Below are 72,089 nucleotides of genomic sequence, written 5' to 3'. Positions count from 1 at the left end.
CTCAGTCCTTAGTGCAACCAAAGACAGTCCATAAAAGTTCATCTTTGAGATTAGTGTTGTGCAGTGTTCAAGAGCCTAATGGTTGTCGGGAAGAAGTTATTCTTGAACCTGGTGGTCATGATCTTCATACCCCTGACCTATGTCCTCCAGTTCTTGATTTCTCTACTCTGGGATAAACACTGTGCATTCACCCTATCCAGAACAAGGGGCCACAGTTTGAGAATAAGGGGTAGGCCATTTAGAACGGAGATGAGGAAGAACTTTTTCAGTCAGAGGGTGGTGAAGGTGTGGAATTCTCTGCCTCAGAAGGCAGTGGAGGCCAGTTCGTTGGATGCTTTCAAGAGAGAGCTGGATAGAGCTCTTAAGGATAGCGGAGTGAGGGGGTATGGGGAGAAGGCAGGAACGGGGTACTGATTGAGAGTGATCAGCCATGATCGCATTGAATGGCGGTGCTGGCTCGAAGGGCTGAATGGCCTACTCCTGCACCTATTGTCTATTGTCTATTGTCTATTGTCTATTCCCCCTCAAGATTTTATACCTCTCTATAAGATCACCCCTTGGCCTCCTGCACTCCAAGGAATGAAGTCTGGTCAACCTCTCCCTACAGCTTACGCCCTCAAGTCCTGGCAACATAAATCTTCTCTGCACCCTTTCTAGCTTAATGGTACCTTTCCTACAGCAGGTGACCAAAATCAAATACAATGTTCCAAGTGTGATCTCGCCAACGTCGTATACAACTGTAACATAACATCACAACTTCTATACACAACTTTTATGATCAACTTCCTGACTGCAATGTTAGTTTCATTGATGACTGAAGGTGGGTGGTATTTAAAGTTGGAAAGAGAACAAATTTTGTAACAAACTGCACTGTTCAACTCACCTACTGAGATGAGCCTCTTCCTGTAATACTAAAAGTCATACTTTGATTAACAACTTGCATGCTCCCGTTTCGATCAATAATAAGCCAAAAGAGACTATTTTGTACTCTCTAAGCGTAAGCAGCACCGATTTACTGCTATCATAATATAATCCTGTGATACCTTTACAACTTCTACAATAAATCTCCAGACATTTTATACTCATAGAATGGCTCAAGGGATTACATGGAATGTTTTCACAAATGCAGAACTCATCCAGAAGAGTTCATTGAAAAACAAATCACCCCAAGATCACTGCCACAAAGGGTCAAATCAATTATTTAAAAAAATATATAATATCAATAGTTAGTTAAAGCTGGTGGCAAATCTGCTGTAATTCAAAGGATTAAATGTAACCAAATAAATGAGACTGTTTACTCACACCAAACTTTCTCATCTTCCCTCCCTGATGAAAACAAGGGCGGCACGGTGGCGGAGCGGTAGAGCGACTGCCTGCCGTACTGCGCCAGAGACCCAGGTTCGATCCTGACTACGGGTGCTGTCTGTAAGGAGTTTGTACGTTCTCCCCATGACCTGCGAGCGTGTTCTCTCCGAGATCTGCAGTTTCCTCCTCCAAAGAAGTCCAGGTTTGTAGGTTAATTGGCTTGGTATAAATGTAAAATTGTCCCTGGTGTGTGATGGGTAGTTTTAACTTGCAGGCGTTGCTGGTCGGCGCTGACTCGGTGGGCCGAAGGACCTGTTTCCACGCTGTATCTGAATACAGCCACTCTCCAGTTTTGATACATAACCCATGTCCAACAATGATTCATACATCTCAGCCAGGGTTCCTATAATTTCTTCTATAGTTTTCCACAATGTCCTTGGATATTCCCAATCAGGCCCAGGAAATTTATCTGCTCTTATACGCCTTAGGACATATTAAATGGCGGTGCTGACTAAAAGGGCCAAATGGCCAACTCCTGCACCTATTTCCTATTTTTTAATGTTTCTATGAAGACATCGCCCAACCTGCAGCTCTACAAATAGATGACCAATTTGGTTTCTGAGGGGCCCTACTCTCTCCCTAGTTACCCTTTTCTCATTAACATACCTATAAAATCACTTTGGATTCTCCTCAATCTTATCTACCAGTGCTACTTTATGGCCCTTTTTTGCTCTCCTGGTTTCCTTCTTAAGTACACTTCTCAATCCCCTGTACTCTTCCACAGATACACTTTATCCCAGCTGCCTATACTTGTTTCACGTCTCCTTTTACCTAACCAGAGCCTGAATATCTCGTCATCCTGGGTTCCTTAATCCGGTCTGCCTTGCCCTTTAATCTGACAAGGAACATGAAGATGAGACATAATAGGCAATGCCATATATTCAGAAAATAAATTCAATGGATCGTGATAAAAGGCAGCCTGAGGCTGTTATGGTTCATGCCTCAACTACTTCCTCGGAAAAAATACAGTCCCAACCCACAGGTGATGCAACAAACACAAAGTACAGCAAAAGTATATCGATCGCAAAACAATGTTAACATCAGACGATTTGTAATCGATTTTTAATGTTGAAATTTGATGCTCTGCCTTTTCGTGAATCTATCCATTTTGCACACTTCAACAGTGCAAGCCAACAACACAAGAACAATATCAGTTTGCCTTAAAAGAAATGGGGAGGAGAAAAAAATCATCTTGGGTCACGTCTTAAAAGCACAATTTAATAGCAGCTCTATGTTGCTCATATCATGCAATTTTAGTTACATCAATATCAATGGAGCAATGATTCAGAGATGGTGCACCGTGCTCAGGCACAATGTGAATTGGCCAGGATAAGTCACCAAGCAATGATGTGTATAAATGTATATAAGCTAATTGTATATAAATGTATATAAACTGTATATCAGTCTGAAGAAGGGTCTCGACCCGAAACGTCAACCATTCCTTCTCTCCCGAGATGCTGCCTGACCTGCTGAGTTATTCCAGCATTTTGTGAATAAATTGATTTGTACCAGCATCTGCAGTTATTTTCTTATATAAACTAATACTCATTTACATTTGCCATTTTGATCTAAATACTGTGCAGTGTCCATCTGGTAATCTCTTTGTACTGCATAGATACTTTAGCCAAGAAACAGGGCTACGTACTTTCAAACTGAAGTTATATTGCCAATCATAAAATCCAGGCCAAAACCAGTCGTAAAATCTGGCCTTTTATTGCACTATGACTGCTCTGCAATCTGCTGTTCAGAAGAGCACCTCCTTGAACCTCAAATATGTTTTTCCTTTCCACTGGTGTGCAAGGTCAGGTCCCTTAGTGACACAAGTTAAAATAATTAAGTCAAAGTTGTAATTCTGAATGCATGCAAGTTCCTATATACTGAGTAGTGTTTTTCCCCCACAAATTGTAGATAGTGAAGATGATTGTCAAAAATTGCAGCAGGGTCTTGATGAGTTGGCCAGGTGGGCTGAGGAATGGTTGATGGAATTTAATACAGAGAAATGTGAGGTATTGCATTTTTGGGACGTCTAACATGGGCAGAACCTAAATAGTGAACAGTAGGGCTCTGGGGAGTGTTGTAGAGCAGAGGGAACTAGGAATACAGGTACATAGTTCGCCAACTTGCCACATTAAGAAGATTTTTGATGCTCTCTCCCGTGTTTCAAAATAATAAAAAGAAAGGTAAATATCAGAGGCTGGAATCCTAGGAGAATCTTCATCCTCCTTACTATACGATTCATGAGACCTTGAGATGGGGTCATGAGATGCCGCCCAGAACTGAAACCAATGTTTGTTTAGTAGGATAGAAATAGTCTTGCAAGATAATCACTAACAAGAGAGAGGAACAATTATAACACAGCAGCACGGTGGTAGAGTTGCTGCCTTCCAGCACCAGACACCCAGGTTTGATCCCGACTACGGATGCTGCCTGTACAGAGTTTGTACATTCTCCCTATTACCGTGCAGGTTTTCTCCAGGTGCTCTAATTTCCTCCAACATTCAAAAGATGAGTAAATTTGTAGATTAATTGGCTTCTGTAAATTGTCCTTAATTATGAGCCAGAACAAGTATACAGGTGATCATTTAGTCAGCAAGAAAATATCTTTCTTATAACATGGTGCCCAGAACTGAACACAGTACTCTAAATGTGGTCTCACCAACGTCTTATAGAACTGCAACATGACCTCCCAACTTTTATACTCAATACTCTGACTGATGAAGGCCAATGAGCCAAAAGCCTTTATGATCACTTTATCTACCTGTGACTCGACCTTCAAGGAACCATGCACCTGCACTCCTAGATCCCTCTGCTCTGTAACACGCCCCAGAGGCCTACCATTCAATGTGCAGGTCCTGCCCTTGTTAGATGTCTCAAAATGCAACACCTCACACTTCTCTGTATTAAATTCCATCAACCATTCCTCAGCCCACCTGGCCAATCGATCCAGATCCTGCTGCAATCTTTCACAACCATCTTCACTATCTGCAAAACCACTAAATTTTGTAACATCAGCAAACTTGCTAATCTTGCCCTGTATGTTCTCGTCCAAATCATTGATGTAGATGAGGGCCCAGCACCGAACCTTAAGGCACACCACTAGTCACAGGTCTCCAGTCTGAGAAGCAACCTTCCACCATCACCCTCTGCTTCCTTCCATGAAACCAATTTGTCCTCTGGTTCCTCTCACCTGAAACCTATCCCCTCTGATTTTAGAGTACCCTAGCCTGGGAAAAAGACTGTGGCTATCCATCTTTTCATCGAACATCAGGAACATTTTTTCTGCATCTAGCCTGTCCAATCCCTTAAGAATTTAATATGTTTCTATAAGATCCCCTCTCTGGATGTTATCAAGAGAGAGCTAGATAGAGCTCTGAAAGATAGCGGAGGCAGGGGGTATGGGGAGAAGGCAGAAACGGGGTGCCGATTGTGAATGATCAGCCATGATCACATTGAATGGCGGTGCTGGCTCGAAGGGCCGAATGGCCTACTCATGCACCTACTGTCTTTTGTCTATAGTCTATTGTCATCCTTCTGCATTCCAGTGAATACAAGCCCAGTCGACCCATTCTTTCATCCTATGTCAGTCATTCACCTTTGTCCCCTCCACTCCCACATCAACGAGTTCTGGGTCCGCCATGATGTAGACCTTTTCTGCCGTTGCCTCTGCAAACTTGCCTTTTTCTATGGGAAAGAGTTCTCACCGCCCAGTGATAACCCCGTTTCCTGTCTCCACCAGTCCCCCCTCCTCTTGGACTCCCCCGGATGGCCTTCTACCCTCTTTAGACCTATTCATTTCTAACTGCCGGCGTGATATCAAACGTCTTAACGTTTCCACTCCTCTTACCTACTCTAACCTCACCCCCTCCGAACGTACAGCCCTCCGCTCACTCTGCAGCAACCCTAACATTATCATCAAAACCGCCGACAAGGGAAGTGCCTTGGGTAGCCTCTACCGGGCTGAGGCCAGGCGCCAACTCTCAGACACATCGTCCTACTTACCCCTGGACCATGACCCCACAGACAAGCACCAGGCCATTATCACACAGACCGTCTCTGATGATCTCACTTTCAGCTGTCTGCCCTCCACAGCCTCCAACCTTATCGTTCCCCAGCCCCACACGGCCCCGTTTTACCTTCTCCCCAAAATCCATGAACACAACCGCCCTGGCAGACCCGTTGGTTTGGCCTGTTCCTGCCACACTGAAATCATTTCCACATCCCTCTTCTCCATCCTATCCCCCCTGGTCCACTCCCTCCTGACCTTTGTCCAAGACACCCCAGATAGACTCAAAAAGCTGGAGTAACTCAGCGTGTCAGGCAGTTTCGGATCCAGAAATGTTACCTATTACTTTTCTCCAGGGATGCTGACTGGCCCGTTGAGTAACTCCAGCTTTTTGTGTTCATCTTCGGTTTAAACCAGCATCTGCAGTTCCATCCTACACATTAACACTACCCTAAACCTTCTTGCAAAACAAATACTCTCCAACATCTGCTACAATGGATATGTGGATTACAGTGGTTGGGTAAGATAAAACTCCTGGAGGGAGGGAAGGTATTTCACCAGGAAGGTAATTAACTTTTTACTATAGTCAATGCACTTCCATTTCAGAAGAAGGGAAACTACTTAGGAAGCCACTAGTCAGGACAGGTTTGCCAGGTGGGTTTAAACTAAATAGTGGGGGGGGGGGGGGGGGGGGAGACAAATTGGAAATACAAGGATGGCATTAAAGGGGAGGAGAATACAGGAAAAGTTAAGAAAGACACCAGAATTAAAGAGACAGAAAGCTCACAAAGGGATAGGAGAGTATGGCCAAGTGAAATAGGAATCAATGTGAAAGGTGAGGTGAGTAATGGATTTAAAGTATTTTATATGAGTGTGCAAAGTATAAGAAGTAAAGTGGATGAGCTTGAGGCTCAGTTAGAGATTGGTAGGTATGACAGGGTGCAATAGACAATAGACAATAGACAATACGTGCAGGAGTAGGCCATTCGGCCCTTCGAGCCAGCACCACCATTCAATGTGATCATGGCTGATCATTCTCAATCAGTACCCCGTTCCTGCCTTCTCCCCATACCCCCTAACTCCGCTATCCTTAAGAGCTATATCTAGCTCTCTCTTGAATGCATTCAGAGAACTGGCCTCCACTGCCTTCTGAGGCAGTGTGGCAGGAACAGAATTCCAAGTTGCAACAGGAGATTAAATTGGCATGAAACAAAGGTAATGCCACTGTGGTTTTGGGAGATTTCAATATGCAGGTAGACTGGGAAAATCAGGTTTGTTCTGGACCCCAAGAAAGGGGGTTTGTAGAGTGCCTCCGAGATGGATTCTTACAATGTCGACTGGAAAAGGATCCAAGCAGGAATGATGGTGGAACAGCAATGGCAGAAATTTCTGGGCATAATCCAGACGATACAGGATCATTTCATTCCAAAGAGGAAGAAAGATTCTAAGGGAAGTAAGAGGCAACCACGGCTAACAAGGGAAGTTAGGGATGGAATAAAACTAAAAGAAAAGATGTATAACATGGCAAAGAGTTGAAGGAAGCCAGAGGATTGGGTAACTTTCAAAGGACAACAGAAGGTAACAAAAAGGGCAATAGGGGCTGAAAAGATGAAGTACGAGGGTAAGCTGGCCAACAATATAAAGAAGGACAGTAAAAGCTTCTTTAGGTATGTTAAGAGAAAAAGATTAGTAATGACAAATGTGTGTCCCTTGAAGGCAGAAACAGGTGAAATTATTATGGGTAACAAGGAAATGGCAGAAGTGTTGAACAGGTACTTTGGTTCCGTTTTCATTAAGGAAGACACAAACAATCTCCCAGATGTACTAGAGGACAGAGGATCTAGGGAGACAGAGGAACTGAAAGAAATTTACATTGGGCGAGAAATAGTATTGGGTAGACTGATGGGACTGAAGGGTGATAAATCCCCAGGGCCTGATGGTCTGCATCCCAGGGTACTCAAGGAGGTGGCTCTAGAAATCGTGGACACATTGGTGATCATTTTCCAATGTTCTATGCATTCAGGATCAATTCCTGTGGATTGGAGGGTAGCTAATGTTATTCCACTTTTCAAGAATGGAGGGAGAGAGAAAATGGGGAATTATAGACCAGTTAGCCTGACATCGGTGGTGGGGAAGATGCTGGAGTCAATTATTAAAGAAGTAATAACGACGCATTTGAATAGCAGTAAAAGGATTGGTCCAAATGAGCATGGATTTATGAAGGGGAAATCCTGCTTGACTAATCTTCTGGAATTTTTTGATGATGGATGAAGGAGAGACAGGGGATGTAGTGTATCTGGACTTTCAGAAAACCTTTGATAAGGTCCCACACGGGAGATTAGTGGTCAAAATTAGAGCACATGGTATTGAGGATAGGGTATTGACTTGGATAGAGAATTGGTTAGTAGACAGGAAACAAAGAGTAGGAATAAATGGGGCCCTGTCAGAATGGCAGGCAGTGGCGAGTGGAGTGCCGCAAAGCTCGGTGTTGGGGCCGCAACTATTTACAATATATATTAATGATTTAGATGATGGAATTAAAAGTAACACTAGCAAATTTGCAGATGACACAAAGCTAGGTGGCAGTGTGAACTGCGAAAAGGATGCTAGGAGGTTGCAGGGTGACTTGGACAGGTCGAGTGAGTGGGCAGATGCATGGCAGATGCAGTATAATGTAGATAAATGTGAGGTTATCCACTTTGGCGGCAAGAACAAGGAGGCAGATTATTATCTTAATGGTGTCAGATTAGGAAAAGTGGAAATGCAACGAGACCTGGGTGTCCATGTACACCAGTCACTGAAAGTAAACATGCAGGTACAGCAGGCAGTGAAGAAAGCTAATGGCATGATGGCCTTCAAGATTGGAAAGACTGGGCTTGTATTCACTGAAATTTGGAAGGATGAGAGGGGATCTTATAGAAACATGTAAAATTATAAAAGGACTGGACAAGCTAGATGCAGGATAAATGTTCCCAGTGTTGGGCGAGTCCAGAACCAGGGGCCACAGTCTAAGAATAAAGGGGAGGCCATTTAAAACTGAGATGAGAAAAAAAAAAATCACCCAGAGAGTTGTGAATTTGTGGAATTCTCTGCCACAGAAGGCAGTGGAGGCCAATTCATTGGATGAATTTAAAAGAGAGTTAGATAAAGCTCGAGGGCCTAGTGGAATCAAGGGATATGGGGAGAAGGCAGGCACAGGTTACTGATCGTGGATGATCAGCCATGATCATGATGAATGGCAGTGCTGGTTTGAAGGGCGAAATTGCCTCCTCCTACACCTATTTTCTCTGTTTCTATGTATCTAAGTTTCTATGACAGAACTACCACAGTACAAGTCAAATGCTGCAGATAAATCTGGACAAGCATTAATGCAGTAATAATTGCTTCATGTGGCAGCCAGACATTATCAACTGCAATCTGATCCAGAGTTGCCCAGGAAGCAGCTCTGGAATGGACCAAATGATCATTCATCTGACCTGCTCCCTGGCATTTTGTTTCCTGAAGGATACTTCACATCAAGCACACTGAACAATACATTTACTGCTCTAAATCCAGTGAGATTTACCACATGTCTTATAATCAGTACCATGGCAGATAGGGGCAGGACAGCTGGCAGAGCTGGAACCTCACAGCACCAGGGACCTGGGTTCGATCCTGAGATGGGATGCTGTCTGTGTGGAGTTTGCATGTTCTCCCTGACTGTGTGGGTATCCTCCCACATCCTAAAGACGTTCAGGTTTGTAGGTTAATTGTCCTCTGTAAATTGCCCCTCTTGTATGTAGGGAGTTGGTACGAGTGGGATAATATAGAACAGGTATGAACGGGTGATCGATGGTTGGCCTGGACAGGGTGAGCTGAAGAGCCTGTTTCCATGCTGTATCTCTAAACTAAACTAAATTAAACTAATTGACGGTATAAAAATGTCTGATTGTCTGTTTAATCTGTAATTGTAAAAAGGTTCAATTTTTTGCATCAATTTTCTTACTGCAGATGAAAATGTGAAGCACATTTAACTGAGGAACATGAAACTGGACCAGGGCTGATGTGCTGGGGCTTTATGCATTATGATAAGAAAACTACATGCAGCACCCAATTTTCAGCAAAGTTGTGCCTAGATATAGATGCATTTAGATGGACAGGGGCAGATTAGGAATAGGCAGCATGGCTTTGTATGTGGTAGCTCGTGTCTTACGAATCTGATCGACTATATTTGAAAAAGTAACCAAAAATGGTTGATGTGGACAAAGCAATACATGTTGTCTAGATGGACTACAGCGAGGCATTTGATACACCTCCGCATGGTTAGAAGGTTAGATCTTAAATGGAAGGATAGTCCGCATGGGATGCAAGGAGAATTAGCCAACTGGATAGATAATTGTCTTCATGGAAGGAAGCATAGGGTGATGGTGGACGTTTGTTTTTCGGACTGGAGGCTGACTAGTGGTGTGCCCCAGGGTTTGGTGCTGGACCCATCTATATCAATGATTTGGATAAGAATGTACATGGCATGCTTAGTAAGCTTTCAGATGACACTAAATGTATTTTAGATTGCAAAGATGGGTGTTAAAAATTGCAGCCGGATCTTGCTAATTTTTTGCAAGTTTTTGCAGTGGTTGGTGGGCTGAGAAATGGTTAATGGAGTTTAAAGGATCTGGAGGGACAACGTTTTTACACAGAGGGTGGTAGGTATCTGGAACGAGTTGCCAGAGAAAGTAGTTGAGGAAGGTACTATCACAACGTTGAAGAAACATTCGGACAGGTGCATGGGTAGGATAGGTTTAGAGGGATTTGGGCCAAAGCGTCTGTTTTAACATCGTATGACTCTATATCTCTATGAAAAAACTTTTTCATATGCATGCTCGCCAGATCAAAAATAAGATTAAAGGAAACTGGAAAAAAACGCTAAAAAGCATCCTGTATTATGGATGTTTGAAATTGAGAACTGGAAGATTTGAAAATGAAATTAAATTGTTTTGCTACACTCTGCCGTCAAAGAAGGCAAAAAAAAGCTTTTCATTCAAAGGAAATCTGCAAGTATAAAGTCTTTATTATTCCAGCTAGGAGGCAGAGCAGAGCAGAGCTGCAGCCGCCAGGGTTAAAAAGGTGCCATTTAATTGACTCATTGAGAGTCAAAGGAGTCGATAAGAAGTGACTGTGGCTGTGTTTTGAGGAGGATTGCTGTGTTTGATGGTGAGTGTTGAGGCTTTGACTCCTGAGGCTTCGGCAAGATAAGGTAATGTTTTTAACTTTGTTTTTGTCATAATGTTTTGTAACTTTGTCTTTAGTCGAAGTGCAGTTGGGAGGGCAAGAAGGCCACTGGTGTGCTCCTCCTCAAGAGTCAAGAGTGTTTCATTGTCATATGTACTGCCAACGCAACTAAGAAATCCGTAATAGGAGCAGCATAACAGGCCTGTAAACACAATACTAAGATAACGAATAATAAGCAAAAAATCAATAAATTAATAACCACAATATCATAAGGCCATGTGACAGGAGTAGAATTAGGCCATTCGGCCCATCAAGTCAACTCTGCCATTCAATCATGGCTGATCTATCTCTCCCTCCTAACCGTATTCTCCTGCCTTCTCCCCATAACCTCTGACACCTGCACTAATCAAGAATCTATCTAACTCTGCCTTAAACATATTCACTGACTTGGCCTCCACAGCCTTCTGTGGCGAAGAATTCCACAGATTCACCACCCTCTGACAAAATAAATTTCTCCTCATCTCCTTCCTAAAAGAACGTCCATCTATCCAAGCCTTTCACTTTTCTGTCGGTTTCAATGAGGTCCTCCCTCATTCTTCTAAACTCCAGCGAGTGCAGGCAAACGTCCAAAGTCCTTAGTGCAACTGATGGTTGTTGGGAAGAAGCTATACTTGAACCTGGTGACACCAGGTCTGGCTCTGAGACACAGTGGGGGTAGGGAACGTCAGACAGTACTATAGTGATAGGAGACTCTATGGTTAGGGATCAAACAGAGAGATGATTCTGTGGCCTCAAACAGGATCCAGGATGATATGTTACCTCTCCAGTGCCAGGGTCATGCGTCTCTCAAGAGGAAGGGTGAACAGCCAGAGGTCGTTGTGCACATGGAGTGTGAAAGATGTGATTGGACCAGGAGTCAGATTGCAGTGGGGGAGAAGCTGTTCATAAGTCTGCATTTCCAAGCTTTCAAGCTACTGTATCTTCTCCCAGAAGGTAAAAGAAAGGGAAGGGACCGGCAAGGATGACAGGCATTTTTAACGATACTTCCAGCTTTCCTGATAAAACGCACTATGAAGATGGTGGAATGAAGTATCGAACATGTGATGGACTGGACTCTCAGATTCCTAGATTCAGGTGGTCAAGAGCAAAGCACACGTAAAACCAGGCTGCGATGTATTCCGACAGAATACTTTACAGAATCATTGTAAAGACGTACAGGTATGTAGGTTAATTGGCTGGGTAAATGTAAAAATTGTCCCTAGTGGGTGTAGGATAGTGTTAGTGTGCGGGGATCGCTGGGCGGCACGGACTTGGAGGGCCGAAAAGGCCTGTTTCCGGCTGTATATATATGATATGATATGATATGATTGTGGACATTCCCAAACCTCTCCGACACTCAAGAAAGAAAATGCACTGAAGCACTTTTTTGATCAACACAGCAGTGTTAAGAAGGGTCTCGACTCGAAAAGTCACCCATTCCTTCTCTCCAGAGATGCTGCCTGTCCCGCTGAGTTACTCCAGCATTTGTGCCTATTTTCGATTTAAACCAGCATCTGCAGGTCCTTCCTATGCAGCAGTATTAAGGTTGTTGGTGATATGGATGCCTAGGAACTTGAATCTGTCAACCATCTCGACAGTAATTCTATTAATAAGGACATGATGTGTTCACCCCCTTGCTTCCTTGGGTCAACAACCAACTATTTCATCTTGTGAATGTAAAGGGATAGACTATTGATTGGCCTGACACCATGACACCGGGTTTTTGATCTCTTTCCTATGCTTCATCTCAAGGTTTTTGTAGATCTGGCCAACAACAGCGGTATCATCAGCGTATTTATAGATCAATTTGGCATTGTACTTAGTCAATGTGTACAGAAAATAGAACAAGGGACTGAACAGGTAACTCTGAGGGGATAAGGGTTGAGAGCCAGGATGCGGGAAATGTTATGACCAATTCTAACCAGTTGAAGTCTACCGGTCAAGATATCCGGAAGCTAGTTGCAGATAGAGGCTCCAAGTCCAGAGGCAGATAACATGTTCCCAATGTTGGGGGAGTCCAGAACAAGGGGCCACAGTTTAAGAATAAGGGGTAGGCCATTTAGAACGGAGATGAGGAAGAACTTTTTCAGTCAGAGGGTGGTGAAGGTGTGGAATTCTCTGCCTCAGAAGGCAGTGGAGGCCAGTTCATTGGATGCTTTCAAGAGAGAGCTGGATAGAGCTCTTAAGGATAGCGGAGTTAGGGGGTATGGGGAGAAGGCAGGAACGGGGTACTGATTGAGAGTGATCAGCCATGATCGCATTGAATGGCGGTGCTGGCTCGAAGGGCTGAATGGCCTACTCCTGCACCTATTGTCTATTGTCTATTGTCTATTATTCAATTTTATGCCGTTGAAGACTAAGCTGTAGTTAGTGAATAGCATCCTGACATGGGTGTTACTATGGATCATGGTGATCCAGGGCTGAATGTAATACAAAAGAGAATGGTGTCCTCCTTAGACCTATATTTCCTGGACACAAATTGCAGGGTGTCCAGATTGTCCAGAAGACTGATGCAAATCTGAACTATTGCCAGTCTTTCAAAGCACTAAATTGTGGTCGACGTTGAACTATCAGGTGGTAGTCATTGACACCGGTCACTTTATTTTTCCCAGGAACAGGAATGATGGAGATTTCCTTAAAGCGGATGAGGACAGAAACCTGTTGAGTGAGAGTTTAAAGATGTTGGTGAAGACTGTGGCCCATTGATTGATGTCCGATTTCAGAGAGTGTCCGGGGATTCCATCCACTTTGGCCACTTTCTGAGAGTTTACCCTGATGAAAGCAGATCCGACTTCTGCCACTGAGATGTATAAGACAGCGGCAGTGGGAGGATGAGGGAATGTGACTTGTTGAATTTTATCTGCCTGTTCAAAATGGGTGCAAAAGGTATTAAGTTCATCTAGTAGAGATCAGTCGCCGCCACAGGTCACCCCCTACTTCGTGATGGTTTTCCGTACCCCATGATGTACTCCGTAATGGTTTTCAGGCCCTGCCTCAGTCACCTGCCATCCACTTGATTAAATTGAACATGCAGTTTGTTTTGGAAGTCTCTCTTGGCATCCCTGCGACCCTGTGGAGATTAGACTTGACTTTGTTGTTAAGTGTGGGATCATCCTTCTAAAAAGCCTTGGATCTCGACTTTAGCAGAGAGTGAATCTTCCTGTTCGTCCAAGATTTCTGGTTAGGATCGACCTTAACTGATTTTGTCAAAACACAGTTGTTAATGCATTACTTGAAGAAATCGGTGACAACTGAGGCATACTCACTCAAGCTGGATGAAGTGATCTTGAACATGTTCCAGTCCACTGACTCCAAGCAGTCCTGAGGCCGACCCCACGCCTCCTCACTATTCTGTTTGTTGGTACATCGCTTCAGTTTCCGTCTACTAGCCAGTAGGAGCTGTGCCGATAGATAATCAAAGTGGTCAAAATAAGGGTGAAGATTGGAGCGATATGTGTACTTGGTGGTGGTGTAGCAGTGGTCAAGAGTATTAACACCCCACATGGGGTAGAAGATGTGCTGATGATATTTAGGGAGGGCATTCCTAAAGTTAGCTTGATTGAAGTAGCTAGGGAGGATGAGCGGGGCATCAGTTTGTTATCCCAAGAGAGTTGACACGGAGTATAATTCATCCATCGTCACCTTGATGTTGGCTTGGGATGATATGTGGACCACCAATTAATTAGATGGTTGAGGTGAATTTCCACCATAGATAAAATGGATGGCATTTTATACATAGATATAACAGGTCAGGGGAGCAGAATTGAGTGACAACCACACATCAGCGCACCATAAAGTATTGACCAAAAATAAGATAAGATGCCGTGACCTTTCCACTTGTCTGAAGATTCATTATGGTCTGGACAATAAATGGAGAGGCACTCAGGATGCCCCAGAATGGGAACCTGATAGCAGTACATAAAATTATGCAAGGCATAGATAGATAGGGTAGACAGTTTGAATCTTTTATTTCAATTGAAAAAGATCTCAAACATGTTGCTTGGAAAATTCTTGAAAGCCTTTTGATGTCTGCATTTACTGAGAACAGGAAATGATAGAAAGGGACACAGCAAGGCATTGTGCTGCAAGAAGTAATCAACGAGAAGCAGACAATGCTTGCGGTAAAGTTAAGCTGTGAAGAATACTATGCTGTCTGTAGCAAGAAATTATTTTGTGGATAAAATGACAAGTTGTGTGCGATATAACCTGACAGGCTCCCTGATTTCCATAAGTGCCATACCATATTGTGATGTATGTGGTATTCTTGTTAAGTGTTCACTCTCCGCTGAAAAACATTTGCTCCAAAGAAAGCAGAATTCAGTAATTTAAGAATTTGGCTGGTATGTTCGGTTCTGAAAGAATGGTGCTGAAGTTCACCAGCTTCACCAGCTATTTTCCCCTGCTGATAGTGAGGTTAGAGCTCGAGAAGAAAGCAAAAGCTTTAAGGGGGCAATGGTGGTGGGAATTACAGAGTAGACATCAAGGCAACGATACATTACATTTTCTCATGATTTTATGATTTTCAAAATGGAAACGTGACGTTAGGTCGGTTATCACAAGATGCACACCTTGATCGCCAAAACAAACTACATGGCAACAGTCAAATTATAGAATTTTACTTCTCCTTGAGGAATCATATCAGGAAGAATTCTCCACTTTAAGGGAGTCGAGAAAGAAATTAGGACTGACGACATCAAAATCCCAAATTGGTCCGATCAAAATGAATTATAAATAAATTGAAATAAATTGAAAATAAATGCCAATAATGAAAATAAAATAAATGATTAAAAAAAGCCAGATGCCATGAAACTCTTTTACTACCTAGGTTGAAAACAGAAAAAATAGGTGCAGGAGTAGGCCATTCGCCCCTTCGAGCCAACACCGCCATTCAATATGATCATGGCTGATCATCTAAAATCAGTACCCCGTTCCCATTTCCTTTGATTCCTTTAGCCCGAAGAGCTAAATCTAACTCTATCTTGAAAACATCCAGTGAATTGGCCTCCACTGCCTTCCATGGCAGAGAATTCCACAGATTCACAACTCTCTGGGTGAAGCCATTTTTCCTCATCTCAGTCCCTTCTTCATAAACTTTGACCCCTGGTTCTGGACTCCCCCAACATCGGGAACATGTTTCCTGCATCGAGCCTGTCCAATCCTTTAAGAATGTTATGTTTCTGTAAAATCCCCTCTCATCCTTCAAAATTACAGTGAATACAAGCCCAGTCGACCCATTCTTTCATCATATGTCAGTCCCGCCATCCCGGGAATAAACCTGGTGAACCTACGCTGCACTCCCTCAATAGCAATAATGTCCTTCCTCAAATTAGGAGCCCAAAATTGCACACAATACTCCAGGTGCGGTCTCACCAGGGCCCTGTACAACTGCAGTAGGACCTCCTTGCTTCTAAACTCAAATCCTCTCGCAATGAAGGCTAATATGCCATTAGCATTCTTCGCTGCCTGCTGCACCTGCATGCTTACTTTCAGTGCACCTCCCCTTTTCCCCATCTGACAACATTCAGATAATAATCTGCCTTTCTGTTCTTGCCACCAAAGTGGATAACCTCACATTTATCCACATTATACTGCATCTGCCATGCATCTGCCCACTCATCCAACCTATCCAAGTCACCCTGCAGTCTCATAGCATCCTCATCGCACCTCATACTGCCACCCAGCTTTGTGTCATCTGCTAACTTGGAGATATTACATTTAATTCCCTCGTCTAAATCATTCATATATATTGTAAATAACTGGGGTCCCAGCACTGAGCCTTGCGGCATCCCACTAGTCTGCCTGCCATTCTGAAAAGGATCCATTAATTCCTACTCTTTGCTTCCTGTCTTCCAACCAGGTCTCTATCCATGTCAATACCCTACCCCCAATACCACGTGCTCTAATTTTGTAAGCTGATGTAAAGCTAACTGGTCTATAATTCCCTGTTTTCTCTCTCCCTTCTTTCTTAAAAAGTGGAGTTACTTTGGCTACCCTCCAGTCCACAGGAACTGATCCAGAGTCGAGAGAACATTGGAAAATGGTCACCAATGCATCCACGATTTCTCGGACCACCTCCTTGAGTACTCTGGGATGCAGACCATCAGGCCCTGGGGATTTATCTGCCTTCAGTCCCCAGTTCACCTAACACCATTTCCTGACTAACGTGGATTCCCTTCAGTTCCTCTCTCCCACTAGATCCTCGGTCCCCTAGTATTTCTAGGAGATTGTTTGTGTCTTCCTTAGTGATGACAGAACCAAAGTACTTGTTTAACCGTTTCGCCATTTCCCGTTATAAATTCACCTGTCTCTGATTGTAAGGGACCTACATTTGTCTTCACTAATCTTTTCCTTTTTACATATCTAAAGAAGCTTTTAGAGTCAGTTTTTATATTCTCGCAAGCTTTCTTTCATGCTCTTTTCTCCCACTCTTAATTAACCCCTTTGTCCTCCTCTGTTGAGTTCTAAATTGCTCCCAGTCCTCCGGTTTGGTGCTTCCTCTGGCCCATTTATATGCCTCTTCCTTGGATTTAACACTATCCTTGATTTCCCTCGTTAGCCACGGTTGAGCCGCCTTCCCTGTTTTATTTTTTCGCCAGACAGGGATGAACAATTTTTGGAGTTCATCCATGCAGTCTATAAATCTTTGCCAGTGCATCTCCACTGTCAACCTTTTTAAGTATAATTTGCCAGTCTATCCTAGCCAATTCACATCTCATACCTTCAAACTCTCCTTTCTTTTCAGTTCAGGACATTAGTCTCTGAATTAACCGTGTCACTCTCCATCCTAATGCAGAGAGCATGAAGTCAGGTAACCTTTTTCTTAAATAGCCATGTTTTAAGGCTATCTTGAAACCCATGGTTAGATTCGGGGAAGTTTATTGTCATGTACACCAGGGTGCAATAAAATTCCTTGTTTGCTTGAAGTTCATAAAATAGGCATGATAATAATACATACAACAATCAATGGAACAACAAATACAAAACAGCAGAATGCAGCAAAGACCATAGTGCAATCTGAAGTAATGCAAACAGATAGTATAATCTGATCAGTGAATGACTATATTACTCCAACACATGTTCCTCCATATGGCCCGAAACAAAGATTTGAATAAGTCATGTCGGAAGGAAAAATAAAGAACAAAGGTTATCTAAATGTCTGCGACCTGCCAGATCGGATAGCCAAATCCCTGCAGGCAGCATGACATCATTAACATGAGCTCTGCGTACCAATATTTTCATCTCCAACCGTCTCATGTCTCTAGTTTGATAACCTTAAAACTAAAGTTCAGACATTTTATATGCACATAAACCATGAATAAAATGCTGAGCATAACATTTTTGAAGAAATAAACAAAAAGGTTGATGAGGGCAAACCCATAGACGTTGTCCATATGGACCTCAGCAAGGCATTTGATAAGGTTTTGCCTGGTAGGCGGCTTTGGAAGGTTAAATCGCAGAGGCTACAGGGAGAGCTAGCTGACTGGATAGAAAACTGGCTTCGTGGAAAGAATCAGAGGCTGATGGTGGAAGGTTATTTTTCGGACTGGAGGCCTGTGACGAGTGGTGTGCCTCGGGGATTGATGCTGGGCCCATTGTTGTTTGTGGTTTATATCAACGATCTGGATGAGAATGAGCAAAGCATGATTAGTAAGTTTGCAGAGAGTGGTATCGTAGATAGTGAAGGTAGTTATCAAAAATTACGACAGGATCTTGAATAATTGGGCAAGTGGGCTGAGGAATAATTAAAGGAGTTTAGTGCAGTTAATAATGAGCTGTTGCATTTTGGGAAGTCAAACCAGAGCAGGACGTCACAGTGAATGGCATGGCTCTGGGAGTGTTGCAGAGCAGAGGGATTTAAAGTGCATGTACATAGTTCCTTGAAAGGGTAGACAGGGTGGTCAAGAAGGCTTTCAGCACATTGGCCTTCATCAATCAGGTACTGAGTATAGACGTTGGGACGATATGTTACAGGTGTACAAAATGATGGAGATGCCACATTTGGAAGCCTTGTGTTCATTTTTGGTCGCCCTACTATAGGAAAGATGTTAAGCTGGAAAGAGTGCAGAGAAGATATTCTAGGATGTTGCTAGGATGAAGCCTGAGCTATAGGGAGAGGGTAGGCAGGCTAGGACTTTATTCAGTGGTAAGTAGGAGGATGAGGTGTGATCATACAGCAGTGTATCATTTCATGAGGGGAATAGATAGGGTAGGGGAATCAAGAGTAGGGGAATCAAGAACTATAGTACATAGGTTTAAGCTGAGTGGATAAAATTTAATAGGAAACTGAGGGGCAATATTTTCACATAGAGGGTTTTGGAAATATGGAACGAGCTGCCAGAGGAGGCAGCTGAGACAGGTACTATAACATTTAAAAGTCATTTGGACAACTATATGGATAGGAAAGGTTTAGAGGGACATAGGCCAAACCCAGACAGATGGGACGAGTGTATATGGGACATCTTGGTCCGCATAGGCAAGTTGGGCCGAAGGGATTGTTTCCATATTGTATGACTTTGACTCTATAAATTTTAAGTATCTCTGTTTGAAAGTATTATTCCCACAGGATAGACAAGATTGTCTGAAAATGGACATGGGCTGACAAGGGATAGTCAACATGGTTTTGTACATGGGAGGTCATGACTCACAAATTTTGATTTGAGTATTTTGAAGATGTGACCAAAAAGGTAGATGAAGGCAGAGCTGTAGATGTTGTATACATAGATTTCAGTGAGGCATTTGACAAGGTTGCACATGATATGCTGCTCTGGAAAGTTGAATCCCATGGGATTCAAGGAGAGATAGCTGAATGGATAGAGAATTGGCTTCATGGAAGGAAGCAAAGGGCGATGGTTGCTTATCGAAATGGAGGCCTGTTACTAGTGGTGTGCCTGGTATTGCAGATAGTGAAGATGGTTGCCGGAAATTGCAGCAGGATCTTGATCGGTTGGGCAGGTAAGCTGATTTGATAAATTGATGGAATTTAATATAGAGAAATGTGAGGTGTTGCTTTTTGGGAGCACTAACATGGGCAGGACCTACACAATGAATAGTAGGGGTCTGAGGAGTGTTGTAGAGTAATCAAGAAGTACAGGTACATAGTGAAAGTAGCATCACAGGTACATTAGGTGGTCAAAAAGGCTTTTGGCACATTGGCCTTCATAGAGTCAGAGAGTTATACAGTGTGGAATCAGGCCCTTCGGCCCCAATTGGCCACACCGGCCAACATGTCTCAGCTTTTTCTTTGACATTTACATGATTGCCATCCACTGTTGTTAAGAATGGAATTGCTCTTCAGCCCCTCCCCCCCCCCCAACTCCCCCCCCCCCAACCCCCCCCCAACCCCACCCCCCCCCCAACCCCAACCCCAACCCCACCCCCCCCCCAACCCCCATAACCTGGTTTATGGACTCTTTAAACTATCCTGACATTTTATAAACAACATTAGTAAAACTCCATAAGGTCATAAAAATGTCTGAAACCCAGTCACATGAAAATCAGATCTCTAAATTCTACCTTAGTGCATTTTGTCCCCAATTTTACTTCTATTGATTTTAAAGGTACTCAGTTTAATGAAAGTCTCTTAATGTAAATTCCAGATGTATTACATGCAATAAAATTCTCTTTAAAAATCATGAGCTGGTGCAGAGTCTCTGGCTGCTGTCCAGTGATCACACATTATGCAAGGCTGTAGGGACGATCAATTCCTGATGTCCAGCAATTTAAAGGATTATTAAGCTATAGGGAGAGGTTGAGTAGGTTGGGACTCTATATTCCTTGGAGAGCAGGAGGATGAGGGGTGATCTTATAGAGGTACACAAAATCATGAGAGGAATAGATCAGGTAGATGCACAGAGTCTCTTGCCCAGAGTAGGGAAATCAAGGACCAGAGGACATAGGTTAAGGTGGAGGGGAAATGATTTATAGGAATATGAGGGGTAACATTTTCACACACAGGGTGGTGGGTGTGTGGAAAGAGTTGACAGACGAGGTAGTGGAGGCAGGGACTATCACAATGTTTATGAAACAGTTAGACAGGTGCATGGATAGGACAGGTTTGGAGGGATATGGGCCAAACGCAGGCAGGTGGGACCAGTATAGTAGGGACATGTGTGGGCAAGTTGGGCCGAAGGGCCTGTTTCCACGCTGTATGACTATATGACACAATAACTCTAAATGAAAACCTAATTGTTACTCTACATAAATAACATTGTCTGCAGATTGCAATATCATGGTTCCAGAGGTAAACTATAAACATAAACAGAACGCGGATATAGGTGAAGGGGTAATAATACATCAAATTATATAACCCACGATACCATTCGCATCAGCACCTTTAGTAGGTGTAAATGTGCACAAAGTGTAAAAATAAATTCTATTTGACGAAATCTTGACCAGGGTCCCAATGGAAGGTAACTCACCAATTTCTAAGAATGTTTATTGTTAGCATAAGTATCTGGAAGTTTTATTATTATCCACCTGACTGGCCAAATATTAGTGAACAATCAGAAAAGCAGAGACCACTATTAACGGCATCTAAAAATTTACAGCCTGTTGTATGGTCTGCTTGTTGCTGACTAAACCTATAAACCCTCCTGGGCTATTCAGTATAAGGAGTTTCGATGATGACTAATAAACCAGCATAATTCCCCCGCACACCTAAAACTATCTTGAGACCGCACCTGGACTATTGTGTGCAGTTTTGGTCTCCTAGCCTGAGGAAAGACGTTCTTGCCTTAGAGGGAGTACAGAGAAGGTTCACCAGATTGATCCCTGGGATGGCGGGACTTTCATATGAGGAAAGACTGGATAGACTGGGCTTGTACTCGCTGGAATTTAGAAGACTGAGGGGGGATCTTATAGAAACATATAAAATTCTTAAGGGGTTGGAGAGGCTAGATGCGGGAAGATTGTTCCCGATGTTGGGGGAGTCCAGAACCAGGGGTCACAGCTTAAGGATAAGGGGGAAGTCTTTTAGGACCGAGATGAGAAAACATTTCTTCACACAGAGAGTGGTGAGTCTGTGGAATTCTCTGCCACAGAAGGTAGTTGAGGCCAGTTCATTGGCTATATTTAAGAGGGAGTTAGATGTGGCCCTTTTTGCTAAAGGGATCAGGGGGTATGGAGAGAAGGCAGGTACAGGTTACTGAGCTGGATGATCAGCCATGATCATATTGAATGGCGGTGCAGGCTCGAAGGGCCGAATGGCCTACTCCTGCACCTATTTTCTATGTTTCTATGTTTCTATCTACACCTGGACAGGAGATGCCGTACATGTGACAATAAACAAAACTCAACTCAATTCACCAAACAGCATCTAATGTGCACCAGTCACTACATTTTGTGCATCCTGCACTGTCAGTGGACACTAAATAGTGTTTAGTGTTTAATTTTATCTGTCAAAGCTGTCCCCTGCCCCCTTTTCGGCCCTCCTGATTTCCTTCTTAACTATGCTTCTCAGTCCTCTAAACTCATTGATGACGCCAAAGTAGAAATGGTCGAACGTTTCAAGTTACTAGGAATAAATATCGCCAGCAATTTGTCCTGGACCAACCACATGGAAGCTGTGGCCAAATAAACACACTGACTCCTCTACCTCCTTAAAAGACTAAGGAAGTTTGTTATGTCCCCAAAAACCCTCACGAACTTATAGAGATGCGCTGTACAAAGCATCTTATCAGGTGCATCACAACCTGGTTTGCAAACAGTTCCATCCAAGACTACAAGAAATTGCAGAGTTGTTTACCTAGCCCAGACCATCACACAAACTAGCCTACCTCCCATTAACTCCATCTACACCACACTGCCTGAGCAAGTCTGCCAGCATAATCAAGGACCAGTCTCACCATGGTCACTCCCTCTTCTCCCCTCTCCCGTTAGGCAAGAGGTACAGAAGTTTGAAAATGCACACCTCCACATTCAGGAGCAGTTTCTTACCACCTGTTATCAGGCAACCGAATGGTCCTCACATCAGCTAGAGTGTGTTTCTGACCTCCCATCTACCTCATTGGAAATCTTTGAACTATCTTTAATCGGACTTCAATGTGATATCTTGCACTAAATGTTGTACACTTTATCCTTTATCTGTGCACTGCGGACGGCTTCATTGGATTCGTGTATTGTGCTTTCTTTGACTGGACTGAAAGCAAACAAAAGCTTTTCACTGTGCTTGCCATCCCCTTCTCATACGGACCTTTCTGTCCCAGGGCTCCTCCATGGCCAGAGGCCACACGCAAACTGGAGGAACAGCACCTCCAGTCCGCTTGGGCAGCTTACAACCCAATGGTATGAACATTGAATTATCCAAATTTTGGTAACTACCGAAAACAATCCTCTTCTCTCTGCCCCACCTGTACATGTAGCCATTTCTCCCCTTCGCCTTTCACCAATTCTCCTTCCTCTGTCTTGACGATTCATATCTCTTCTACCCTTCTGCCTATAAACCAACCTTCACCTATATCCGCTTATCGCTCACCAGACTTTGTCCTGCCCCTCCTCGCTTCCAACTTTCTCAACCCAACACATCTCCTCCCCCCTCCACCCCCAACCACAATCTATCGGAAGAAAGGTCTTGACCTGAAACGTCACCTGACCCACTGAGTCACCACAGCACTTTATGTAAACCCGCATCTGCAGTTCCTTGTATCTACATTGTATCAGAATGAGGCTTGGATTTGTGGGAATTCACTACAGGGAGAGGTTGAATAGACCTGGATTGTATTGTCCGCAGGTTGCAAAGTGACCCGACAGAAGTATAGAAAATCATGAGAGGTATAGAAAGGTTACACAGCCAGAATCTTTTCCCCAGGATGGATAAATCAAATAGACAATAGACAATAGGTGCAGGAGTAGGCCATTCGGTCCTTCATGTTAAATGACACGGCTTTGAGGTGAGAAAGGCAAAGGTTAAAAAAAATATGCGGGGCATGTTTTACACAGAGGGTGACGAATGCCTCAAATGTGTTGCCAGGGGTGGTTGTTGAGGCAGATATAATACAGGAGAATTCTGGTTGGGCTTATAACATGGAAAAGAGAAGGCCTATAACATGGAAAAGATTAGTGGGAAGCATTTAAAAGCCACGCAGAAGGTAATTTAAAAAAGCAATAAGGGGAGAAAAGATGAAATATGGACGTAAGCTAGCCAATAATATGAGAGGATACCAAATGTTTTTTAGATATATAAAAAGTAAAAGAGAGGCATGAGTGGACATTGGACCACTGGAAAATGGTGCTGAAGAAGTAGTAATGGGGAACAAAGAAATGGCATATGAATGGAATATGTTTTTGCATCAGTCTTCACAGCGGAAGACACCAGCAATGTGCCAAAAATTCAAGAGAGCCAGGGGGCAGAAGTGAGTGCAGTTGTTAGAACTGTGGAGAAGGTGCTTGAGAAACTGAAAGGTCTGCAGGTAGATAATCACCTGGACCAGATGGACTACACCCCAGGATTCTGAAACAGGTAGCTGTTGAGATTGTGGCATTAATAGTGATCTTTCAGGAATGTTCTAGAAGACTAGAAAATCACAAATGTTGACTCCACAGTTTAAGGGGGGGAGTTATAGGCCAGTTAGTCTGACTTCTGTGATTGGTAAGTCGCAGTGTACGGTCATGCACTTTGGTAGAAGGAATAATGACAGAGACTACTTTCTAAATGGGGAGAGGATTCAGAAATTGGAGGTGCAAAGGGACTTGGGAGTGCTGGTGCACGATACCCAAAAGGTTCATTTGCAGGTTGAGTCGGGGGTAAGGAAAATCCATTTATTTCGAGAGGACTATTGTAAAAAAAAAAAAAATTTAAATTTAAATTAAAAAAAGAAAAATAAGCAAGGATATAATGCAAGGCTTTATAAGGTACTGTTGAGGCCAATTTGGAATATTGTCAGCAGTTTTGGGCGCTATTTCTGAGGAAGGATGTGCTGACCTTGGTGGGAGTCCACATGTTTACAGGAACGATCCCATGGATGATTGAGTTAACGTATGAGGAGCATTTGAAGGATCTGGACGTACTCACTGGAGTATAGAAGGATAAGGGAGGATCTCATTGAAACCTACCGAATAATGAAAGGCCTTGAAAGACTAGATGTGGAAAGGTATGTAGGTTAATTGGCTGGGTAAATGTAAAATTTGTCCCTAGTCGGTGTAGGATAGTGTTAATGTACGGGGATCACTGGGCGGCACGGACTTGGAGGGCCGAAAAGGCCTGTTTCCGGCTGTAGATATATGATATGATATGATATGATATGATGTTTCCAGTAATGGGAGAGTCTAGAACCAGATGACACATGTTCAGAATAAAAGGACGTACCTATATAATTGAGATGAGGAGGAATTTCTTTAGTCAGTGGGTGGTGAATCTGTGGAATTCATTGGCACAGATGGTTGCAGAGGCCAAGATATTGGTTATTTTTAAAGCAGAGTTTCTTGATTAGTAAGGCCATCAAAGTTTACAGCGAGAAGGCAGGAGAATGGGGTCGAGAAGGAAAAATAGATCAGCCAGGATTGAAAGGCAGAGTAGACCCGAAGGGCTAAATGGCCTAATTCTGCTCCTGTGTCTTACGGTCTTATGCAGGGAATGGAGGGATATGGATTATGTGCAGGCAGATAAGAGTTGGTCTTGGCATCATGTTCGGCACAGACATCGTGTTCTTATGCCAGACTGTTTTACTTTCTATAAATTCTTGTTCTGGCTGATAATTCAGTCACTCATAATAATTTCTACCTCCGCCTAGCAGAGCTGGTTCTTACCCTCAACAACTTCTCCTTTGACTCCTCCCACTTCCTCCAAACCAGAGGCGTAGCTATGGGCACTCGCATGGGCCCTAGCTACGCCTGCCTCTTTGTCGGGTACGTCGAACAATCCCTGTTCCAGACGTACACTGGCCCCATCCCCGAACTCTACCTCCGCTACATCGACGACTGCATTGGTGCTACCTCTTGCACCGATGCAGAACTCACTGACTTTATACACTTCACCTCCAATTTCCATCCTGCCCTTAAATATACCTGGACTATCTCTGACATCTCCCTCCCGTTTCTGGACCTCACCATCTCCATCACAGGAGAAAAATTAGTGACGGACATTTATTACAAGCCCACCGACTCGCACAGCTATCTGGACTACACTTCTTCCCACCCGGTCCCCTGCAAAAAGTCTATCCCCTACTCCCAATTCCTCCGTCTACGCCGCATCTGTGCCCGGGATGAGGTGTTTCAGACTAGGGCTTCCGAGATGTCCTCGTTTTTCAGAAAACGGGGCTTCCCCTCCTCCATTATAGATGAGGCTCTCACTAGGGTCTCTTCTACATCCCGCAGCTCCGCTCTTGCTCCCCATCCCCCCACTCGCAACAAGGACAGGATCCCCCTCGTTCTCACCTTCCACCCCACCAGCCAGCGGATCCAACATATCATCCACCAACATTTCCGTCACCTACAACAGGACCCCACCACTGGCCATATCTTCCCATCCCCTCCCCTCTCTGCATTCCGCAGAGACCGTTCCCTCCGCAACTCCCTGGTCCACTCGTCCCTTCCTACCCAAACCACCCTAACCCCGGGCACTTTCCCTTGCAACCGCACGAGATGCAACACCTGTCCCTTTACCTCCCCCCTCAACTCCATCAAAGGACCCAAACATTCTTTCCAGGTGAGACAGAGGTTCACCTGCACCTCCTCCAACCTCATCTATTGCATCCGCTGCTCTAGATGTCAACTCATCTATATCGGCGAAACCAAGCGCAGGCTCGGCGATCGCTTCGCTGAACACCTGCGCTCGGTCCGCATTAACGCCACTGATCTCCCGGTGGCCCAGCACTTCAACTCCCCCTCCCATTCCCAGTCTGACCTCTCTGTCATGGGCCTCCTCCAGTGCCATAGTGAGGCCCGCCGGAAATTGGAGGAGCAGCACCTCATATTTCGCCTGGGCAGTTTGCGGCCCGGTGGTATGAACGTCGACTTCTCCAACTTCAGATAGCTCCTCTGTCCCTCCCTTCCCCTCCTCCTTCCCAGATCTCCCTCTATCTTCCTGTCTCCACCTATATCCTTCCTTTGTCCCACCCCCGACATCAGTCTGAAGAAGGGTCTCGACCCGAAACGTCACCCATTCCTTCTCTCCCGAGATGCTGCCTGACCTGCTGAGTTACTCCAGCATTTTGTGAATAAAATAATTTCTACCTCTGTGACTTGGTATCAAATTGTGTCTGATTATGTTCATAAAAGATTCTTACATTTACAGTGTAATACAGATCTATTTTACTTTGGGGTTGGAGAAAAATGCCTGTTCCTACAAACCCTCAAATAACATTTTAGTCTCTTTCGCCACGGTGCTATCTGAAGTGCCTCATAGCAAGTATTCCCATAGATGATCACTCAGCAGCTTACTGTAGCCTGGACCTTTTATTCAACCATGATGAAATACCTTGCCAACAAAGGCTTCCTCCCACTGCTGTTCTCTGGGTACAGGCGGAATTGTGACTGGGATCATGCAGACAGTGGCATGAATACTCATGCTACAACTCTACCACCACGGTAGCACGGTAGCGCAGCGGTAGAGTTGCTGCTTTACAGCAAATGCAGCGCCGGAGACTCAGGTTCGATCCTGACTACGGGTGCTGTACTGTAAGGAGTTTGTACGTTCTCCCCGTGACCTGCGTGGGTTTTCTCCGAGATCTTCGGTTTCCTCCCACACTCCAAAGACGTACAGGTATGTAGGTTAATTGGCTGGATAAATGTAAAAATTGTCCCTAGTGGGTGTAGGATAGTGTTAATGTACGGGGATCGCTGGGCGGCACGGACTTGGAGGGCCGAAAAGGCCTGTTTCCGGCTGTATATATATATGATATGACCACCACCTATTAACATCAGGCACGAGGCACCGAGCAAAAACGCATTTTAACCAGCCTTAAGCAAGACATGATTATAAGTTTATTATAAACATTGGAAGTGAATCTAAAGGAATGCTGCTTTTAAAGTGTAATTTCATTCTGGAGTTACCTTCGGCAAGTTTTCCAAAGGCGTTGTTGGTAGCATGGGATCTGGTTGACAAAGGACATCGCCTTCCCACCGGACAACCAGGAGAAGCTGAGCCAAATATTTTTCCTGGAATTGGGTATGCTTCCCCAAGGTACCTTAAAGAAAAGCAAGTCTGATTTTACATTCAGTGTTGACCATCAAGGACTGGCAGGCTTTCAGAAACTTCGTTGGATGGAAAAAACAGGATATTATATTCACTGAATATAAAGCTGAATTTAAGATCTATACAACGGAATGAAGTATTGCTCCATGCCCACAAAAGATATTAAAATGATGATGCTATCAATTACTTTAAAGAACCTATTGCGATTTTAGTCATATTCCTTATTCAATTGTTCACATCAAATTCATAATTATAACATAGTGAAAGCAAAAGTGGTATTAACATGCTTATGCATCTAGATTCTAGCATTCTGAATGATTAAAGATTCAGAATATGTGAAGTTTGGAGAGGTTCTGAAGTATGAAGTTGTGCTTTGGAGAGGGAACAGAAGGGATTCCGCTCAAACCACTGTACTGAAACTGCGCTCCTCAAAATCACAAACGACATTCTCCTCTCCTCCGACGCTGGCAACCTCAACATCCTCATCCTACTTGACCTCAGCGCCGCCTTTGACACCATAAATCACTCCATTCTCCTCACCCGACTTGAAACCTCCCTTAACATCACCGGCACAGCCCTATCCTGGTTCAAAACTTACCTCTCTGACAGACACCAGTTCATCTCCATTAACAACTGTAAATCCCCCACCGCTCCCCTCCCCCAAGGTGTCCCCCAAGGCTCAGTCCTTGGCCCCCTCCTCTTCATCCTCTACCTGTTCCCCCTTGGTCAATTAATCCGCCGTCATGGTCTCAACTTCCACTGCTTCGCCGATGATATCCAGCTCCTCATCTCCACCAAGTCAATCTCCTCCACCACACACTCTACACTGACAAACTGCATTACTGAAATAAAATCTTGGCTTCAATCAAACTTCCTCAAACTCAATTGCAACAAATCTGAAATCATTATCATTGGTCCAAAAATGCTCACCAAATCCACCCAAAACTTCATCCTCAACATTGATGGTCTCCCAGTATCCACCTCACCTCACATCCGGAATCTTGGAATCATCCTTGATCAAACCCTCTCCTTCGACAAACACATCAAACACATCACAAAGACAGCCTTCTTCCACCTCAAAAACATTGCCCGTCTCCGTCCATCCCTCTCCTCCACAGCTGCAGAAACCCTCATCCACGCCTTCATCACCTCCCGTCTGGACTACTGCAACAGCCTCCTCTATGGCGCACCCTCAAAAATCATCAATAAACTTCAATACATTCAAAACTCCGCTGCCCATCTACTCACACACACCTCGATCCGTGACCATATCACCCCCGTCCTTTATAAACTCCACTGGCTCCCCATCCCCCAGAGAATCCAGTACAAAATCCTCCTCATAACCTACAAAGCCCTCCATAACCTGGCCCCATCCTACCTGACCGACCTCCTCCACAGGCACACTCCCACCTGCACCCTCCGCTCTGCCGCTGCCAATCTCCTATCCCCCCACATCCGGACTAAACTCAGATCCTGGGGGGACAGGGCTTTCTCCATCGCTGCTCCCACCCTATGGAACTCACTACCCCAAACCGTTAGAGACTCCCCCACACTCACCACATTCAAAACATCGCTGAAGTCTCACCTGTTCAGTACTGCCTTCAACCACTGAAGGTCACCTCACCTTCTGTCTCCTTTCTCTGTTCATTTATTTATTTACTTATTTATCTATTTATTCATTTCCCCTATGTTCTCAAAATCTCTGTAAAGCGTCTTTGAGTATATGAAAAGCGCTATATAAATAAAATGTATTATTATTATTATTATTTACCAGAATGCAACCTGGATCAAAGGATATTTGCGATAAGGAGAGGTTGAACAAATTGTTTTCTATGTTCTATGTTTAACCCTCAGTGAACTAAAGGGTCTGAAGAAGGGTCTCGATTCGAAACATCATCTATTCCTTTTCTCCAGAGATGCTGTCTGACCCGTGGAGTTGCTCCATCTTTATGTGCCTATCTATATTCTTTTTGTGCACAACCCGCAGGCATTGCCACTTTCATTTCACTGCACATCGAGTATGTGTATGTGACAAATAAATTTGACTTGACTTGACTTGACTATAGTTACATTAAATGGCGAGTGAGGAGGCCTTGTTAGGAGCAGTGCCAGACATATCTAAAAATAATGAGATGTCAGCCTGGTGAAGATGCCACACAGCATTCTATAAAGCAACAACAGAGTACAATAGAAAGAGCTAAGCAGCCTCTCAAACAATGGATCAGATTGAAACTGCTTTCTGAGCACATTAAGTGGACAATTAAACAGCTGATGAGAGGAGGTGGCTTCAGGTACATCACATTCCCAACAATAGGCACAATAGTGCAGCGGTAGAGTTGCTACCTTGCAGCGCCAGAGACCCGGGTTCGATCCTGACTACGGGTGCTGTCTGTACAGAGTTTGTACATTCACCCCGTGACCTGTGTGCGTTTTTCTCCAAGATCTTTGGTTTGCTCCCACACTCCAAAGATGTACTTGTTTGTGGATTAATTGGCTTGGTATAAATGGGTTTTTTTAATGTTCCCTAGTGTGTGTAGGATAGTGTTAATGTGCAGGGGTCACTGGTCGGTGTAGACTAGATGGGCCAAAGGGCCTATTTCCATGCTGTATCTCTAAACTAAACTAAACCAAATAATAGAACCCAGTGTGAAAGAAGAAACTTCCATCTCAGCTTTCTCCTGTGATCCCCACCATAAATAAGGCAGTCTACACCAATTTTGATTCACCGAGTATTGACGCATGGCTGAGATCACGGGGTCTTGACCCTTGATATAGCAAATGCTCCAGAAGCAGTCAACAGCCAGGCTGTGAACTGAAGACCTATGCCTCAGAACTACCTGTGCTTCTATTCAAGTTGTTCCTGTGCAATTACAACACCAGCATCTATGCAATAATTTTGAAAATTGTCCGGGTACATACTACTTACAAAATGAAATCTAGTTAATCTCCACCTAATCAGCCTATTTACAATCACCAGCAAAATGGTAGATCTGGTAGAAATGATATCCAGTAGTACGTTTTCACTTATAATCTGTTCAGTTTGGGTTTCACCAGATCTATTTGGCTCTGAACCTTTTTACAACTCTGGTTCAAACATAACTGAATTTGGAGGTGAGGTGAGAGTGACCTCCCTTGACATCAGGCAACATTTGACATCAATGGGCTCTGGTTTAAACCTACACCTCACACAAAGGATGATAATTTTGGATGTCATAGGCCAGTCATTCCTGCTACAGTTCATCCCTGCTGGAACAAAAAAAAAAGTGTTGGAGGAACATATTGGGGCAGCATCAATGGAGGGAATAGATAGACAATGTTTCAGGTTGGGACCTGTCTTTAGACTGATGGAATAAGGGAGAGAAAACTGGAAAACTGGAAAAGAGAAGTGGAGGTGGGGCAATGCCTGGCAAGTTCCAATTATAGTTGTTGTTGTTGTTTTAGTTGGAGTTGACAAGTTATAGTCTGAAGAAGGGTGTCAATCCAAAACGTTACCTATTCCTTTTCTCCAGAGATGCTGTCTGACCCACTGAGTTACTCCAACTTTTTGTGTCTATCTTTAGTTATAGTTGGGTACAGGTGAGGGGGGTTTGAGTAGCAAAAGACTGAAGTAGGTAACAAAGGTGAGAGGTGAAAAAGAGACAAAGGTGTGCCAGACAAAGATAGGAATGAAATAGAGCAGAGGGAGGCATTTGGGTGGTAGGGGACAGGGGAGAAATAGGGAAATAAAAGAATTCTTTGCCTCAGAAGACAGTGGAGGCCAATTCTCTGAATGCATTCAAGAGAGAGCTGGATAGAGCTCTTAAGGATAGCGGAGTCAGGGGGTATGGGGAGAAGGCAGGAACGGGGTACTGATTGAGAATGATCAGCCATGATTACATTGAATGGCGGTGCTGGCTCGAAGGGCCGAATGGCCTCCTCCTGCACCTATTGTCTATTGTCTATTGTAAATATGGGACTCAGGGATAGGAGATGAACGATGGGAGATATTTCCTAGTTTTCCCTTTTATCCTCCCCCACCCATTTCTCCTCCCACCTATATCCTCCACAGTGTTCCTACCAGTCTCCATGCATATTCCTGGGAATATTCTCGGGATTCCGGGAACAGTTGGCAAGCTTACAGTGAGACAGCTAGCCTGGCAAAAGACCAGGCAGGAATGGACCTGCGTGGTCAGGCCAGACACACCCAGCCCAGTGTGTTATTCACCATGGCTACAATGGCAGACAAGGAAAGCCAGGATTTAATCATTAGAAAAGCAGCGATTCTGCCAAAAGTTGGAAACCTCACATCCCTGCCTTTAACTTCCAGCAGCACCCTCCTTAACTTTATAACCAAATAATCAGTGAGACTGAGCAAAAACATGTTAAGAATAATTCAGAGAATAGAGCATATTTGGTAGCTCTAAAATAATAAAGGAGATTAAAATATATGGCGGCATGAAAATATATTTTGAATTAATTCCATTTTGAAACGATTTGCAACCTTAACAGAAACAAAGCTATTTTCGCCTTCAACTCAGCATCTTCAACTTTTAATGAGCATAGTACATTTGAAAGTCTGACAGCTAAAGGCAGAATAAAACATGGTGAATGTGTACAGTTATGGGTTGGTTTCCTTCCAGGGTTACTCAATATTGATCATAATTAATTTGGAATATCTGGTGATGTTTCACGACTTAACTTCAAACTATTATTGCTGACTGTCACAGATTTTTCAAAGGCATACTCTTGACATTGTAACTTCTAACAGCTGCACTCTAGTGCAAATGTATACCATGACAATCGAAGAAATAGCAGGAACTGTTAGTCTCTCCTCTATTCAGAAGATCTTAGCTTTTACCCCAAAATCATTTCCATGCACTAATTACCTACCTCTAGACTCCCTTAACATTCAAAAATCTATTCACCTATGTCTTGAAAAAAAATCCAGTCACCTCACTCTGAGTAGAGAATTTCAAAGATCAACTACCTTCTTTAGTTTAGTTTAGAGATACAGCACGGAAACAGGCCCTTCGGCCTACCGAGTCCACGCCGCCCAGCGATCCTCGCACACTAGCATTGTGCTATACACACTAGGGACAATTTACAAATCAACTAAGCTAATTAGCCTCCAACCCTGTACGTCTTTGGAATGTGGGAGGAAGGCAGAGCAACCGGAGAAAACCCACGCAGGTTACGGGGAGAACGTACATACTCCATATAGACTGTACATACTCCGTACAGACAGCACCAGTGGTCAGGATTAAACCTGGGTCTCTGGCGCAGTAAGGCAGCAACACTACCACTGCGCCACCGTGCCACCCTCCTTAACATTCTCAGTAAACAAGTTTCTTCGCATTTAAATCTAGAGTGGCAAATGTCTTATTATGCAACAGCACCCTTAGCTGCATTTGTGCCTCTTCAGTCAATCAGTTGCAAAATGGAATGAAAATAACTCAAAACTGCCATAGTAGTAGAAGGTTTTGCCATTTTCTAGGTTGTACAGAAATTCCCGTTGGCCCTTGTGTATACAGTAGTAGTAGCGCAAAGCGTATCTATATTCCAGGTGAAACTGAATAGCTAAATCTCAGCATTCCCCAGAGCAGAAAAAGGTCTTGTATGACTGCACTGAAAATAAATTGAAGACATAACAAATGTAGGTAGTCTCTGGCATAGAAGGATGCTTAAAATTATTCATAGAGTAACTTCAGAACGGTTATTTCAGTTTACAACAGCATTTTAATATAATGTTTTTATTGTGCATATTACGGAACAAGATTTGGCATTCATCAATGTAGGGAGTGTAGATAACCATAAACATGCTCAAGGTAAAAGGCTTTAAGCAAAGTCTTAAAGAAGGAAAAGTAAATGTGGATAGTTTGGATAGTAAACTCCAGAACGTAGGCCTCAACTGATTGTGGCTTCAATTAAGCCAGCTAATGCTGAGACTAAGTAGAATGTTCAATACTGGCGGTATTTACACAACAATATTAAAACATAATGTTGTGCAAAGGAACAGGAATGAGTCATTCAACCCATTAGGTATGGTCTTCCATTTTTGTTACCTCTTAATTCCTGGAGTACCTTTATTGTCCAAGTATGTAATTATTTGTGACAATTGGCCTTCTTTTCAATATTCAGTTGAGAGTATTTTTGATCAGCTAGGGCAGTTCATTTATAATTGCACACTATTTTGTGGAAAATCTTTTTCTCTGATTTTGATTTTAACTATCTTAGCTGAAAATTTTAAGTTGAATGTTCCTTTTAGGTCATTCCTTATCCATTCCATTCAATTCACTTCTTTTTTTGTTGTTGTACATCTCATCATGAAGGTTTAAAACATAAAACATAAAATAAAGTAGCTATCGCAGAATTAGCTGCTCTAAAATTTGGATGTCAAGAATTCTTACGGCCATGGATGCATTCAAACCAGAGCTTCACAATCAAGTCTTCTTCTGGGTTTTCAGTTTATATTTTTCGCACCAGTACTCCACATGCTACACAGCTTATTTTTTAAAGCGTTAACGTCCAAACCAGGAAAAATCCATCTTAAAGCAATGAACTTCCTTCACAAATATTCTATCAATGGAGCAGTCCAGAGCATTCTCACATTAGAATCAGATGTGGGTTCAAGTCCCACTCCACGCTGGCAACCCTACTACTGTACGAAGGGAGCAATGTACTGCACTAGGTGTTGTCTTTCAAGCTGCAATTCCAAACTGAGGTTCCACCTACTCTCTCGGCTTAGCATAACGATCTTCTTGCAGAGGTTTAAAGGAGGCTGCCATGGAGGATAGTGAGATGTTGTGGGAGTGGAGTGCAGGGAACGAGGGAAGTTTAAATATGGAATTAATCAGAATAATCTGTATCAGAATACAAAATAAACATTCATCAAGCCTCCCTAATACAATGCAGTAATAAAATGCAAATTACATTTTAAAACCCAATGTTGTAAAAGGTGCAAGTGCAAACAAAAATGAGTAAGAAATTCAAAAGAGACAAAGACAAAATCAAGTATTTAGAGCTGCTTTTATGCAGCAGTGACATTCCTTTGTCATCATTAAAAACTGACCTTAATGAATATTAATCGCACCAGTGTGCTAGTAAATGAAGGGAAGAAGCCAAAATAACCAGTGGAATCCTTTCAAGTCCTAAACTTCTGGGAACCATCCAAGCAAGAGGAAAGAAAGATGCATTGAAATAGCAAAAGAATATCAATATAACATCTGCAAAGTGAGACTAATTGTGCTACTCCAATGTAAGAGCTTTTTTTACGTACAAGTAAAACACATATTCGATGAAAGGCACTCATTAAGCTGCAGTACATTCAGAAATCTGGAGTGCTCTCCTGGCACGTTTTAAAAATGCTATACATGCTTTCCAGCAAAAAAAACAATGACTTTCAGAAAGCAACGTTGGTACATGCCTTGCTTCAGTTCCAAACAAGAAAGTAACAAGGAACTAAGCCGATCACGCTATTGTGTTTATGAACAGTATATGAGGGAATATAAAATGCATTCCATTAACCCCCTGACTCCTCTCCCAGACAGGAATGTACTGTGCACTGGGAACTTTCCATATGTATTCATTCCTGGGTTGTGATAGAGCTAATCCCCAATAAAGCAGCTTCCTCAATGACAAATGAAAATAAAAGAATTGTAAAAAATAGTTATTTAAGTGACAGACATCAGAATCACTTCAGCTAAGAGGCATCAAATCCTTCCACTGTGCCTAGTTCACTAAAAGATAGGTTGGGTGAAGATCCTGAGAGGAACAGCTCTCCAATCTTTCTGTGGCAGCTTTGGACCCGAAGAACAATGTCTTTGATACACCCAGAAAAATACAAATGTTGGGGAGAGTCAAGAGATAGAGGAGCATTTGCAGAAAGTGAACATTTCAGGTCAACCAACATTCATCAGTTTGGAAATGTTAACTCTGTTTCTCTCACCACCCTAGTTTGCTAAGTTTCTAACATGTTCTGTGCTTATATGATATTAGACCAAGTGGACCCGTTGGACCCATTCCTCGCAGAGGGGGAACAGGGAAGGGGAGAGGGAGTGACTGAGTGAGCCCTGAACCCAAAGCCTCTCCTGTATTGGTGTAGCACCCTCAATCCCCCCCAACAAAATCCCCCTTATGCCCCCTCCTCCCCTCACTGACCCTCTCCATACCCCCTACCCCACCCCCACATGCCCCTCCCCTGCCCCCACCCTCCCTACCCCCAACCTCCCCTCCACCCACTCGACCGCCACACTCACTCCCCTCGTGGAGCCGTTGGCTGCGAAAGCCACTTACCAGTGCCCATGCGTTGAACGCTGACTGCCGACGTGCGAGTCTCCCCCGGGGCCGGTCAAGAGGCGAGGTGCGAGGGGAGAGGTGAGAAGTGAGGGAGGGGGCAGGAGCGGTGCAAGGGGAGAGGGGAGACGGTCGAGGGGCGAGGGAATGGCAGGCGGCCCCGCTAGCAGTGGCCATCTTGTTTTGGCGAGTGAGGAGCAAATAAAGTGGAATGTGGCCCATTGTGACGTCATACGCTGAGGACTTCCAGGAAATGGGTTAGAAAGGAAAATTTTAAACTTTAAAATCTCTCTAGCTTTAAAAATGTAGCTTCAATTTGAATGAGAGTTGTTACATAATATGCCCGGGATAATGGTGAGTAACGTGGGCCAAAGATTGTGACCGTTTTGGCTGTGCGAACCACAAAAGTTATACATACATACACAAATACAGGCGGACAGAGACCTTTAGTAATATAGACTAGACCAAGTGGGGCCGTTGGGCACATTCCTCGTAGAGGGGGGACAGGGAAGGGGAGAGGGTGTGAGTGAGTGAGCCCTGGACCCAAAGCCTCTCTTGTATTGTCGCACCCTCAACCCCCCCACTCAATCCCCCTTATCCCCCCCTCCTCCCCCCCACTGACCTACTCCATCCCCCCTACCCACCCCCACTTGCCCCTCCCCTGCCCCCTCCCCTGCCCCCACCCCCAGTTGCCCCTCCCCACTTTCCCCTCCCCTATCCCCACTCCCCCCTAGCCCTGCCTCCACCCCCATTTCCCCTCCCCACCCCTATTCCCCCCTCCCCCTCTCCTCACCCTACCCCCACTCTCCCTGCCCGCACCTCACTCTCCTCCTCACCCCCAATCTTCCCTCCTCCCCACCCCCACTCTCCCCCACCCCCACTCTTCCCTTCTCCCCACCCCACCCTGCCCTCCTCCCCACCCCCTCCCCCCACTCTCTCCTCCCCACCCCCCTTTCCCCCCCACTCCCACTCTCTCCCCCACCCCTTCCCCCATTCTCCCCTCTTCCTCACCCCCACTCTCCCCTGCTCCGTACTGTCCCCCTTCCCCCCACCCCCCCCCCCCCCCCCACCCCCACTCTTTAAGGTGAAAAAGATTTAATAGGAATCTGAGGGGTAACTTTTTCACACAAAGGGTGGTAGGTGTATGGAACAAGTTGCCAGAGTAAGTAGTTGAGGCTGGGACGATCCCAATGTTTAGGAAACAGTTAGACAGGTACATGGATAGGACAGGTTTGGAGGGATATGGACCAAACACAGGCAGGTGGGACTAGTGTAGCTAGGACATGTTGGCCGGTGTTGGCAAGTTGGGCTGAAGGGCCTGTTTCCACATTGTATCACTCTATAACTCTATGACTCTATGACTCTATGACTATGACTCTTTAACAGTCAACACGAAAGTATCAGACTGTTCTAAAAATCCCTCATTCACGATTATTTTGAAATTATATCTCTCCTCCCTTTGCAAACTGATAATGTGGATTTTGTTTCCCCCCCACAAAATAATTATAGGGAATCTGAACTTTGTCAATACAACATTGAATAATGGTGAAGAGTTGAAAGGAATACTTTGCTAGAAACTGCTGGTGAATGTTAACACATCGCATTGTCCACCAGGGCAACATCTGCACAGCAAGGAAGATGGATTATTTTCAAAAAAATTATTTCAACTTTACAAACATTCAGTCCAGCCATTCCATCATGGAAAGACTAAAAAACATTAGATTCCACATATCAAAAGATCAGTAATCTTCCAGACGTAATAGTCATACAGCACAGAAATTAGTCCTTTGGCCTTCCGCACTGGTCTTTGTGCCCATCTGCACTCATCTCATTTGTCCATATTAGAACCGTATCCTTTTCTGCCTTGCCTTTTTAAGAATCCATCTAAATGTCTCTTAAATGGTATTTTTTACTCATTCTATCACCACCTTTCATTTCACTGCACATCGAGTATGTGTATGTGACAAATAAATTTGACTTTGACTTTGACCTCTGGCAGGCACTTCAGATATCAACTTGCTTTGTGTTCAAAACAAACCTTACCCCTCAGATCCTCTTTAAAACATGAAGTACCTTGACCTGTTTCTACCATGTCAAATGTATGTACAAATCTAGTTACTGCTGCTTAATATCGTCTCTGCAACACAGTCCATGGCTAACTAACTGGCACCAATACCGCACCCCATTCCTTAAACACCACCAAAGTTAACTATTTATTCCCCTCATAATTTTGTACATCTCTATAAGTCTTGATCAGTCTGAAGAAGGGTCTCGACCCGAAACGTCACCCATTCCTTCTCTCCAGAGATACGGCCTGACCCGCTGAGTTACTCCAGCATCTTGTGTCTACCTTCGATTTAAACCAGCATCTGCAGTTTTTTCCCCTGCATATCTATAATGCCACTCCTGTGCTTCAAGGAATAAAGTCCTAGCCTGCTCAACCTTTCCCTATAGCTCAGGCCCTCATCCTGGGAACATCCTCGTAAATCATCTCTGCACTCATTGCAGCATAAGGGCATTTTTAGTGTACATGGCATTTCTGAGTTAAAATAACATTGTAGATAATCGAAATTTGAAACGAAAACAGAAAATGCTGGAGATAAATCACAGCATCGGTGATGAGAGAAACAGAGTTAACATTTCAAGTTGATCTTCTTTTCTGAACCAGTGGACATCTATTGTAACAGCTTATCTCATACTGAACACTCCAATAAGTGGAAGTATCTTCTCAACGTCAAAGTTATTAAACCTTTTCCTAAACGTATGGGTAGCTACAATTTGCTTTAATGCAGCATCTTAATAAACCAGAGGATTTGGGGAATGGCAGAAGTTGCCATAGAATAGTCATTCAGCACTATAGTTTTTCATACTGATCCAACTGGCTTTTGGTGCTTGTGACAAACACAAAGAGTGAAGTGAATAAAACATCACAAGCCAGCTTGAATCAATATGAGAAACTTCAGTTCCGTTCAGTTTATTGTCACGTGTACAGTGTCTCACAGGTGTACAGTTCTCTCACTTAAACCTACCAGTCTGCATAATATATAAAAACATTCAAATAACCCCTAACCTTCCATTTTCAAGGGATACAATAATAATTCTACATGAGTTCTTCTTTTAAACTATACAGTTGAGTTTTTGTGACGTGAGCTCAGGCAGTGCATGGTACACGTCTACAGTGAAAAGCTTTTGTTGCGTGCTAACCACAGAATGATAGATATGGAAGTAGATTGAGAACATTGGACCTCATTTGTCCTGGAACTCCTAAAACTGCAGGCAGAATAATTCTTCATCTCATTCATTTGGGCTGGATATAAATCCTTGTCCCACAGATAAAAGGATAATATCTGCACAACACATTTGGGGAAGGACTATCACAAAAATCTAACTTTGCTGAAATATTGAATTGTCTTGGTTAATCATTGTAACAAATGGTTTGGGTGTAATTCATATTCAGAAGGGAAAACGGAGTTTAGTAATGTCATGGATTACATTTAAAGAAAAATATTCTTTATCCATGAATATTTCCATTCTTGAGTTGATTATTTCCTTTGATTCTGAAAAGCTATTTCTGTGAATTTATGAAAACTTTTAAAAAATCAAATAAAAAAGTAATTGAACTGAAATGAACAAATACTGTGATGGAAACCCTTCAGCAGGTGGCAGTAGTGATAGAAATATAGAAATGGCCACATAGTAGAAATATAGTATATGCCCACATAACACCAGTGCATGAAGCAAGCACAACCCCTGCTGGTCACAGATCATACCGCACAGCCAATTGCTCAGATCAAGCTATAATCAACACCAATCCAGTAGTTCAAAGTAAAAGACACCTGGAGTCAGTAAGAGGTGCTAATTAGATCAAATGTTTACGTCTGTCTTGGACATGGTTCGAGATTAGGTTCCTGCTCTGCTATTATTCCAGTAATTGCACATATTTTTTGACCATGATCATCAACACTGGTGTCATGGAGTAATACAGCACAGAAAAAGTCCCTTCAGCCCAACTTGATCCATGGCGACCAAGAAGCACCATCTAGGCTAGTCCCATTTGCCCACGTTTGACCTCTATAAGATCACCCCTTAGCCTCCTACACTCCAAGAAACAAATTCCTAGCCTGCCCAATCTCTGCCTATAGCTCAACCCTTGAGTCTGGCAACATCCTTGTAAATTTTCTCTGCACTCTTGTTCGCTTAATAACATCCTTTATATAGCGGTGCTAACCAAAACTGAACACAATACAGGTCCACCACAGATTTTCCGGCACCCTTGGTTCCAGAACCTTGCCAGCTTATCCATTTTGCCGGACCAGCAGAGTATTTTCACCTCTGACTCACTAATTATACCCCTCCCACGTCTCTAAAGCACCATGGACTGCTAGAAACTTAAATAGATGGCATTGTAGCTGGTGAGAGGACGGTTCGGTTGTCTGATAACAGCTGGGATGAAACTGTCCCTGAATTTGGAGGTATGCCTTTTCAAATTTACAAACCTCTTGCCCAAGGGAAGAGGGAAGAAGAGGGAGTTGTTGGGGTGAGACCAGTCCTTGATTATGCTAGTGGCCTTGCCGAGGCAGCGTTAAGTGTCGATGTAGTCCATCAGGGAGGTTGGTTTGCGTGATGCCACAACGTTATCCACAACTCTGCAATTTCTTGCAGTTTTGGATGGATCGCTTCCCAAACCATGCTGTGATGCATCCTGATAAAATGTTTTCCACGGCACATGTATAGAGATTGGTACGGGTAGTTGGGGACATGCCGAACTTCCTAAGCCTTTCAAGGGAAATAGAGACGTTGGTGTGCTTTCTTGGCCATTGGTTTGATGAGGCTGTTCCAGGTCAAATTGATGGCGATACTTATGCTTTTGACCATCTCTACTTCGGGGCCATCAATGTATACCAGGCAGCACGGTGGCGCAGCGGTAGAGTTGCTGCCTAACAGCGAATGCAGCGCTGGAGACTCAGGTTCGATCCTGTACACGGGCGCCGTCTGTACGGAGTTTGTACGTTCTCCCCGTGACCTGCGTGGGTTTTCTCCAAGATCTTCGGTTTCCTCCCACACTCCAAAGACGTACAGGTTTGTAGGTTAATTGACTGGGTAAATGTAAAAATTGTCCCTAGTGTGTGTAGGATAGTGTTAATGTGCGGGGATCGCTGGGTGGCGCGGATTCGGTGGGCCGAAGGGCCTGTTTCCGCACTGTATCTCTAAATCTAAAAAAATCTAAATCTAAAATACCAGGGCTTTGCTTCCTGAAGTCAATCACAATCTCCTTTGTCTTGCTGACATTGAGAGAGTGATTGTTGTCTTGGCACCAGGTTACGTGGTCCTGAATCCCCTTCCTGTACTCCACCTCATTATAATTTGCTATTTGGCCCACTATGGTGGTGTCTGCAAACATGTAAATTGAGTTGGATTGGTATTTGGCTGCAGTCATGAGTATATAAGAAGTATAGTAGCAGTAGGGGGCTGACAACGTATCCTTGCAGGGCACCAGTATTGAGCATTATGGTAGAGGGTGATTTGTCACCTATCCTCGCAGATTGTGGTCTGTTTGTCAATAATTCGAGGATCCAGTGGCAGAGGGCAGAGCTGACCAAGTTCCATGAGTTTAGAGATGAGATTCGTTGGGATAATGGTATTGAAAGCCGAACTAAGTCCATGAATAGGAGTCTGACGTAAATGTCGTTCTTATCCAGGTGTTCCAGAGATGCATGCGGGGCCAGGGAGAAGGCATCAGCCATGGACCTGTTGGCGGTGGTAGGTGAACTGCAGTGGTAGGCACGATTTAATGTAAGCCATATTCAACCTCTCAAAGCACAAAGGGTGGTGGGTGTATGGAACGAGCTGCTGGAGGAGGTAGTTGAGCCAGGTACTATGGCAACATTTAAGGTTCATTTAGGCAGGTACATGGATAGGATAGGTTTAGGGTGATATTGGCCAAAAGCAGAAAGGTGGAACTAGTGTAGTTGAGGCATGTTGTTCGGTGTGGGCCAAATGGGCTGTTTCCACTCCCTATGACTTGTTGACTATGTAAAAATATGTTTCTCCATCTTCCTGATCCATGGTAAGGCGTTTTATAGTCCACAATGCAAGGTTTTTGCAGTGATTAAAAAGACCTATATATTCATGAGTGCGACTGAAATCAAATCTAATGGTAGATATGAATGTGCAGCTCACACTATCAATGTAGACAGAGGAAGGAGAGGGGACGTAGTACTGAATTTTAATTCACTGTCACAAACACAAAATGGCTGTGTGCTGACTAGCACATATGAAGATTTTTGTTCTACATACAGAGTTTGGCCATTTCAGTCAGTATAAGACGAGACGAATCAAGAAACTGATGAATGCTTGAACTGGCAAAAATCAGAGACAGCACAAATGACATAATGGGATGGCATAGAGAATCTTAATCCTAATCTTAAAACCAATGAACAGAAACACACAAAAGCCCAGAGCAGACGGAGCGCACAACTATAACCACCCACCCACCCTATCAGGTATAACAGTATATCAGGTATAACAGAGCTTTATTTGTCGTTCGGTACCGAAGTACCGAACGAAACTACATAGCAGTCATAGAAAGAAAAAAAAAGAACACAAGACACATAACCCCAACACAAACGTCCATCACAGTGACTCCAAACACCCCCTCACTGTGATGGAGGCAACAAAACTTCCCCTCTCTTCCCCACGCCCACGGACAGACAGCTCGTCCCCGACCGACCCGCACAGTCCCCGCACCGGGCGCTGAAACGTCTCGCGGCCGAACCGGGCGATGAAAGGCCCGCGACCAAGCCTTGCGCAGCTAAGTCCCGCAGCCGAGCCGCACCAGCGGTGAAAAGTCCCGCAGCCGAGCCGCACCGGGCGGTGTTAAGTCCCGCAGCCGAGCCGCACCAGCGGTGAAAAGTCCCGCAGCCGAGCTGCACCGGGCGGTGTTAAGTCCCGCAGCCGAGTTGCACCGGGCGGTGTTAAGCCCCGCAGCCGAGCTGCACCGGGCGGTGTTAAGCCCCGCAGCCGAGCTGCACCGGGCGATGTAAAGCCCCGCAGCCGAGCTGCACCGGGCGGTGTTAAGCCCCGCAGCCGAGTTGCACCGGGCGGTGTTAAGCCCCGCAGCCGAGCTGCACCGGGCGGTGTTAAGCCCCGCAGCCGAGTTGCACCGGGCGGTGTTAAGCCCCGCAGCCGAGCTGCACCGGGCGGTGTAAGTCCAGCGGCCAAGCCGCACCGGGATGTAAAGTCCAACGGCCAAGCCGCACCGGGATGTAAAGTCCAGCGGCCGAGCCGCACCGGGATGTAAAGTCCAGCGGCCGAGCCGCACCGGGATGTAAAGTCCAGCGGCCGAGCCGCACCGGGGGATGTTAGGCCCCGCAGCCGAGCCGCACCCCGCGCCGTGAGGAAGAGAAAAGTTCCCCCCCCCCACACCCACCCCCCACACACCACCACCCCCTCCCACACATACACAACCAAAAAAATATATATAAAAATCATCCCAACACCGACACTCAACAAAAAAAGACGGACAGACTGCTAGTCAGCCGCTGCCGTTAGGCGCCGCCACGTGATCAAGCATCTCCTGTTCCACCTGTGCAAAGACATTCATGTTGGCCTCATCAGCTCCTTACAAATGGAAAGATACTGAACTAAAACAAGTTATCCTTGATCCCAAGCGATTGCTCAATAAAAGGTTCTTCTGTTGGATCAGGAGATTGGTTAGATCAGAGAATGGTTACATTCCCAGCTGTTATCAGGCAACTGAAACATCCTACCACAACCAGAGAGCAGCGCTTAACGGCAATCTACATCTTTGGTGACCCTCAGAATATCTTTGATCTGATTTTGCTGGCTTTACCTTGCACTAAACGTTATTCCTTTATCTATACACTGTAAATGGCTCAATTGTAATCATGTTCTGTCTTTCCACTGACTGGATAGCACGCAACAAAAGCTTTTCACTGTACCTCGGTACACGTCACAATAAACTAAACTAAACTAGTATTGCAAATGTTTTTTATTACATAGTTTGAGTAAGAAATGTTGGGAGGGCGAAGAATTTACAGCTGAAGAAACATTGAGGAACTATTAGATATCCACCAAATTTCTGCCAACTTTAGAATGTACCAAATGGGGCATCGTCTATGCTTCATTATATTATGATTATCAAACAATGATTTGGGTCAAATTGATATCAAGAACATTGAAAATGTGATATTAGACTCACCTCTCAACTTGATTTGATGGATCACTGAGATATGCCAGGAACTAATTTTCCAAATAATTATCAATAATTTCTTCATCAATGATTTGAGCAGAGAAAATTTCTCGTCAATTCCCTTTTTAAGGGGGAAAAGCTACTAAGAATCTGGAATAACAAACAAAAATTGCTGAATATTTTCAGCTGACCATGCAATTTCTTGATTCATACAGCACGAAAACAGGCCCGGCATCCCAACTTGTCCATGCCAACCAAGGCTCCCGATCTACGTTAGCCCCACCTGAGAGGGAAGTAAATGTTAAGAGGGAGTAAGGTATTGTTTAAGAGCCTGTGGAAGATGAGTTATGATTAACATTTAACTGAAATTGTGAGCAGTTGATGAGGAAATGGGTACGTCAACAGTAGTAGACAGCAGCCAGCAAAGTAAAGAACGGTTGGCATTTGGGGGAATGAGGATCTGAGAGATTTGTAAAACACAAAGTGCTGGAGAATTCAGTGGGTCAGGCAACATCTGTGGAGGGAATAGGCAGATGTTTCGGGTCAGAACCAGAGTCTGAAGAATGGTCCTGACCCAAAACGTTGTCTGTTCCTTCCCTCCACAGATGCTTAAGTTCTCCGGCACTGTGTTTTGCACAGATTTCCAGCATTTGCACTTCCTTGTGTCTCTGAAACTGTTGGTTGGAGGGGCAAAGATGGCGATCTGAAAACCAAGAAGGTGACAGTCCCAGAAGTCAGATGCTCAAATTCTCATGTGTATACAGAAAATGCTGGAAGTTCTCAGCAGACCGGGCAACATCTGTGAGAAGAGTTCATGCTTTAAACAAGTGATCGCTCATCACATCTAACACATCTTCAGCAAGCCCTGATCTTTGCTGCTCTAACCAACGTGGCATGTGAAATCATGTTGTATGGAAACAGCTCTTCAGTCCAACTCGTCCATGCCAACCAAGATTTAAGCTAGTCTCATTTGCCTGCCTTCGGCCCATATCCCTCTAAACCTTTTCTCTCCATGTACCTGCCCAATATTGTTACTGTATCTGCCTCGACTGCCTCCTCTGGAAAACATATTCTCCTGGGAATACCGTACCTTATCAAAACCTTGTTGTTCCAATTTTCTCCCAATACCAGCCAGGGCAGAAACTGATTTGTTTCCCATTGGTTCAGACACAAAATTCCTGTGCTTGCGTGATGTTGAAATCATCGTGCAGAGCTGTTGACAAAAGTTATTGATAGTTTTACTTGGTTATCTAGAAGAAGCTGTGACAACATTTGAAAAAGAACCCCACAGGGCAGTCTTTGTTCAGGTTATTTCACAAACTGGTAAATTATAAACAGGTTGTACAAGAGAAAATCATGCGTTAGCACACCAATCTAAGAGTTGGAAATTGTGCTCCGAAAAGCAGCATTTCTCACACGTTTCAGTTCTTATTTATCTTTGTGCAGCCCTGAGAGAGACTAATAATAGAGAAGATACATCGAAACGAGTATTCACTTTTTGAGCAGTAACAGACCTATTCACATTTTTGGCAATGAATCAAGTGCAGAGCTTGGCCAACCTTGAGATAAGAACTAATGCTCTCATACCTAATGTGATTATCACTCAAGTTTAAAAGCATCCTCTCATTCCTAATGTAAAAAAATGGCCTACACTTTAATATTTAAAGAAAGAAGTGCCACTCTAAATGCACCAGATGTTGGTGCAGTATAGAAACAGGCTATTTGACCCGTCGTGTTCATGCCTCTGTTCCATCCAAGTCTCCTCACACCATACATCATTCTACCCAATCACCAGTCCTACCTAGACTACAATTTTATAACTTCTGCGTTATAAGGCACCTTTCTCAGTGCTGCTCTGCTCATTCCAAGACACTCTGAATTCTTCTCTCTTACTCTCACACACTCACGTTTTAATCAAAATCCCCTCACCTGTATCCACCTATCACTCACCAGGCTATTCCTACCCCCCCCCCCCCCCCCCCTTCCAGCTTTCACCCCCACTACAATCAGTCTGAAGAAGGGTCCTGACCCAAATCATCACCTATCCATGTTCTCCAGAGATGCTGCCTGGCCCGCTGTTACTCCAGTATTTTGTCTTTTTGTTTGTAAACTAACATCTGCAGTTCCTCGACTTTGTGTTCCCAATAAACGTTGGTAATGGTCGTGTCCCATCTCAGAGTGAGCTCACCTTTTCTTTATCTTAGCATTACTATCAGTTTTGTTTCTCCATGTCCATTGGAGTCCTTATTGAGCAGAGCCATAAAAAGAGCAAAGGAGTGCACTTGCAGAGTAAATGAACTCAAGAGTAGAGAAGATAGGAGTTGCAGATGTTGGTTACAAAACAAAATGCACAAAGTGCTGAAGTAACTAAGTAGGTCAGGTAGCTTCTCTGCAGAACATGGATAGGTGATGTTTTGGGTCGGGACCCTTCTTCAGACAGGTTCTGACCAGAAAGGTTACCAGAGGTGGGGGGGAGGACAATGGAGGACCAGCATGGGGGAACTGTCATGAGGGAGAGCAATGGACAATGGGGGGGGGGTGGACAAAGGCCAGTGGGGACCCAGCTTGGGGGCACCGCTGGGGGGGGGGAGAACAAAAGGGGGAGCCACCGTGCTTTGTAACTTTGTCAGCGCCGTAGGTGGCTGCTATTTGTATACTTTGGGTATGCAGCAAAGGATTTCACTGTGCCTTGTTACATGTGACAATAATGTATCCCATAAGGTATTCCATTTTAATCCATGTTCTCCAGAGAAGCTGCCAGACCTGCTGAATTACTCCAGCACTTTGTGTCTTCAAAGGTAGAGGGTGGAGTTAGACTATACTTAGTGGATGGGAAATAAATGTCATAGAGAGTCACAGAGACATGCAGTATAGAAGCAAGTATTCAGTCCCATCATGTCCATGCTTAACATTATATTAATCCCCTTTAACAGCACGTGAAGGTTTTGCTGGTAATGTATCACATCTCGTGAATAACAAAGCAGTTCTATTCATGTCCACAATGTGCACAAATCCTGTCCTCAAATTATAAAGCCGACACTGAAGCAAAGGTAAGTGTGCAAACACGAACAGGCTGGAGCCCTTTTATCTCAAAAAGCACAGCAACATAACCATAAAGCTGGTTTTCAGCCAAATGTACTGTATTCACTCCCACTGTATCAAAAACTTGCTGATTCACTGAACAAAGGCAGTGGCCCAACAATTTTCCACTGTAAGATCCGCCTGTAACTCTAGACAAGCTGATTCAGCTCAGCTGCAACATTGAATCAACTCAATAAAACAAGATTGTTGTTCTGGCATTCATCAGATTATCGAACTCACCCCTGTACTCTGACTTACAGGCTTTGATCAATAATAATATGGATAAATAATATCTGAGCACTCACGAATAGATAGTGTAGGAAAATAACTGCAGATGCTGGTACAGATCGAAGGTATTTATTCACAAAATGCTGGAGTAACTCAGCGGGTCCGGCAGCATCTCAGGAGAGAAGGAATGGGCGACGTTGAATAGATGGTAACACCAGATCAAATATTTAAGGGCATTGTACTTCATTACAAGTTAGCGAAATGTTGCAAATATATAGAGCCTTGTTAAGGCCAAACCCAGAGAGTTTTTATTTAAATAGGATGGCACAGTGGTGCCGCTGGTACAGCCGGCCTCACCACACCAGAGATGTGGGGTCGATCCTGACCTGGGGTGCTGTCTGTGTGGAGTTTGCACATTCTACCTGTGACCCCATGGGTTTCCTCCTACATCCAAAAGACATGCGAGTTTGTAGGTTAATTGGCCTCTGTAAAATTCCCTTTGTGTGTAGGGAGTGGATGAGAAAGTTGGATAATATAGAACTAGTGTGACACAAAGTGCTGGAGTAACTCAACTGGTCAGGCAGCATCTTTGGACAACACAGATAGGTGATATTTTGGGTTAGGACCCTTCTTCAGACTGATTCTTCATTCTGAGTTACTCCAGCACTTTGTGTCTTTTTTGGAAGTTCGTTGTTTCTCCATGGAATAAGTTTGAATGGGTGATATGATGGTCGGCGTGGACTGAAAGGGCTATTTCCGTGCTGTATCATTCAAACCAAAAATATATTTGCCAAAAACCAGCATCAATTCTCCATACTGGCTCCTGGGATCGCGAGTTTGCGAATGAGGAGAAATTGAATATAATAGGCCGGTATTCTCTGGAATTTTTAAAGAATGAGAGATGATCCATTGAAACTAAAAACTCTTACTAGGCTCCACAAGATTTGTGTAGAAAGGAGGTGTACCCTGGCTAAGAAAGAAGAATCATGGATCAGATAGGCCATTTGGTACTGAGAGGGGGAAAGATTTCATTCAGAAGGTAATGAATCTTTATAATTCTCTGCCACACAGAGCAATGGCGGGTCGTCATTCAGTTCATTCAAAACAGAGATTGATGGATTTGGGTCTTAAGGGAATCAGGGCTTTTGAAAAGTTAAGGAGATGGCACTGAGGGAGTAGGAGCCAAAATCTTGATGAAAGTTGAAGAAGTTTTGAAGTACCAAGTTAACTATTCCCACTCCAATGATCAGTCCAAAACAGCCTTGGTTTCTTAGTCCTAACAAATGGATACTGAAACCTAACACAATAAATTTCTGACTCTTTCGTCAGTAAGGTGGTTTCTGGTGGAGGTTTCTGTCAAATGCAAATGGTTGATTTATTTTCCTCACGGGATTTGCATTAAGAGAATGTACCCAGGAGAAGGATTGAGGTCAAACAGAAGCTGCAGTATTACCCAGTATCTTTACTTTAAACATTATCACAGCCCAGGACCTTGCTGCCCATCAGGCCCATGCAGAAGGTCACCATTTATGCACAATGCATGCCTCTCCGACTTTCCACTCCTCTCCCCAACCTCCCCCCTCATCTCTCCCTTATCCCCCGTCCTCACCCCTCCCTCTCCTTCCATCCTCAACCCCTCTCACTCCCCCTCCCTCCCTCTCCTCATCTCCTCTCTCCATCCTCATCACTCCGTCCTCTCATCCTCCCTTCTAGTCAGAGGGTGGTGAATCTGTGGAATTCTTTGCCACAGAAGGCTGTGGAGGCCAAATCGATGGATTTTTTTAAGGCAGAGATAGAAAGATTCTTGATTAGTGCAGGTGTCAGGGGTTATGGGGAGACGGTAGGAGAATGGGGTTAGATCAGCCATGATTGAATGGTGGAGTAGATTTGATGGGCCAAATGGCCTAATTCTGCTCCTATCACATGACCTTACGACATGTCCTTGCCCACTGGCTCCTTGTGATCAGAGCCCCTGCCGCTAGTTCCCATGTGACCGGGACCCTTGCAGCCAATCCCACTTGACCCCTGGCCACCCTCACGTGACCCGGTCAGTGCCCCTTGCCCCACGTGACCCAGGCCGGGGCAGGTGGGAGGCAGGGGGTCACGTGCCGGGGGGTGACATGGAGCTCAATGGCCATGGGGACGTTGAGGAGAAGGTTTGTTGGTCCTTCAGTCATGGCATGTGGACCTCTAGAGTAGGGGGGGGGGCATTAATGTCCACCCCTAAACGTCCCCATCCCCCCGCCCCTGCCCTAGAGTCACACCTCAATGGCCGATTGTGTGTACAGAGGGAGAAGGTCCCACATTGGCCCATCCAGCTGGTCTCCTCATGCAGGTCAGGTCCATTGTTCGTAAATTCCAGCCTTATTCAGTTTAAATACCCTAGGGATTCAACAGAGAGATCAACCATCTGATTGAATAGTCCCAGAACACCAATCTCTCTCTCAACTTCAGGAAGACCAAGGAGTTTACTGTTGACCATGAGGGGAAGATTGAGGATCCATGAACCTGTCTTCATCAACGGGTCATAAACACAAAAAGCTGGTTACTCAGCAGGACAGGCAGCATCTCTGGAGAGAAGGGATGGGTGACATTTCGGGCCGAGACCCTTCTTCGGACCCTTCATCAATGGGCCGGCAGTGGAGACAATCAACAGCTTCTAGTTTCTAGATGTGCATATTCCTGAAGATATGTCCTGGACCCAGCACCTTGGCATTAAAGCAAGTCACTTGGGTGAGGCACCAAGTTGGAGTGTTGTTGCTGTGAAATGTTTATACAAACACCCACCCAGGCTAGAATTGGCACCATCAAGCAACAGAAAAGGAATGGTACATCTCACTTCCTGAGGGCCGGTGTACAGATCAATAGTCTGATTGAATGGTGCCAGAACAACAATCCTGCTCTCAACATCAGCAAGACCAAAGCACTGATTGTTGACTTCAGGGACAGAAAGGCAGAGATCCGCAAGCCTGTGTTCATCGACAGGATGTTGGTGGAGATAGTCAACATTGTCAAGTTCCTGGGCGTGCATATCTCTGAAGATGTGTCCAGGGCCCAGCACATTAATGTAACCACAACGAAAACCCATTAATGCCTCTGTTTCCTTAGCAGATTGAGAGATATTCGATATGTCAATGAATACTCTCTTGAACGTCTACAGGTGTGTGGTAGAGAGCATACTGACTGGTTGTATCATGCCCTGGTTTGGTAACTCAAACGCCGAGGAATGAAGGAGACTACAGAGAATGGTGGACACTGCCCGGTCCATCACAAGTGCTGATCTCCCACCATTGAAGGGATCTACAGAGGGAGCTGACTTAAAAAGGCAGCCAATATCATCAAAGACCTACAGCACCCAGGCCACGCTCTCATCTCACTGCTACCATCAGGAAAAAGGTACAGGAGCCTGAAAACCGTGACCTCCAGGTTCAAGAACAGCTTCTTCCAAGCAACCATCCGGCTCTAGAACACTGCACAACACTAACCCCAGCAACTATGAACGTCTCTGGACTGTACCTTTGGCTGCACTGTGGAATTCAGGTTTTGCACTGCTCTGGCTGCCTAATATTGATTATTAAATGATTGGTTTATTTTTATTATTATAGTTTCTATCTATGTGTATTGCATTTACTAGCCTGTCAAGCTGCTGCAGGTATCAATTGTATTATTCTGGTGTCTGCACAGATGACAATTGATTCTTGATGCAATACTCTCGATGAAGACATTTCTCCTCATCTCAGTCCCAAATAGCAGGCCTCTTAATTTAAGGCAGTGACCCTGGGTTCTGAACACTTTAGTCAGGGAATCAATCCGAATTTATCCCCTCAAACTCCGCATGATAGAATGAATGAATATTTATTAAGGCTAGACAAGTGAATCAGAATTAAAGCATTACTTCAAAATGGGAATCAAAATGGGATGTGATAATGATTTTTTTAAAATCGCAGGGTGGTGTCATAGAAAAACATATGAGTGATTTGGAAAGCTTTTTCAAAGAGCCAGCATGGGCATAATGGGTCAAATGGTCTCCTGAGCTATAATAAATACAACTAATTGACGATCAATAATTTGCAATAAGTTATCCTCTTGGTTGAATATTGCAATCTCAAAAGATCATGAGAACATGGGAACGGTCAATTAGATCATGCCTGGTTTTCTGGCTATATCCTAATTCCATTAATTTGGCTTACATACAACACGACAGGAGACGATTAAATATCAGAGTAGAAAGAAGAAATATGGAACCAAAAGATAATGGCCCGATGCCAATTATTATTTTCAGAAGATGGCAGAATGAAGGAGGGTTTGAGAGCAAGAGGCCTGGTTGGAGGATTGGTTGAAGTATGGTGGATGAAGTTGAAGAAGTAAAGGCAGATTGGCAACCCTTTCAGCAATGGTGAAAGGTAGCTCTGGCTTTTGACGCAAGATAATGCTTTGCTATAGCAACTGCTTTGCATCTCACACCAAGCACCATGTCAGCAAAACACAAAGTGCTGGAAGATCTCAGTGGGTCAGGCAGCATCTGTGGAGGGAATGGACGGACGATATCTCGGGCAGGGACCCTTCTTCAGTTCATGTCAGTTCCAAATCTATCAAGAGTGCTTTAGTATCTGAGTCAGAACTCAGAATATTCGAGTTTAACAGTTAAAGAATGAAATCCAAATTAACATTTCAGTGCAAAACTGCTGCACTATCAGACTTGGCATCTTTTGGATAAGATGTTGAACCGAAGTCCTATCTATTCTCCGTGTGAGCGTGAATGATCTGATGAATGATCTTGAAGGAGAGCAGTTCACTCATTCCATTTGTTCTGAAGGATGTTTATTCCTCCACTGACTTCCCTAAAACTATCTGGTTATTGTCTTCTTCCCTTTTGTGAGATCCTGGTGAATGCAAATTACACTGTTACAATCTCTAAATTACCACCAGAACCACATGTCACTGAAGTCGTTAAAATGCTTTCTCCACTTTCCCCCATACCTACAGCCATGACATTGTATCTCACCAGGGATCACCCAGATCTCCACCTACCTTGAAATAAAATTAGAACTAGAAGTCACTTGGACAGATACATGGATAGGAAAGGTGAAGCGAGAGATGGGCCAAACACAGGCAAATCGGACTAGCGTAGAGAGGGTATCATAGCGTATGGTCAGCATAGACGAGTCGCACCCAAGTGCCTGTTTCCGTGCTGTATGACAATGAAGTTAACTATTATAACATATACCTGTATGAGGGATAAATAGGGTGCATGCAGTCTTTTCCCCCAGAATAGCAGAATCAAGAACCAAATAGCATCGGCTTAAGGTGAGAGAGGAAAGATTTAATAGGAACCTAGGGGGAAACCTTTTCATAGGTACATGGAACAAGCTGCCATGGAGGTAGTTGAGGCAGGTACTGTAACAATCTTTAAAATAAATTTGACATGGATAGGAAAGGTTTAATGGGATATGGGTCAAACGTACACAAATGGGAATAGCTTAGATGGGGCATCTTGGTCGGTGTGGACGAGTTGGGCCCAAGGACCTGTTTCTGTGCTGTTTGACTCTGTGACCCTGGTTCTAACTGAAGGTAGTGCCAAGCGTTTATCCCACAAAATGACAAAAATAAAAATACAGTATTGTGAAATCCCTTGCAGTGTTTTGTAGCCTGCTAATGTCATGCCCCTGTGATTTTTAGCAAAATGTGTACAGTTAGCTCCTGCCTTAGGAAGCTGATTAAAATTAATTGTATTTACTCGCACAAAATTGATCCTCATTACTGATCCCTTTATGTGGTCTAAGGGAAGGATGAGCACAATTTATTTAGACGATTTCCAAGTAATAATTTAGTTATTTCCAGTTTCTGTCAGTTCGGTACAATGGAGAAGTTATCCAGCCCTTGTGGATGGGGCAGTGTAATGTCCCGTCATATCTGTTAGTCTTGTGTCATGTTCAGTGTTTAGATTCTCATTTCAGGTCCCTTGACTTCCTGCCATTGTAATTGTCAGCCTCGCCTTGATTGTTTCCACCTGTGTGCCCTTACCTCATGTATATATAGTCCACGCCTCCCTTTGTCCTGTGCTAGTTCGTATTGTGATTCATGTGCTCTGATTCATGTGCTCTCGGTCGTAGTATAGCTAGTAAGTAATTTTTGTAACTAATGTTTTTGTAGCTGAGTAAGTTTAGAGTTTTTGGTTCGAATCGCAGTGTTCTTTAATGTGAAAATTAAAGAACGCCTTTATTTTCTCCAAATTGACTCTTGTGTGTGAGTCGTGCGTTTGAGTCCAGTTCCTGTGTGCCCCAGAGCATAACAGAACGAACTGGCCATAATATGGACTCAGCCGACTCTAAGATTTGGAAATCAGCCCTTGCCAACCAGGGCACTAAGATCCAGCACCAGGAGGAGCAGCTGCGCTCAGTCAGTCACGGGGTGCGCGAGCTGAACGATAGACAAGGCGAGTTCCAGTCATCAGTGACGACCCAGATTAACCACCTCGCTGTACAACTCCATCAGGTTCTGGCTCGTCTCGACCCAACCTCGGCAGCTTCTCCACTGGCTCACGTTGAACCTTCAGCTGGCCATCCGCCTGCTGTTCCGGCCACGCCTGCGAACCCCACGCTGATTCTACGCCTGGCTTCACCAGGTAAGTTCTCTGGAGACTCGGAGAATTGTAGATCATTCCTTGTACAATGTGATCTCCACTTCAAGCATAACCCTGCACACTTCCCCTCAGACCAGGCCAGGGTAGCATTTATTGTGTCCCATTTGACGGGACGAGCCGCAGCATGGGCCACTGCGGAGTGGTCTCGGGGCTCCACAGTCTGTCAGGATCTAGACCTCTTCCAAAGAACATTTAGCAGTATTTTTGATCACACTTCCTCTGCTAAGGAAGCTTTCCGAGTCTTGCTGCAGCTAAAACAGAACACTCGCCCAGTGATAGACTATGCCATTGACTTCCGAACCCTTGCAACAGACAGTGGGTGGAATATGCCTGCACAAGTGGATGCATTCATGAATGGGTTGTCGGAGGCTATAAAGGACAGACTTTCACCTTTTGAGTTACCCAGTGATCTAGAGACATTAATTACCAGGGCTATTCGTGTCGATAACAGGATAAAGGAAAAGGAAAGACACCAGGCTGCTGATCGTCCTCCCAATCACCAGGGGCGCTCCTCCGGGTCCTTCACACTGAAGAAGTCATCGTTCCCTGTCCATCGCTGGCCGGAGAAAACAGCGTCCTCTCAGCCGTCGGAGGAACCCATGCAGCTAGGACGAACCAGGCTGACTCCGGAGCAGCGACAGCGCCGCCTGTAGGACGGAGCCTGCTTTTACTGCGGTCAACAAGGACACCGTCTGGCCGACTGCTCGGTAAAAGGGGTGGCTCACCAGTGAAAAGGAGGACACTGGTGAGCCAATTCCCCGTTTCGGACTTACCTCCTCGACCTCTGACACAGGCCACCCTCACTCTGAATCAGCAAATTGTGACTCAGGGGGTTTTGATCGACTCCGGAGCCGACGAGAGTCTCATGGACTGGACTCTAGCTCGATCGTGTAAGGTTAAATCTGTGCCTTTGTTGCAACCTATTGTGGCGAGCGCTTTAGATGGACGTCAGTTGTTTGAGATAACTCATCGTACAGAACCTGTCAAAGTCATGTTCAATGCTAACCATGTGGAGATAATGTCTTTTCACTTGTTTGACTCAGCTCAACATCCCTTGGTCTTTAGTTTCCCTTGGCTGCAGAAACACAATCCTCAGATTGATTGGCGATCTGGTAAGATCAGACGATGGGGGGATGAGTGCACACAATCATGTCTTGTTGAACCAGTGAACAAAGGGGTGAGTTACGGGAAGATCGGGGCGGTTTTGGGAATAAATGTTCTTAAATCTGAAGAAATAAAGATTTCTAATGATGATGATGACTATCCCGATCTGTCGAAGGTTCCACCATGTTACCATGAACTGAAGGAGGTGTTCAACAAGTCCAGGGCCACCACCCTACCTCCTCATCGACCTTTCGACTGCGCTATCAACCTGCTGCCGGGGGCCCCTATTCCCAAGGGGCGACTGTACTCCATATCCGGCCCCGAGAGGAAGGCGATGGATGAGTACATTGAGTCCTCCCTGAGGACGGGCATTATTCGCCCGTCCTCCTCGGCAGCAGGTGCGGGGTTTTTCTTTGTGGGCAAGAAAGATGGGTCACTTCGTCCCTGCATAGATTACAGCTTCCTAAACGAGATTACGATCAAGAATCGTTACCCACTTCCTTTGATGTCTTCTGCTTTTGAACTGTTGCACAAAGCCAAAGTATTCACTAAACTAGACTTAAGGAATGCATACCATCTAGTGAGAATCAGAGAGGGGGATGAGTGGAAAACTGGGTTTAACACCCCTAACGGGCACTACGAGTATTTGGTGATGCCGTTCGGGTTAACCAATGCCCCCGCAGTCTTCCAAGCTTTTATGAACGAGGTCCTCAGGGAATTTCTCAATGAGTGTGTTTTTGTCTACCTTGATGACATTCTTATCTTCTCTCCAGACATACAGTCTCATGAGCGTCATGTCAAGTGTGTGTTGCAGAAGCTCTTAGCTAACCGTCTGTATGTGAAGGCCGAGAAGTGCGACTTCCACGCAGACACAATGTCCTTTCTGGGCTACATTATATCGGCCGACCACATCCAGATGGACCCTGGTAAGGTCAGTGCGGTGGCCAATTGGCCCACCCCCACTAACAGAAAGAAGGTGCAACAGTTTCTTGGATTTGCAAACTTTTACAGACGTTTTATTAGAGACTTCAGTGCTGTTGCTGCACCTCTGCACTCTTTCACGTCTTCCAAGACCCAGTTCCAGTGGAATCCTCAGGCCGAAGCCACCTTCCAGCGCCTCAAAACATTGTTCACCAACGCTCCTGTTCTGACCATCCCAGATCCCCAGAGACAGTTCATTGTGGAGGTGGATGCCTCCAACGAGGGGATTGGGGCGGTACTTTCCCAGAGAGCGGAGAAGGACAACCGGATTCATCCCTGCGCCTACCTGTCACGTAAGTTGACCCCCGCAGAAAAAAATTACGATGTCGGAAACAAAGAACTGCTGGCGGTCAGAGCCGCATTGGGGGAGTGGAGGCACTGGCTGGAGGGGGCCAAGCAGCCTTTTCTGGTATGGACGGATCACAAGAACCTGGAATACATCCGTAAAGCCAAGAGACTCAACTCACGTCAGGCCAGATGGACTCTGTTTTTTAGTAGGTTCAACTTTTCTCTGTCTTACAGGCCCGGTTCCCAGAACACAAAACCAGACGCCCTGTCCCGACTTTATGACCCTGAACCTGATACCAGAGAACCCGAACCCATCCTGCCACTTAACAGTGTGGTAGGAGCGGTGTCTTGGCAGATCGAAACAGATGTGAAGCAGGCTAATGATGAGACTGCAGCACCGAGTGGCTGTCCTACTAACTGTTTGTTTGTTCCTGTGACATTGCGCCCCCAGGTAATCCACTGGGCTCACACGTCCCTGCTCACATGCCATCCAGGTGCCAAGAGAACTGTTTTTGTGGTTAAACAGCGTTTTTGGTGGCCTTCACTTGAGAAGGATGTAGCTGAATATGTGGCCGCCTGCCCTGTCTGTGCAAGGAGCAAGCCCTCCAGACAAGCCCAAGCGGGCCTGCTGCACCCACTTTCAGTCCCTCAGAGGCCCTGGTCCATTGACTTTGTTACTGGGTTGCCGGCCTCCAAAGGTAACACAACTGTCCTGACGGTGGTAGACCGATTTTCAAAGATGGTACATTTTATCGCTGTGGCCAAGCTCCCCTCTGCCAAAGAGACAGCAGAGGTAATGATGTCTCACGTTTTCCGTATCCATGGTTTCCCTACAGACATTGTCTCGGACCGAGGTCCTCAGTTTGTGTCCAAGTTTTGGAGTGAGTTTTGTTCCCTCATAGGTGCCACCGTCAGCCTGTCTTCTGGTTACCATCCGCAATCCAATGGCCAGACTGAGCGGATGAACCAGGAGCTCGAGACCTGCTTGCGCTGTCTGATCGTGCAGAACCAGACCACCTGGAGCGACCATCTCATCTGGGTCGAGTACGCACGCAACACGCTTCCTACGGCTGCCACGGGACTCACACCCTTCCAGTGTGCCTACGGCTACCAGCCCCCCTTGTTCTCGGCTTATGAGGGTGAGGTGACGGTGCCTTCTGCCCACGCCATGATCCGACGCTGTCGCCGAATCTGGGACAGAGCTCGGAGGGTTCTACTCCGGGGTCAGTCCCGGATGAAAGCGGCAGCCGACCGCCACCGCAGATCCGCTCCGCATTATCGCCCAGGCCAGAAGGTATGGCTGTCTACAAAGGACTTGCCACTTCACGTCCACGCCAGAAAGCTGGCTCCAAGGTTTGTGGGTCCATTTCCCATTTTGAAAGTCATTAACCCTGTTTCGGTCCGTCTACAACTCCCCAGGTCATTAAGGGTTCACCCTACATTCCACGTCAGCAAAATAAAACCGGTCAAGGAAAGTGCACTCGTGCCCGCCTCCAAGCCCCCTCCACCCCCCCCCCCCGGCTCGTCGACGGTGGTCCGGTCTACACAGTTAAGGCACTTCTTGCAGTCCGCAAGAGAGGTCGCGGTCGCCAGTTTCTGGTCGACTGGGAAGACTACGGTCCTGAGGAGAGGTGCTGGATTCCTGCCAGCTTCATTTTGGACAAAACTTTGATCAAGGACTTTGACAAGATTCATCCTGACCAGCCTGGACCGTCAGGAGTCGGTCCTAAAGGGGGGGGTACTGTAATGTCCCGTCATATCTGTTAGTCTTGTGTCATGTTCTGTGTTTAGATTCTCATTTCAGGTCCCTTGACTTCCTGCCATTGTAATTGTCAGCCTCGCCTTGATTGTTTCCACCTGTGTGCCCTTACCTCATGTATATATAGTCCACGCCTCCCATTGTCCTGTGCCAGTTCGTATTGTGATTCATGTGCTCTGATTCATGTGCTCTCGGTCGTAGTATAGCTAGTAAGTAATTTTTGTAACTAATGTTTTTGTAGCTGAGTAAGTTTAGAGTTTTTGGTTCGAATCGCAGTGTTCTTTAATGTGAAAATTAAAGAACGCCTTTATTTTCTCCAAATTGACTCTTGTGTGTGAGTCGTGCGTTTGAGTCCAGTTCCTGTGTGCCCCAGAGCATAACAGGCAGAGGTTAGTAGATAATAGAATTGACAAATAGTGGTGCAGATCAACCTAATTGAGGGGTACAAGATCATGAGGGGCATGGATAAAGTGAATGCTCACAGTCTTTAGGGTTTAGACAGCTTATAGGTGAAAGCAGGCAAATGGAACAATATAGGCAGGCAATATAGATGAGAGCCTCGTCCATAATTCCATTATAGATGAGGCTCTCACTAGGGTCTCCTCAATATCCCACAGCTCCGCTCTTGCTCCCCCTCCCCCTATTCTTAACGATTGAGTCCCCCTTGTCCTCACCTTCCACCCTATCAGCCGTCGCATACAACAAATTATTCGCCAACATTTCTGCTACCTCCAACGTGATCCCACCACTGGTCACATCTTCCCATCTCCACCCCTTTCTTCTTTCCCCAGAGACCATTCCCTCCGAATCTCCCTGGACCACCCGTCCCTTCCCACCCAAACCACCCCCCTCCTCAGGTACTTTCCCCTGTAACTGCAGGAGATGCAAACCTGTCCCTTTACCTCCCCCCTCGACTCCATCCAAAGACCCAAACAGTCTTTCCAGGTGAGGCAGAGGTTCACCTGCACGTCTTCCAACCTCATTCATTGTATCTGCTGTTCCAGATGTCAACTTCTCTACATCGGCGAGACCAAGCGCAGGCTCAGCGATCGTTTCGCCGAACACCTCCGCTCAGTCCGTCTCAACCAACCTGATTTCCCGGTGGCTCAGCACTTCAACTCCCCCTCCCATTCCCAATCTGACCTTTCTGTCCTGGGCCTCCTCCATTTTCAGAGTGAAGCCCAGCGCAAATTGGAGGAACAACACCTCATATTTCGCTTGGGCAGTTTGCACCCCAGCGGTATGAACATTGACTTCTCCCACTTCAGATAGTCCCTGCTTCCCCTCTCTATCCCTTCCCCCTTCCCAGTTCTCCCACTAATCTTCTTGTCTCCAACTACATCCTATCTTTGTTCCGCCCCCTTCCCCGACATCAGTCTGAAGAAGGGTCTCGACCCAAAAACGTCACCCATTCCTTCTCTTCTGATATGCTGCCTGACCCGCTGAGTTACACCAGCATTTTGTGTCTACCAGCAGGCAAATGGGACTAGCCGAGTATGCTAACTTGAAGGGTAGGTACAAGATGGGCCGATGGGTCGGGTTCCATGCCATACAGCTCTATGACTTTATTGTTCTTGCATGTCGTTAGTGCACTGAAAAGAAGTTTGCATTGATGTGGCAGGTCCCACATCCACTGAAATGTCCCCACTGTTAAAATGTGATATCTCTATCTCCTTCAACAGTGTTCAACCTCAGTGCTGCAGCCAGCAGCGTTACTGGCATTCCCGACAACTGCTCTATCAGCTGCTTCATCTACTGACCCTACCAGCATCAGTGTTGTCCAAATCATTGATCCCACTCATTGCCTGTTGAGCATTCAGATAGCAAAGGTTACATTTTCTAATCAATACAACAGAATATATAACTGGCATCATCATTGTTCAGTGACCATTTTACTATATGCACAGCACATGCACGTGAACATTTTTTTGCCAGAATGAGGCCACATGCAAACTGGAGGAACAGCACCTCGTATTCTGCTTGGGTAGCTCAGTATGAACAACGCAACAGTATGAACATTGAATTTTCCAATTTTAGGCAACTACTCCACCCTTCCTGGCTCTGGCTTCACATTTCACACCTCTTCTATCCTTATCTTCTTCCGTCACCCTTTTTGTCTTTTCATCTCTGGTGTTTGGGCAACCATTTGCCAATCAAACCCCCCTCACCGGTACCACTTGCTCACCTTTGTCCCATCCCCACCTCTTTCTTCCTTCAATTACAATCGGTCTAAACAAGGATCACAACCCAAAACATCACCTATCCATGTTTTCCAGAGATGCTGCCTGACCCACTGAATTACTCCGATATTGTCTTTTTTTTTGTAAATCAGCGTCTGCAGTTCCTAGTTGTTTAATTTATAGTTATTAATTGATTGTATTTTTGATCATTGTGCATGTATTTGTATGTTATTTCATTAATGGGCTTGTTAAGCTTGTTGTGTTGCCAGTACATATGACAATTAAAGATTATTAACAGCTCTTAACTCTTGAACAGAGTATGAAGGCCCCGACCCAAAACGTCACCTATCCATGTTCTGCAGAGATGCTGCCTGAGCTACTGAGTTGCTCCAACAAATCGGAGGGGTTTTTTTGTAAACCAGCAACTACAGTTCCTTGTTTCTCCAACTTAACTCTTGACTTTATGACTCTAAAGTCAAAAGTCATATTATCTTAATGACTTTAAACTGGCTATCTTGTTTTCAACATTACAACAGCAATCACAGACGTACATAATCGTATGCAAAGCTGTTTGGGCCAGAGGTCATAAAATGTGCCTTACAATACCAATCTCTCTTTAAACTGCCCATTGGTGCAGTGACTAATTTCAGCATAATGTTGATTAATGGCATTTGAAATCAGACCAGATGAGGTGCAATGTAGCCAACATAATCAAAGACTTGTCTCACCCCGGCCATTCCTCCTTCTCCCTACTCCAGTCCAGCAGAAGGTGCAGAAGCTTGAAACTGCCACCAACAGACAGCTTCTTCCCCTCTGTTATCAGGCTTCTGAAAGGTCCTTCCATAAGCTAGGATACTGTCCAATTCACCTCTACCCCATTGTGGGCATTGGACTTTGTCCATGGAACTGATGAGTTACTGTATTCTGAGAACTGTATTCTGCAAGCTGTATCTTCCCTTTGCTCTACCCATTTTACTCGAGTTTAACTTGATTGTATTTATGTATAGTATTATCTGATCTGTTTGGATAGCATGCAAAACAAAATGTTTCACTGTACCTCAGTACACGTGATAATAATAAACCTCAACTTCTCAATTAAAAGTGAATGCTTCAAAAAGTATATTTAAAACTGGAGTGGAATTATATTCCTGAAGCAGTGTTTACGTTAGCTTTAAGGCCTTACTGGTGACTCAAACATGATTAAAGTGACCATTTTCTCCAGAGATGCTGCCTGACTCGCTGAGTTACTCCAGCATTTTGTGTCTATCTTCATGATTAAGTGACAAATGTTTTAGCGTTAAAATATATTAAAAAGAGTTCCATGTTTAGAGGGAGCCATTCAAAGGGGATGGATCCAATCAGACATGGGCTTACTCACGTGTGTCCCTAGGCACTAGAGCAATGTAGTCGTTGGTATGGTCGACCTCTCTCTCCCCCTCCCTCCCTCCCATTCTCTCTCCCTCCACATACCTACTCCCTCTCTCACACCTCTCTCACTCCCTCCACCTCCCTCTTCCTACCTCCCATCCCTCTCTTCCACTCCCTCCCTCCCTCCCTCCCTCCCACTCCCTACTTCCCACTCTTCCTCCCATCTTCCTTCTCGCTCTCCCCTCCTTCCACTCACTCTCTCTCTCTACACCTCCCTACTTCCCACTCTCTGCCTCACTCCCACTCACTCTCCCTACCCCTCCCTACATCCCACTCACACTCTTTACCCCTCCATACTTCCCCCTCGCACCCCCCCGTCCCACCCACTCTCCCCTACGTCCCACTCTCCCCTCCCTCCATTCCACCCATTCCCCCTCCCTCTCTCGCCTCCCTCTCTATCCTCCCACTCTCCATCCCACTCCCTTTCTTTCCTTCCACCACTCTCCCCTCCCTCTCACTCTCTCCCCTCCCTCACACTCTCTCCCTTCTCTCCCTCTCCCTTCCACTCTCTCTTCCCTCCACACTCTCTCTCCCTCCATCCCACTATTTCTCTATCTCTCCCCTCCCACCACTCTCTCTCCAACCCACTATTTCTCTCCCTCCCTTTCTCCCTTCACACCCTCTCCCTCTCTCTCCCGATCTCCCTGTCCCTCCCACTCGCTCTCCCTCCCCACAATCTCTCCCTCACTCTTTCTTCCTCCCCCACTCTTTCTCTCCCACTCTCTTTTCCCCCTCCCACATTCTCCCCTCCCACTATCTCTATCCTCTCTCTCTCCCCCCCCCCCACTCTCTCCCCCCCCCACTCTCTCCCCCCCCCACTCTCTCCCCCCCCACTCTCTCCCCCCCACTCTCTCCCCCCCCACTCTCTCCCCCCCCCACTCTCCCCCCCCACTCTCTCCCCCTCCCACACTCTCTCCCCCCTCCCACACTATCTTTCTCCTCCCACTCTCATTCTCACCTCTCTCTCTCTCTCTCTCTCTCTCTCTCTCTCGCTCTCTCCCCTCCCACACTCTCTCTCTCCTCCCCCACTCTCTCCCCCTCCCTCTCCCTCCCCTCCCTCTCCCTCCCCTCCCACTCTCTCTCTCCTCTCTCTCTCCTCCCACACACTCTCCTCCCACACTCTCCCCTCTCTCTCTGTCTCTCTCCTCCCACTCTCTTTCTCCTCCCACTCTCTCTCCTCTCACTCTATCCTCCCACACCCTCTCTCCCCTCCCCCCTCTCTCTCCCCTCCCACACTCTCTCCTCTCTCTCCCCTCCCACACTCTCTCCTCTCTCTCTCCCCTCCCCCCTCTCTCTCTCTCCCCTCCACCTCTCTCCTCCCACTCTCTCTCTCTCTCTCCTCCCTCTCTCTCTCTCTCTCTCCTCCCTCTCTCTCTCTCCTCCCTCTCTCTCTCTCTCTCCTCCCTCTCTCTCCTCCCTCTCCCTCCCTCTCTCTCCTCCCTCTCTCTCCCTCCCTCTCTCTCTCTCTCTCTCTCTCCTCCCTCTCTCTCTCTCTCCTCTCTCTCTCTCTCTCTCTCTCTCTCTCCTCCCTCTCTTTCTCCTCCCTCTCTTTCTCCTCCCCCTCTGTCTCTCTCCTCCCTCTCTCTCTCTCCCCTCCCACCCTGTGTCCATGTCCAATGATCTGGGCGCACTGTCCGCCGGGCAGCAGGAAGAGTGAGCGGCAGACAGCGGGCTCTCAGAGCGACCAGCGCCGGACCGCATCGCCCACCCACCCAGCGCCCACCCAGCGCCCAGCACCCTGCACCCACCCTGCACCCACAGCCTCTCCCTGCACCCACCCTGCACCCACAGACCCAGCACCCAGAGGTGCATCATGGCCGCGCCACTGACGGACTTCGATAAACGGAAGCAAATCAGCGTCCGGGGGATCGCGGAGCTGGGGGATGTGGTGGAGCTGAAGAAGAGCTTCAACAGGCATCTGCACTTCACCCTGGTCAAGGACAGGAACGTCGCCACCCCCCGGGATTACTACTTCGCCCTCGCCCACACTATCCGCGACCACCTGGTCGGCCGCTGGATCCGCACACAGCAGTATTACTATGAGAAAGACCCCAAGGTGAGGGAGTCAACACCTACCAACCCTTACTCCCTCTCTCCCTCCCTTCCCCTCCCTCCCTCTCTCTCTCCCTCCCTTCCCCTCCCTCCCTCTCTCTCTCCCTCCCTCCCTCCCTTTCTCCCTTTCTCCCTTCCTCCCTCCCTCTCTCTTCCCCTCCCTGGTCATCTGACCATCCGTAATCCCTCCTCCCACTCCTCCTTCCCCCCACTCTTCCTTCCCACCATCTCCTCCCCCCCCCCCCCCCCCATCTCCCCTCCTCTCTCCTCCTCCTCCCCCCCCCCTCCTCCTCCCCCCTCTCCTCCTCCCCCCTTCTCCTCCTCCTCCCCCCTCTCCTCCTCCTCCCCCCCTCTCCTCCTCCTCCTCCCCCCCTCTCCTCCTCCTCCCCCCCTCTCCTCCTCCTCCTCCCCCCCTCTCCTCCTCCTCCTCCTCCTCCTCCTCCTCCTCCCCCCTCTCCTCCTCCTCCCCCCCTCTCCTCCTCCTCCTCCCCCCCTCTCCTCCTCCTCCCCCCCTCTCCTCCTCCTCCTCCCCCCCTTTCCTCCTCCTCCCCCCCTTTTGCATTCTAAATTTTTCGTTTTGCACCCGAACTTGTTCTAATTTCACTCAAATTTGAAACCCCGCTGTCTGGTGTACTTTGTTTATCACGTTAATGGAGCGTTCTGCAGTAAACCTGTATTTAGAAGAGTAACCCCTCCCCCACGGCACAGATTACATCCATCGCACCGGACTTTATTGCATTTAAAATGAAACGCTATTTATAATAATAATATGCAAAACTCTTAATGCATTCGAAGTTTGTCTCTACATTCAATGTAGAAACATAAAACTGCAGATGCTGGTTAAAACCAAGGATAGACACAGAGTTCTGGAGTAACTCAGCGGGTCAGGCAGGCAGCATCTCTGGGGGTGGGGGGAGAGGGATGGGTGACGTTCTGGTCAGAACCCTTCTTCAGACCTACATTCAGTAGTGCCCTTTTATATCCAATAGTGAGCAGCTCCCTTTTTACATGTGATCTTTGCCACTCTAGATCTTTGAAGTGATAGCCCTGCCCATGTTTGAGGTGGCCCCACCAAACTCGGTCCAGTCACCCTGCACCTTTCCCCTCCTATGTACACTTATCTCCCATCCCTAATTCCCTTTCCTCACCAATTCCAACCTCTCCTATCCTTATCTTCTATCTCACACTTTTTATTTTTTCATCTCTGGCCTTTCTCCAATCATCTGTCAATTAAACCCCCCTCACCTGTATCCACCTATCACTCCCTCAGCTTTGTCCTGCCCCCCCCCCCTCCCCCCCATCTCCCTTCCAGCTTTCTTTCCCCTACTGCAGTCAGTCTGAAGAAAGGTCCCGACCCGAAAGGCCGCATATCCACGTTGTTCAGAGATGCTGCCTGATCTGCTGAGTTACTCCAACAGTCTTTGTTTTGTTGTGTCTGCAATATTCTACCAGCCTTTGTCTCACCCTTTCTGCCCGCTTCTCTGCTGGCTGCCCAAGTCCCCTCTACACTGTCCTAATGTGAAATGTCAACCACTCCTTTGCCCCCATAGATGTTGCTTGACCTACTGAGTTCTTCCAGCAATTTATTTTTTGATCTAACAGATCTTACCCCAAAACTCACTGTATGTGAGATTTAGTTCAGCTTTATTGCAGAGACCAGAAATGATTGAGCACATGACAGACACGTTTGTGCTTTACTGTATTCATCTTACGTCCCTCATCCATGAATTATTTAGCTAAGCCTTGCTGTAGATTGTGGGTCCACAGTTACATAAACTCCACCTATGCACTAAATGATCGGCCTCACCCTGTACATGTTTTGAAACGATAATTAAAGAGCTGGGAGCTGACTCCAGCTTTGCAAGCTGCAAAACATAACACTTGATTTTCTTTTTATTGCCTCGAAAACATTTGTCACTTTAGTCAAGTTCTGTGTCACAAGTGCAGCTAATGTAGACACTTCTTCAGGAATATGATTCATCTCCTGTCTTAAATACAGTTTTTGAAGCTTTCACTTTTAAATCTGACCATCTACATTATCTGTATTATTCAACGCAGAGCTGTTGGAATGATAACACATTTAGGAAGATACTGATTTTTGAAGGTCAGAAACTGAATTAGATCTGGTTAAAGGGAACGTCTCAGCTAAGCGATGACTTCATTGCATTTGATCTAGTCTGACCTCAAATGCCATTAATCAACATTATGGTGAAATTAGTCTCGGTGCTACTTGACAGTGACAGGGGAGGGTCACTTTAAAGAGAGAAACGTATTTGCAATGCATGTTTCAGGACCTCTGGCCCAGCTTTGCGTACAATGAAGTGCACGTGTGGTTGCTGTTGTAATGGTGAAAACAAGATAGACACAAAAAGCTGGAGTAACTCAGCCGGACAGGCAGCATCTCTGGAGAGAAGGAATGGGTGATGTTTCAGGTCGAGACCCTTCTTCAGACAAGATAACCTATTTAAGTTCATAAGTGATAGGAGAACCAAGAAAACAAGATAACCTATTTAAAGTCAATAAGGTCCGTGGGCACGCCAATGACCCAAAAGGTTTCTGCTTGTGTTAGTGGGAAGAACACTAAAGAACTCCTGTTATAATGCCAGCAATCTAGGAAGGCAGATAATCTTTTGTTCAGAACATTACAATTGGCAAAGAGATAGTCGGTGGAAACCAAAGGAGCTGCAGGTGCTGAAATCTTGAGCAAACGATTTTACTCAAGTGCTGGAGGAACTCAGTAGTTTCAGACTGTGGAGGTAATGGACAGGCGGTGTTTTGTGCCAGGACTCTTCTTCAGACTGGCAGTATGAAGAAGGGTCGAGACCCGAAACATTGCCTGTCCATTCCCTGCACAGCTGCTCCCTGACCTGCTGAGTTCCTCCAGCAGATTTGTGTTTGTTTGTTCACCCCAAAGTGCTGGACTGTGGTCGGGCAGCATCTGTAGTGAGACACGGATAGGTGGCGTTGTTGGCACGAAAGCCGGTGAGTGGAACGTCGTAGCTGACACAAGATAAAGGAAGACTTGGAAACCCCAGGCAGCTCTTCTCAGCGCTGCAGTATTGAGCAGTGGTCATGACGGGTATGTGGAGTGGGATTTTCAACCCATAGTTCCAGTCCCAGTGGAGAGGGTGCTACCAGTGCCCTCGGGCACTGTGCTCAGCTGAATTACGTGTTTCCTTTTATTCCATGAAGCTGTTACAAAACCAGCTTTCTCGGAACATTTCCACATGTACTGAGAGATCTATTAAAGGAGGAACTAAATGGTGGGTTTGGCCGCTTACCGAATCTGCAGAATTGAGAACCGGCCCTTGTTTCTACAGCTCAGCATCAATTGCCATAGAATGCTGTGGTAGCCAAGTCAATAGATAGTTTTAAGGCAGAGATTAGTATGAATGTGTAAGGGGCTATGGGGAGAAGACAGGAAAATGGGGTTAAGAGAGGAAGATAGATCAGTTATGGTTGAATGGCGGTGTAGACTTGATCAAGTGTAGACTTGATGAGCCGAATGGCCCAATTCTGCTCATCACTTATGAACTTATGTGGACTGCCTGTATGTAGCAATAAGGTTAATCTTTGGGAAAACAAGGCACCAACTAGAGAGCGGTCCTGACCTCACTGGAGACCTTTGGACTATCTTTACTCAGACTTTACTGGACTTTATCATGCACTAAACGTATTTCCCTTTATCCTTTATCTGTACACTGTGGACAGCTTGATCGTAATCATTGAAAGTCTGACTGGATAGCACGCAACAAAAAAGCTTCTCACTGTACCACTGTACATGTGACAATAAACTAAACTAAACTAAACTAAACAGATGCTGGTTTACAAAAAAAGACACGAGTTGCTGGAGTAACTCAGCGGGTCAGGCAGCATCTCTGGAGATCATCAGTAGGTGATATTTTGGGTCGGGACTTCTTCCGATTCTGGTCTAGCGATGCTTTAATGTTGTACGATGTAATGACACCATGTGGAGGTTAAAATGTGACGGTGTTTGGGCACGAGTCTAAAATGTTGCAATGATTTTTTAAATCCCGATGTAAGAGGGAACAGCTCGAATGAATAACTGTGTGCTAACCAGCACACGGTCATGCAGCACCCACCTTGAATATGGCAAAGCCATGTGGTCTCTCCTGCGATCTGTCATAGAGCCATACAGCACAGAAACAGGCCCTTCGGCCCAACATCCATGCCAACCAAGAGCCTCATTGACGCTAGTCCCATTTGGCCCATATCCCTCTAAACCTTTCCTATCCATGAACGCCCAAATGTCTTTTAAATATTCACTGTCATGAGCCCAAGGTTGATTGGTGACAAGGTTGGCACAGGCTGTTTAGCTGGGGAAAAGTAATATAAGCGTAACAGCTCTTTGCAGTTGGACACTTGGAGAGCATTCATGTGGTCTGTTCTAAAGATATGTTCATGGGTTCAGCAGGGAACAGCTGGTAAATTCTTTCTATAGCACTGAATAGTCCTCATTGCTAAATGATGTGAACAAAGTAAAAACAATAGTGCTGGAGGAACTGCAGGCATCTTTTTTGGAGGGAAATGGCCAGACAATGGTTCGTGTCGGGACCCTTCTTCAGACAGATGTTGCCTGACCCGCTGAGTGCCTCCAGCGCTTTTATGTTTTGCTCAAGATTCCAGTGTCTGCAGTTCAAAGTATTAGTGAATTCAAAGTATTAGTGGAAGTGAGAAATGTAATTTAATTTTAGTTTAGAGTTACAGCGCGGAAACAGTCCCTTTGGCCCACCGAGTCCGCACCGACCAGCGATCCCCGCACATTAACACTAACCTACACATACTCAGCAATTTCATCAAATCTTCTCTGCACTGAGTCACGTAAAAACCCAGCTAATTCCAGTCACTTCCCCGAATGGTGCTTTATTGTAGAGCTTGAAAACATAGTTTTGACAGTGTGCAGACTTTGGGGAGAGATCTCAGCTAGCCCGTGGGCCCCAGTTGCCACTAAGTTACCCAAACTCTGTTAGCTGTAATCCAATTGCTAACCATTTTAACTCCCCTTCTCATTTCCCAATCTGACCTTTCTAACCTGGGCCTCCTTCATTGCCAGAGTGAGGCTACACACAAACTGGAGGAACAGCACTTCATGTTCTGCTTGGGTAGCTTACAGACCAGCAGTATGAATGTTGAACTCTCCAATTTTAGCTAACTTCTACAAATACCTCCCACCTCCAACCTATTCCGTTCCCTTTTTTATTTCCCTTTTCCCTGTGCCCCATCTGGAAGTGCACCTATTTCTCCTTTTTCTCCCCCACCCCCACCCTCTTGTCCCCTTCCATCTTTATTCCTTCATCTGGCTTTAAATTTCACGGTCATTCTATCCTTATCTCCGCATCGCGCGTCTTTCACCTTTGGCTTTTATCCAACCATCTGCCAATCAAACATCCACTCACCTGTGTTCACCTATCACTTGCCAGGCTTTGTCCTGCCCCTCCTTCCAGCTTTCTCCACCCCCCCCCCCCCCCCCCCACACACACACAAAAATCAGTCTGAAGAAGGGTCTCTGACCTGAACCGTCACCTATCAAGGAACATAATTCCTGAGACAAAGTGTTGGAGTAACTCAGTTGGCCAGGCAGCATCTCTGGAGAACATGGAAAGGTGACCTTATGGATCAAGACCCTTCTTCAGACTATCGTGCGAACATGCAAACTCTTCTAACCTTCTTCCCCCCCCCCCCCCCCCCCCCCCCCCCAAGGCTGCAGCCAGTCTGAAGGAGTTGTCCCGACCCGAAATGAGGTCATGAAGCTGGAAAGAGCGCAGAGAAGATTTACAAGGGTGTTGCCAGGATTGGAGGGCGTGAACCATAGGGAGAGGTTGGACAAGCTAGGACTTTATTCCTTGGAGCGCAGGATGATGAGGGGTGATCTTATATGGTGTATAAGACCATGAGAGAATTAGAGAGGGTAAATGCACAGAACCCCCCCCCCCCATGCCCTCTCTCTGTCTGTAAGTTTAAGAAACTGCAGACAGGTTTGGTACTTGTAGCGTCGACTTTTAGTCACTTGGAATACACTGCCTAAAGGGTGGTGGAAATAACTTTAGTAGTAGTGGAAATAGTAAAGAGAATTAGATAATCACTTTAAATTAAAAATAGGGATTTTTAATTAAACCAACAGGTGAGTGAGGTGGATACCAACCCCAATGGGTTGGAATTGTGTGATTGGCATGGTTACAAGACATTTGGACAGATACATGGATAGGAAGGGTTTAGAAGACGATGGAGGAAATGCAGGCAAATGGGACTTGGTTTAGGTTTATTATTGTCACATGTACCGAGGTATGGTGAAAGGCTTTGTTTTGCCTGCTCTCAAATAGATCACATAATATTGTACATAAATACAATCAAGTCAAACTCTAGTAGAATAGGTAGAGCAAAGGAGAAGATAGAGTGCAGAATATAATTCTCAGCATTGTAGCGCATCAGTTCCAAAGTCCAATGTCCACAATGGGGTGGCGGTGAATTGGACAGTACCCTAGCTTATGAAAGGACTGTTCAGAAGCTTGAAAACAGTGGGGACGAAGCTGTTCCTAAGTCTGGAGGTGCACGTTTTCAAGCTTATGTACCTTCTGCCACATGGGAGCAGAGAGAAGACGGAATGACTGGGGTGGGAAAGTCTTTGATTATGTTGGCTGCTTTCTCGAGGTAGCGTGAAGCGTAGATGGAGTCAATGGTGGGGAGTCTGGTTTGTGCGATGGACTGGGCTACATCTACAACTCTCTGCAATTTCTTGCGTTCTTGGGCAAAGCTGATCCCAACCAAGCTGTGATGCAACACGGCAGTATGCTTTCTGTGATGCGTTGGTAGTAGTTTGTAAGAGTCACTGGAGACCTGGGGAAGTAGAGGCAGAAGTAGGTCAGGCTGGCCCAGTAGGCTAACTTGGTTTGTATTGACAAGGTGGGCCAAACAGCCTGTTTCTACAGCATGACTCTAAAGCCTCTTTCTATGCTGAAGGTGATTAAGAGGGCATTGCTAAAGATAGAAAGGTCTCCTGACACATATGGGATGGATCCCAGATGACAAGGCCAGTAATATGGTCACAATCTCTGTCCTCTTCTGATGTGAGCTGGTTCTAGACAGTTGCTCAGTCACTGAGAACGCAGGGTGATAAATGAAAGCCAACACTGATAGAGTAATGAAAAATCTTGTCTAATATGATTTCAGTTCTTCAACTGAGCAATGAAGAAGGTTAATAGAGCAATTGATGTTTGCATGGATGTTCAAAACATGTTTGATTTTGGAAAAAAGCACCGTAATAGACTTTGTAACAAGGCCGTGACATTAAAGATGGAGACACAAGAAACAGAACATGCTGGAATCTTGTGCCAAAAGTAAAGTGCTGGAGGAATTCAGTGGGTCAGGTAGTATCTGTGGAGGAAATGGACAGGTGATGTTTTGGGACAGGACCCTTCTTCAGACTGATGGAGTAGGGGGGGAGAAAGTTGGGAAAGAGATGTGGCAGTGGGGCAATGCCTGGCACGTGATAAGTAGATACAGGTGAGTCCCAGCTTCCCCTCACACTCACAGGCAGGATTGCTCTGGCTGATCCATTGCTTCTGCCTGTTCCTGCCCCACGAAACTCAAACCCAAATACTTTGATTCTATCTCATCCTCCCTTGTCCAGTCCCCCCAACCTACATCCAACACGGTTCACACACTCTTCAACGTCAGCCTGAAGAAGGGTCCCGACCTGAAACATCACCTCCATAGAGGCTGCCTGACCCACTAGGTACTTGTGAAAGGCTGTGCTTTGAAACTGGTGCTATTACCACTTAAGTTTAGATCAGTTTATTATTGTCATGTGTACCAAGGTACAGTGAAAAGCTTTTGTTTGCGTGCTATGCAGTCAAAGAAACGACTACACATGATTACAGTCAAGTCGTCCATAGTGCATGGATAAAGGGTACAACACTTAGTGTAACAATATAACATTGAAGTCCGAGAATGTCCAATTAAAGATAGTTGAAAGGTCTTCAATGAGGTAGATGGCGGTCAGGACCTCTCTCTAGCTGATGAGAAGACCATTCAGTTGCCTGATTACAGCTATAAGAAACTGTCACTGCATCTGGAAGTAGTTTAGTTTATTATTGTCACA

At 45.4% G+C, this 72,089-nt stretch overlaps 1 protein-coding gene and 1 long non-coding RNA gene across 2 annotated transcripts in view; one reads left to right on the top strand and one right to left on the bottom strand.

The window, feature by feature from the left end:
• Positions 1-13,946: 13,946 nt before the first annotated feature.
• Positions 13,947-45,410, bottom strand: LOC144596975 (uncharacterized). The gene is made up of 3 exons (XR_013547677.1): positions 45,317-45,410; positions 27,602-27,735; positions 13,947-14,014 (listed from the first exon to the last, which is right to left on the bottom strand). It is a non-coding gene; the product is annotated as an uncharacterized LOC144596975 (long non-coding RNA).
• Positions 45,411-63,460: 18,050 nt separating this feature from the next.
• LOC144596671 (glycogen phosphorylase, brain form) overlaps positions 63,461-72,089 on the top strand; it is a 65,966-nt gene continuing 57,337 nt past the window's right edge. Inside the window, exon 1 of the mRNA XM_078405312.1 lies at positions 63,461-63,974. Within this exon, the coding sequence (XP_078261438.1) occupies positions 63,732-63,974 (243 nt within the window). The 5' untranslated portion in view covers positions 63,461-63,731. The remainder of the gene's footprint in view (positions 63,975-72,089) is intronic.

The sequence above is a fragment of the Rhinoraja longicauda genome, chromosome 9 (genome assembly GCF_053455715.1).
Source record: "Rhinoraja longicauda isolate Sanriku21f chromosome 9, sRhiLon1.1, whole genome shotgun sequence".
NCBI lineage: Eukaryota > Metazoa > Chordata > Chondrichthyes > Rajiformes > Arhynchobatidae > Rhinoraja > Rhinoraja longicauda.
This window is presented reverse-complemented; position numbering and strand designations above follow the sequence as displayed.